The sequence below is a fragment of the Morus notabilis genome, unplaced genomic scaffold, assembly GCF_000414095.1.
Source record: "Morus notabilis unplaced genomic scaffold, ASM41409v2 Scaffold467, whole genome shotgun sequence".
NCBI classification, from domain to species: domain Eukaryota; kingdom Viridiplantae; phylum Streptophyta; class Magnoliopsida; order Rosales; family Moraceae; genus Morus; species Morus notabilis.
In genome coordinates this window covers 600,367-672,455 of record NW_010361652.1, presented here as the reverse complement: position 1 = coordinate 672,455, position 72,089 = coordinate 600,367, and the positions used below count along the sequence as shown (strand labels likewise).

General features: G+C 33.9%; 5 protein-coding genes across 7 annotated transcripts in view; 1 reads left to right on the top strand and 4 right to left on the bottom strand.

Moving 5' to 3' along the window:
* Window positions 1–638, bottom strand: part of LOC21408763 — a 1,651-nt gene extending 1,013 nt beyond the window's left edge. The window contains exon 1 of the mRNA XM_010100413.2: window positions 1–638. This exon is cut by the window's left edge and continues 1,013 nt beyond it. Coding sequence (XP_010098715.1) covers window positions 1–499 — 499 coding nt within the window. The 5' untranslated portion in view covers window positions 500–638.
* Window positions 639–12,691: 12,053 nt separating this feature from the next.
* LOC21408762 lies at window positions 12,692–17,214 on the bottom strand. The gene is made up of 12 exons (XM_024167174.1): window positions 16,942–17,214; window positions 16,611–16,731; window positions 15,989–16,096; window positions 15,772–15,888; window positions 15,269–15,524; window positions 14,923–15,080; window positions 14,472–14,833; window positions 14,259–14,358; window positions 14,103–14,162; window positions 13,902–13,985; window positions 13,692–13,808; window positions 12,692–13,169 (listed from the first exon to the last, which is right to left on the bottom strand). The coding sequence occupies exons 2-12, from the start codon at window positions 16,704–16,706 to the stop codon at window positions 12,870–12,872; spliced, it is 1,758 nt and encodes a 585-aa protein (XP_024022942.1). The 5' UTR covers window positions 16,707–16,731; window positions 16,942–17,214; the 3' UTR covers window positions 12,692–12,869.
* A 22,874-nt stretch (window positions 17,215–40,088) lies between these two features.
* LOC21408761 (serine carboxypeptidase II-3) lies at window positions 40,089–48,411 on the top strand. The gene is made up of 8 exons (XM_024167195.1): window positions 40,089–40,476; window positions 45,612–45,719; window positions 46,279–46,553; window positions 46,653–46,895; window positions 47,189–47,295; window positions 47,518–47,604; window positions 47,908–48,013; window positions 48,149–48,411. Exons 1-8 carry the CDS (start codon window positions 40,089–40,091, stop codon window positions 48,290–48,292), a joined length of 1,458 nt encoding a protein of 485 aa, XP_024022963.1. The 3' UTR covers window positions 48,293–48,411.
* Window positions 48,412–48,445: 34 nt separating this feature from the next.
* LOC21408758 (uroporphyrinogen-III synthase, chloroplastic) lies at window positions 48,446–67,137 on the bottom strand. 3 transcript variants are annotated; one of them, XM_024167203.1, is made up of 10 exons: window positions 66,918–67,137; window positions 65,651–65,738; window positions 65,056–65,131; window positions 64,583–64,701; window positions 64,128–64,223; window positions 63,269–63,324; window positions 49,596–49,681; window positions 49,205–49,339; window positions 48,993–49,058; window positions 48,446–48,912 (listed from the first exon to the last, which is right to left on the bottom strand). In XM_024167203.1, exons 1-9 carry the CDS (start codon window positions 67,128–67,130, stop codon window positions 49,013–49,015), a joined length of 915 nt encoding a protein of 304 aa, XP_024022971.1. In that variant the 5' UTR covers window positions 67,131–67,137; the 3' UTR covers window positions 48,446–48,912; window positions 48,993–49,012. The 3 variants fall into 3 exon arrangements, with proteins under 3 accessions (XP_024022971.1, XP_024022972.1, XP_024022973.1); XM_024167204.1 differs by having other exon boundaries at window positions 65,056–65,122; XM_024167205.1 differs by lacking the exons at window positions 48,446–48,912; window positions 48,993–49,058 and having other exon boundaries at window positions 49,201–49,339.
* A 3,695-nt stretch (window positions 67,138–70,832) lies between these two features.
* The window catches only part of LOC21408757 (polyadenylate-binding protein RBP47C), a 3,439-nt gene continuing 2,182 nt past the window's right edge, over window positions 70,833–72,089 (bottom strand). The window contains exons 3-6 of the mRNA XM_010100407.2: window positions 72,072–72,089; window positions 71,871–72,001; window positions 71,659–71,755; window positions 70,833–71,329 (exon numbers count right to left, since the gene is read on the bottom strand). The exon at window positions 72,072–72,089 is cut by the window's right edge and continues 50 nt beyond it. Coding sequence (XP_010098709.1) covers window positions 71,168–71,329; window positions 71,659–71,755; window positions 71,871–72,001; window positions 72,072–72,089 — 408 coding nt within the window. The 3' untranslated portion in view covers window positions 70,833–71,167. The remainder of the gene's footprint in view (window positions 71,330–71,658; window positions 71,756–71,870; window positions 72,002–72,071) is intronic.

The window sequence follows — 72,089 nt, the reverse complement described above, 5'->3', positions numbered from 1 at the left end:
ATCCCGACAAACCCGCCGCGGCAGAAGTACTAATTCTCTCTCTTCCCCTTTCCCTCTCCGTTTTCTTTTTCGACTTGCTCGGCGATCTCGGAGACCTAACACTCGGCGGGGGCTTGAGAGGCTTGATCTTCCCACCGTCGAAGAGCTCGTCGGCAGAGAGAGAAGCTCTCTCCAAGTCCTTACTGAATTCGAATGCGAAATCATCGACGTCATCGTCGCCATCGCCGTCATCGTTGATCTTCATCACTTTAGGGCTGCCGGGATGGAACTCCCACTCATAAGGAACCGCCGGAGGGGATCTAGTTCTATAAATATCGGTGGAGAATTCCTCCTCGAAGGCTCGGTAGAAGTCGGACATGCGGGACGGGCTCGTCGGCGCGCTGAAGAAGTAGTCGCCGAAGCGCTTCGGCGTCGGCGGCGCGGTCGAGTAAGGCGTTGTCATCGCACTGCTCGTGGTGAAGTCGAAATCTCGTAGTGGTGGTGGTATCACGACCTCCATGATTGATTGAGATTCAATAACTTTCAATTTCCCTTCAAGACTGAAATTTATCTCTCTTTTTAGGAGTTTGGATAACTTTTTGGTTGGTGACTTAGGAGATATATGTGTGTGTGTATATATATATATATTTATATATGGACAAGAGTGAGAGGTTTGTGAGAGAGAGTGAGTTATATATATATAAAGGGGAAGGTGAAATAGCTAGGAAGGTGATTAAAAATAAGGACAAAAAGAATAAGCGGTAGAGAATTATTGACCACGCAGAGTCATAGGATATAGAAGCCGCCTTCTAATACTTTTTTTTAATAGCCTTATTTGTCTCTGCAATTCAGGTCTAATTTTTATTGTTACTCCAAGCTATATTATTACATGGCTCACATGGAGATTGTTTAATCATGTTCTTTTGTTTATTCAATTTTTGTTTGTTTGTTAATTATGTGTATTTTTTGCTTGGTATGCAAGCTGGTGAGCATTGACGTGGATGTATACGAAAACAGAGAGTAAAAATAAAAAATAAAAAAATGAAGAAGCATGCGTTCCCATTGGATATATCTACTTTGGTGATGTATGACTATATCAACTATCCTTGGTGAATTAATGCTTCTAGATTTTGGATTTTGTTGAATTGATATATATATATATATATATATTTTTTTTTTTTTTTAATGTTTGATTACATGACATGATATAATATTTTAAAATGTAAGACATGCTGAGAAGGAATATCAACGCAAGAAGCCTCATCTTACAATATATATATATATATATATATATATAATAGATGTATATATTTGACATAAATTATTGATTTTCTAGAATCACAAAACGTTGGACACATCTCTGCTAGAGATAATACTAATTCAAAAAAATAATGAAAGGTCAAAAAAGGGCAAAAAAAGAGTGGGGTAAGCAATGCAATCAGCAGTACTGGCTGTTCCCTTCCCCACAAAGGCTTTGATTTGAATACAAGCATGCATGCAGTCAACGAGGCCATTTGTCTCACCTGATCATAGTCAACAATAATAACTATATATGATTCACTTTTGAATAGAATAATTACTGTGAGTTTGAGATGTGCCAAACCAAATCAGAAAGAAAAGGAGAATGTGGCCCTCGTTGTTTTACTTGTGTATGTAGAAGAGTACAGCAATTGAGACGTAAAATAGTAAAATAAAGAGTGGGGAATTAGTAAAAACAAGTTGTTTTTTTTTTTTTTTTTTTTTTTTTTTTTTTGTTGGGAGATGATGGAGAAGTAGAATTCAAGGCTAACAAGCCTGGACTACTTGAATAATTATGGTTGCCCATAACTTTTGGGAGGGGAAGTAATATGTTGGGTAGTCACGAAGGAGGATAGAGACGTGGACTTATTTTACATCTTTATTTTTTGTTAAAAAAAAAAATTGCAACTTCAGATTAGTTGTTGTGTACCAACTTCAGATTAGTTGGTGACTTATGGAGTAAGTACCAAAAAAAAAAATATTGTTCTAATATTTGATAAGCCGTAACTTTAAACCATCATATTACGTCCTAATTATATCTGCTATTTATTTCATTCTCTCATATTTCAATTTTTGGAAGCCCAAGTATCCCAAAAACCAAGTTCGGATCTATTTGCAGGCATAATAATGACAATGATGTTATATTCTTTCTAAATCCTATTTTTGGGTTAGAAGTAATAAATATGGAAGAACAGATTTTCTTTGTGGTCCAATATATCTTGTAGGGATAATATCTAGTTCTTTCAGTTGCTGAAGAGCAACTTCACCTGCTTTTTTGTTTTTCGATTTTCTCCGACTTTAACTTTCCTTTTGATTTATAAATCCCCCTTTGAAACAATTCTGCAGATTTTTAAGAAGGGATACACATGCTGGCTAAATTACATTGCAATGTTGTTCCTTTATATCTAGATTAGATGAAGGAAAATTACAATCCCAAATTGACTTTCTATAAAGGTGACTATTTTACAATAAAACTTTAAGGGATTATGAAAGTCTAAAATTAAAGCGTGCTTGACAAACATCATACTTTCACTTTCAAATATGATCCCAAAATGACAGGGGGGAAAAAAGGTCCAAATCCATTCATATTACTTCTAAATTCATTATTATTAATCTATTATAAATATCTGAGATATTAAGGATATGTCAAATTATGTTTATATCTAAGCAAAACAAATACAATCCCAAATTCAACCAAAAAAAAAAAAAAATCCCAAATCGACGTCAAATTTGAAAATTATTATATTAGTTTTCTGCACGCATTGACATTATTCTAACTAATTGCTAAGATATTTGTACTTATTTGCCATATATTTACAACTAACTATTAACACACTAACATATTAATTAACATGTGACTGAATTAATTGCTTGTCAAACTTATTCACGACTTCTAGATAGGCTCTATTTTTTTTCCTTTTATTGGGAGTAAGATAATTAGACTTTAGTTGAAGCATTATGGTCTGAAGATGATCATGACTTTCAATATTTCGGTCGCAGGTGATTAGTTGGTGCCTTTCGGCCGCAGATGACATTTAAAATTACTAATGAGGCAGCCACAAACCTCAAGTTGGTGTACAACTTTTTTGCTTTTAAAGAAGATGAGTGCTAAATACAACTTCATTACAAACTCTTTTTAAATGTTAATCTATTTTTTTAACATGTGTCATCTCACTTTTTAAAAATAAACAAACTTAATAACGTCATTTCTTTTTAACTATAATTACAAGAGTGCCACTTTCTCTTTAATTGTATTTGTATACTTTTCATGTAGGAACTATTTACAAATACTTCAATTAAAAGAGTGCCACTTTCTCTTTAATTCTATACTTTTCATGTAGTTAGGAACTATTTACAAATATTTGTGTTTACTTTTTTGCACTTATAATTTAAAATATTGAAACCTTATTTTTCACCTGATATTTACAACGTTAGAATTCAGTTCTATGCAAACAGTGAAAATTCCAATGTCGATTAACATTAAATTAAAACAAGTATTTTTTTTTTTTTTTTACTAATATGTATAAAGAAACGAAACGTTATCATTACTAATATACATATATAGAAAACGTTAATATTTATATCTAGATATAGATGTATATGATATGTATATATAACATAATAACATGTATATGTAATCGTAACTGCCGTTTTTGTCTTATTTTATATATTATATGACGTAGATATATACATATATAAATATATTTAATCTGTAAACTACGACCATAATACGTAATATAATTAATTTATTATATATATGTATGTTATATATATACAAATATACCTTTTTTTCCTTTGAAAGACATATAGATATACCTTTTTTATTGTTAAACAACAGACACGTAATCCTTTCAACAAAAAAAGAAAAAGAAAAGAACAGCAAATACGTAATATAATCTCGTAAACAATAGATAAAAAACGTAAATTGAAATTTGTAAATAATAGGTGCAAAAAGTATTCTATGTTTTCTGGCTAAAAAAAAAATTATTTTTCTAGTAGTCTGTTTTGTCGGTAGTCTCAACTTTTTTATCGTTAAATTTAATCAAAATCACATTAAATTAAAAAAATATATAAAATATATATTCTGATATAAATCTAACGGTTAAAAAATAAAAAATTATCGATAATTTATTTTACAGCGACTAGATAGAAAATTCCAAAAAAAAAAAAAAAAAAAAGCTGCACAAAATGTGATTGTAATTCTAGGCTTAGTTCTTAAAAAAGGGTGGCACTTATGTAATTATGGTAAAAAAAAGTGAATTGTTATTAAGTTTGTTCGTTTTAAAAAATGAGATGACACATATTAAAAAATTATAATTGTAATGGAGTTTGTATTTCTTTTTTTTTTTTTTTAAATGTTTAATCTCCCCTAAAAAAAATGTTTTTTTTTATAGTTTTGTAGAGTCCATATCTGCTATCCCCCAAGCTGTCTCTCCACTAAAATTTTGACACCTCAAAAAAATTTCACATCAGCTTGTATTCATTGACCTGAACAAACAGTGGCAAACGGAGAATTTTAATTGGTGGTACCGAGGAATTGTCATGAACTCATTAATTACTTGCTCTTTTCATCTTGTATTCTTCTCTTTCTTTTCTTCTTTCTGTTTTTTCAACTCCAAAGCGTATTACCAGTAACCAGTTACAGAAGCTTCTGATCCACCATTAAAAAAAAAAAAAGAAAATACTGAACAGAAACTCTTCCACCAAATTTTGATTCATGTTCTCTTGTCAATTGAGCCACATATATTCATGCTTAAATTTTATCTAGGAAAAGCTATTTCAGCCGAAACAGAGTTTAATAACCCACGAAGACATCATTTTTGAAATAGGTTCCATAGTCTCCATAGAAACCGAGTTTGTTCGAGATTCCTCAATAAGCAAGAGAAAATCAGTTCGACCCACAAAGTTTCAGTGCCTCCTCTTGGGGGGTTTTTCCGCAACGATTGAGATCCAACTTTTGGACGAAGTGGAAGAAGAATTGGTGCGGAGATTGAACGTTGGAGTTGCACTTTTGATCTTGAAGAGGTTGTGAGAAAGAAAGAAGATCCGGTTTTTTTTTTTTTTTTTTTTTTTTTTTTTTTTTTTTTTTTTTTATTTAAAAAAAAAAAATTCATCGAAGTTAAAAAAAATGAAAAAAAAAAGGCGAACCCATCATCAGAGAAATGACGTGAATAGCTAAATGGGACAGTTGTCTACCAAATGTTAATGGAAACACTCTTTTTGTTTCTGTTTCGTTAACGGCGTTTAGGGAGGTTTTAACAAGAGTTGATGTGTAAATTTTTATTGAGGTGTGAAAATTTAAATGAACGTTTATAGTATTTGATTCTGAATTATAATTTATAGTTCTGTACAGTATTTTTTTTTACAAAAAATATACATAAAATAAGAATAATTTTGAATCATTATTTTAAATACATAAATTAAACGTCACCGAAGGAACAGCTTTTGGGACAACTAAATTGGGATAGTAAATATGAGTTCAATTTTGTATAAGCGTATTATTTATATAATTTATAAATAATTAAGGGGTTGTTCGGCAGCCCTATTTTTTGAGTTAAAAACTCAAAAAAAAAAAATAACTCGTTACAATTTTATTTAAGTTCATGTTCTTTTAAGTTTGAACTCGAGTTTAAACTCGAGTTTGAACTCGAGTTTGGGACTAAAATTGGAGTTCAAGTTTCTCTTTCAACTTGAGTTCAGAAACTTAAATTCAAATTAATGAACAATATTTTTTTATTCTTAAAAATGCTATAACTTTTTCATTTTTATTATGATTGAGATGCTCTTTTTTTTTTTCTATGCGTTGACAACGAAAAGACGAATAAAACCTCACCCATATACCCTATTAAAATTTTTCATCAGCATTGAGTTTTTATTAAAATACTATCTAATTATAAATTCAAGTTTTGACTCACTCAAACACAAACTAAAAAAGATTCTTATCTCAAACCATAACTCAAATGTACACAACCAAACACAAACTCAAGTTACAACTTCAACTCAAGTTATAACTCAAACTCAATTCAAAATCTACACTCAAGTCACTTAACTCGAAAACAACAAAAGAACAACTCCTAAATGTTAGTGTAGTTTTTATTTTTTTTATTGATAATTGTTTATTTTTAAGTAAAATGACATAAATATATATATATATTTTTTATTTTTATTTTTATTTTTTACAATTTTAAGCCCTTTTTTTCCCTACTTTTAAGCCCCTTTCTTTGATTTAGAGATACACTTGAGTGGCCTTTTTAATTTCACCCAACCTGTCCATCTCATCGAACTTCTCTATGAAAATCAACTAATCATAACTATTTTATTTGTGACTCGTTTTGCTTCTAAGCAAAAAAGAAAATAAAATTCTTCAAATTCTATTGGACATGTTAGAATTCTAGCATTTATACTCATAAGAGTTTCATAATAAATGAAACTAAACCGCAATTGAGTGGTTTTAGGTCTAAAAGAAAGATTAATATCATTTTTTTTATCATTCTTTTTTTTATCTTATTTTTTATTTAAATAATAATATACCATATTAATTAAATTTACATGTTAAATAATAAATATAAAAAATAAAAAAATAATAATACTAACAGTCTATATTCGATGGCTCCTAAGACAAAAGTTATTCTTAGAAAGAAAAAGAATCCAATCCCGACAAAGTTCTCTATATTTGTAGCACAATTTGATTTTATTTTGACTCTGCCATTTTTTCTTTTTTGTATTTTTTATATAACTTTACCTTTTGAAAAGAAAACTAAAGTAGGACCATAAATAAAAAGAATTAAATAAAAGGGTTGAGGGAGAGGGGGAGAATTTCGATCAAAACGTCGCTGTTTTAATCAAAAAATAAAAAGCGTTTTACGGTTTTTATATATGTATAGATACTAACTTAAAAAAATTATTTGTACTATTTAAACAAAACAATTAATAGAAGACTGAGGCCCATTTGTAGATCCCACACCTTCTATTAATACTTTATAAGTGTAATAGTAGTACCCAGCACTACTCACCCATAAAAGTAGATGAGTCACACGACATGTAGCTAATGACCTACAAAGTGCTTTAAATTGACGGCTTTAAGTCATTTTTTTAACATAAAAACTTAAAAGGTTGTTTAGTTAAGAGATTTGTATCCCGATTTAAATCACAGCTCATAATTCATTACAGTATTTTTTTTCATAAAAAATACATATTAAAAATAATTTTAATTTATAAACCAAACGTCTAATATCAATAATAATTCGGATTGCACGTTTTGGCGCCTAGATACTAGCTAGTATTGTGTCGTTTTTCTGTACTAGGCAATAGAATATATATAGCTAATAGCTCTCTCTGCGCTCACCACACTAACGACACGTCGTGGTCGTTTAGGCGACAGAATTGGAACGAAAAATTCTACAAATATTGGGCTCGTTTAGTTCGTTAATTCGAGTTGAGATGTGATGTTTTGTGAGAATTTTTTATTGTAGTAAAAAAGTTAGATGTGATTATTTTTTAAAGCTTTTTACTGTAACAAAACTTAAATTCTAAACTCGAATTAGTGAAAATAATAATTATAAAGGCCAAATCGGTCATTGTATTTTCTCAGGTGTGTATCTACCTTGCGTACAATATTATACAAACTTATAACCACACACACATATATACATATATATTCTCTTGACAATGGTTAATTTCTCGTAGACTATAATTATTCATGTAATTTGAGAGAGACTTTATTTCTAATAACATTATCCAATTCAAAAGAAAAGTAAAACTAGACGAATCTAGAAAAGACGTTTTCCAAACATTAAACGTCACATGCATGCATTTAGACATGGCGTCGGGTGCACAAAAAACGTGTAAAATCGCTGAGTACTTCTCAACGCCTAATTTATAATAATAATTATAAAATGTGGCTAGTGGGTACTGGCTACGTTACCTACGTATGCAATGATTAATACGATCACTTTTCTTCCTCTACATGATCAGCTTTTTTGTTGCTACATATGATCATGACCACAATTTGACGATTGTAGACCAAAAATAAGATAGTAAATGTACATATCTAATTAGTTCCTTGATATACTTTGCTTAAACCTTCATTCGCGCAGCTGATAATTAACAATTTAGGCAAAAATATCTTTCGATTTGAAGAATATCTATGCCTTCGATAAAGAAAACAATCCTATTAGACAATAGTTACATTACTACGCAAAAAAGTCGGGTGTTTACCAGAAAAAACATGGCTTAGCTAGGTTGAAAAAGAAAATTATAAATATATAATATATAATAAAATTATAATTTGCTTATTTTATGGTATTTCTTTTTCAACACTATTGTCTTATTGATTGGTTTGTATCTTTTAGTATATTTAGGCACCGTTCACTTTACGGATTTGAGTTTTCAATTCGAGTTGAGATTTGACATTTTTTGAAAGTTTTTTACTGTAACATAAAAAGTTAGATGTGATATTTTCTTAGAATTTTTTACTGTAGAAACCTAAAATTGAAAACTCGAATCGGTGAAATGAACAAAGCCTTAGTGCAAACAAAATTATGGTGTGATCACTATATGGCTTATTTAGTTCGTTGATTTGAGTTTTTAATTCGAGTTGAGATTGAGAGCTTTTTACTGTAGTAAAAAAGTTAGATATGACTGTTTTTTAGAACTTTTTACTACAGTAAAACTCGAACGGGGTCTATACGTAGTCCATAGTATTTTTTCCTTAATTAGATCATGATTCAGCAATAAAATTTTTATCATTTATATATTGATACATCGATTTACGTACATATAACAAGTATAGCGGATGACTAGCTAGCAAAACAAGTATCCCGCGCGACAATATAGAACCATCGATTTGGTCTAGTACGGCAATGCCGTTGTAGCGGCATCGTGTGTTTGGATAAGATAGGATTTTGAGGAGAGGTTGCAGTTTCGATTCCAAAAATAGGTGGAACTGTTCGTTTTGGCATTAAGTAATACAAGTATCATATGTGTATATGGCATTAATTATTTACGATGGATTCCAACGTCTATGGTATCGTTTATGATGGATCATTTATTTATTTCTTTTGTTTATATATATTCCACAGAAAAACCTGTGAGGGTTTAATAATATTATGTTTGGACGGTTTTGGAATATTCTAATTTCCCGGGTCTAGATTAATGCACGACATAGATGACCGATTCTAATGCTATATGGATAATTGATAATAATAATAATAAAAATAATGTCATAAGTAGGCTATATATAGCAATCAATATAGTAAATTCTACTTGTAAGACATGGGGACGTTTTTGTCTTTGACCAGTTTATTACAGGAATCTAAGACACCAAATTATAACAATACCCAATTTGAGTACATCGAAAAAATTAACGGCAGCCAAGGCTTAATCGAACTACCCAAGTTTCAGTAAGGTAGGCGGCTAAGGACTCAAAAAAAAAAAATTATATATATATATATATATACACTATATACACACACACACACACACACACACACATCTGTTTGGCCAAAATTTTTGAGTAATTTGGAAAGTAATAGGAATAGACAAAAATCTCTGGCTAAGTCTCAGTCTTAAAGGAGCACATTTTGCTTTCTTAGCTTCCCCTTACTATATGGAGCTCGATTTCGCAAAGAAATTCTTCTGCTCTAATAATGACAAGAAAATTGACATTAATGAAGACTAGTGTTTCAACTCATGGAAGAATTATTCAGTACATTAGGTGTATCACGTCATATTATTTATGTTGTATATCCGTTTAATGAGATTGTACTATTTAGACATTTTATCTATATCAAATTTTTTTTTTATTTTTCTCTTTCCTAATAGGTATTTGTATTGATTATTGAGTTAAAAGCACTTATTATTATACTCAATTTCTTTATTTTAATGACTTAACTTTAAAATTAAACACAATTAAAAATAAAAGTGAAAAGTTGACATAGATAAAATGTAAATGATATAATATCATTAAACAAGTGTACCACATAAATAATATGACAAATAATATGACGTGAATAATATGTCTCGTCGCAGCCATTCGTACGATAAGTTCCAATTACACAAGTATAACAAGTTTTGGAAACAATTCTCAATTCTGATACTCAAAAAAAAAAAAAAAAGCGGGAAAAAAGGAAACAAGGTAGATGGTGCAATTGTCTAGTCTTAGCCGTTGATAAAACGTGATTAACTCAGCATTTAATGACCTTTCTATTAAAAGAAAAATCAAACCTAAAATCTTGCACACCTATATGTCATCGAACAGAGGCGTACTAGTGTAACTGAATGACAATTATTCAAAATTTTTGGATGTACCGTGCAATCCGTTTTTCAATCACTGGAGGATTGATGGTTCGATTAATATGGACCGTTGAAAGTTTTTGTCACATAAAGCAATCTAAGGAGATGTTTGGTAAGAGGATTCATACTATGATTTAAATCATGGTTCATAGTTTGCTATAATATTTTCTCTCACAAAAAATAAACGTAAATCGAAAATAGTTCTAATTTCATGATTCTAATCCATGAATCAAATGTCTCCTAAGTTTAAACCATTCAGATCAGTTTAACTCTTATTTGGACGTTGAAAAGTAACCTTCATGGTTTATACCAACAGTATTGTATTTTTTTTTAGCTAAATGTTTATGTTGTAGTTTTTCTATGGAAGAATTTATAAGTGGAGTCTCAAATGCGTCGATCTTACATTTTAATAATTAATGTAATTTTTTCTTATGTCTGTGTAACATTGTTCGTATGTGAGTTTAAAAGTCAATTTACTTAAGTAATGCACATGTCACAGGTGTTAGACTATATTTATTGAATGTTATAAACTATGTTATGTGGAAAAAAAAAAAAAAAACTACACTTGTTCCTGGGTCAGCGAAACAATTCTATGTTTATATTGTTACTGATCATTTTGATCATGGCATTGCCACCCATTTAATGGATTGGGCCAAATCCTGCCAAGTCATCAGTCACTCTCCGGATTCATCTTTTAAGCCCAATGACATATAAGGGGTCAGAGTCAGGACCACTATTTTGCACCTTTTTGCATATTTTTTTAGAAGTGGACAAGGTTTAGATTCCCAAGCGCATATTGATCGTCTAATTTCTCAAGTACCACTGACATATATACATATATATATATATATATATATATTTTTTTTTTTTTCTGTTAAACATGCCAGCAATATAGCCGTGGTACCCTCCTGATCTGTTCAGTCAAAAACACATATTAATTCTCGTGCCTTCGTTATGATTGCATTCATTTCAGTAGTATTACTGTTGGTTGATGGATTAGAATCATTAGATTATAATTATTTTTAATTTATGTGTATTTTTTATAAAAAAAATACTGTAACAAATTATAAATTATGATTCGAATCGGGTACGAATCTCCTAACCAAACAACCTCTCAATTGGTTTTGATTCCTGGCTTGTACATTTAACCACTTTTCCAATTTCGGCTCGGCCTGTTTTACATGCTTTTTGCTAAGGAATTCAAGGCCCAAATCAGTGACCATCTAATTTGTCAACAAGAGATTTATTTTATTATTCATTCATCTTATGATATGTACATTCTTGTAACTTAACGACACAAGATTTTCATTCCAAGATACTATTACTTTATGTCATGTAATTATAAACTTGCTATGTTAGTTGATTTGCATTAGTCTAGTTCACTTTTTAAGTGAGAGCTACGTCTATTTATCATTGTAGATTATCGTAACGTATAAGGTAAAACCAACTCTAAGATTACTTTTTGAGTCTTTGTACCCTTCTTTACCAAATAATGATTGTCCCAAAAATCCCTCATGTAGTATAAGAATTAGAGCATACAGCTATTTTAATGGGTTGGCAAAGGGAATCAACTGCAAGCTGTTAACATTGATGAAAATGGCTTTTGTCTGATAAGGAAAAACTGACCAAAAATCATAAGTTATGGACCACACATAACAAAGTCACAATAGTCTGTGTGCGTACCTCCAGAAGGACATTTTCACCTCAATAGCAGTTATTAGAAGCGCGGAGAGAAATGTGCTAGAATGACTATCCAACAAAATAAAATTAACAAAATAACTTTTTTTATTTTTTATGAAGAATAACCACCTAATTCTTCTTTATAAAAAGTGATCATTTTACAAATAAAAATTTTTAAAAAATTATTTTATTAATAAAATTTTTTTATTGAGTTATTTTTACAGAGCCTTCGAGCGCGGGTCAATATTCATCTGGAATTCCAAATTCAACTTTTCCACGTAAATTATGTACCAACTTGTGTATTAAACATTGGCCCATCTTCATTTACACCAAAATTCGTTTACAAACAAACTTGTCGTTTTCACTCTCACTTATGCGGGCCATCTTTTCAACTCTATCTATAAAGTCTCTATCTATAAAGTGACCAGACAGTTTTTTTTTTTTTTTTTTTCTTCCTTTTCCTCTGAGGGAAAGAAAGGACCAGATTCTGCTGCTATTAAATGGGCATTGCCTTTTATTTTAGTTTTTATTCAAGTATTGCTAGTATTTTCCAAGTGATAATTGATGAATAATTTGTTATTGTTTATTTTTCAAAAAAATCTACTCCACATTTAATATATGCTATAAGACAGGTTACTCAAGAAATTGTCATATTTCATATAACCCTTCACTGAGTAAACATAAAATATATATTTTCATATAATTAATTAATTGTGGCAGAATAACATGAAGTCAACTCTTAGTTACTTACAAGGGAGAGAAGATTATACATTTATTTTGCTATAGTTTCTTTATTGCTGTGTACAAAATTGTAATAACCCCATTACCCTTAAAATCATGTAAGACCCAAAATTAAAAAAAAAAAAAAAAAGAAAAAATGAATGAATAAAAAATATTAACTATGCGTATAAAAGGTACCTAAAATTGAAATCGTATGGCATAATATGGACAAACTGTGAAAGGGGCTGAATTTTCCCTCTCTCAAGACACTTGAGAGCTTCTTTTCCTAGTTCACTTGGTAGCTGAAGGCAGATCCAATCAAGAAGTGATTCCAAGTCCTTTGCAAAGTCAAGTAAATACCAATCCAATAGCTTTGGGATTTTGAATTTGCTTGATGAAATTCCCACTGCAGCCTCTAAGTACTCTCTCTTTGCCACTTCCAGTTCATTCTCAACCTGAGCTGCACTGTAGACTCTCACCTGCATTTGGTAGAAACCAAATGTCAGTAATCGGAATCGGAGAGAAAATTATACGTAAAATGGTAGTAGCTCAGGCGAGGATAGACACATTATGCACGATTAGTAACTTTCGAAACAATTCGAAAGTAGCATTTTGGTCATTAAATTATTAGTAATTTAGAATAATCTTGTAAATAATCAGTTTTAAGCCTTGTCATCAACTTTAGTAACAAAGGTGAAATGAAATTGATGTTTATGAAATGACCATTTTGCCCCTAGTATAACAGAAAATGTTAAAAAGAACCTAAAAGGGAAACTTTTCAGCAAGTATGATGGCTACTGTTCTCAAATTCAATTTAAGGTCTAAATGGGGAGTGTCTATCATAGCCAACCGAAAGTATTAATTCATTTAGAAGTTCAGGAGAGGCGGTAAAAAAGTGAAAAAGTACTGCAAATGTGCCATTAATGCATTGTGGTACTGAACTTGGAATCAATGAAGAAACTTGTTGTAATGAACACAACTAACTCTATCAACAAACTTACAGCAGGAGAGGACCAGCTTCCACAGGATAGCGCAAATGTCACCAATGGCTCGGATAACTCCAACCCGAAAATGCTTCTTGCGGTCTTCTCATCGTTTTTTGCACCCTTAGAAAAGGTCTGGTGGGCACTAAGAAGTTAGGAAACTATATGATGTTCGTGATGATGAAAACATTCAATACTGTATGTATGGAAGTTGGAAGGACCACTTACATATTTGGAGTGGTAAGGCAATCTCAAGATGAAATGTTCAATAGTTATTGCATTTAGCAGGTGTCCCCCCACATTAACTATTGCCTGATTGACAAGAAACAGAACCGTTATAAATCATTATCCACCGCACGACTTACATGTTGAATTTGGTTCGTAAGAAATTCGATATAGTCGAATAAATGTTTCCGTAATAGACCATACCTTTTGCATCAGGGCAGCAACCATTTCAGGGCTCTCTGGAATTCCATGTTCCAGGAATGGCTGAAACCATAGTAAATAGTTAATGAAGGCAACTTTGTAAATATACATGAAAGAGCATAAAACTTGTAACAAGTTGATATGGTCTCCTATATTTACATTCATCATGCATGAATTGTAGATGTTGATCCAAAAAGCAAGCTTCTCTTGATGGGAAAGGTTCTCTAAATTGACAGAAGCAAGTTTCTCAAATAGTAGTCTGAAAATTCAGAGAATAAAAGATATATTAGATTCTATTCTTGTTACAGAAAGAAAAAAAAAAATTATGGAGAATTGATAAATCAAACAGTTCATTTGACGTGGAGTACTTACTTCAATCTACGAAGCAAGAACAAAGAATTTGCCGTTCGATTTAGATTGATCGAGCTAGCATCAATCGACAAGAATTGCTTATATTTACCAATGTCTCTCTTCCCAAATTCTGAAGTAATACCATATGGATCTCCAAACTCTCTTTTCTCCTTGCTTTCTTGAGTAGCTAAATTGGAGAAGGTAGGACAGCTCTCATCACCACCCCGATTCTTCACCGAACTCATTCGCAAAAAAATGTTGCACAAGCACTTCATTATATTTTCTGAAATTCTATTCGGACTGTCATCCTCTGAAACCTTAGTTTCCTGAACAGTACAAGTTCTTGCTTCTGCACTTTCATTGTCTGTCACTCTGGATTCTAACTGGACGTTCAGCAAATGACATGTTCATTTTAATGCACCACCAATTTTCTAAAACACCTAATGAACTTTGGTAGACCATAGTACATTACCTGTAACTTTTGAGGATCTGAACTCTTCTCTGCTGATTTCTGATCTGCCGGTGGTCTCTTCACTGATGCCCTCATCGTCTGGCTTTTGTGGATCGACGATCCCTTGCTGTTCTTTGTCGAATTAGTGCAGGATTGGTTCTCCTTCCCCTGCCTATCATCTAAAAAAAGAAAACATAAAAAATCATTTTCAAGGCCAAATCACATAACAGTTGAAAATGTCATATTATCAATACGTAAGGTGAGTCAATACATTCTCTGATACCATGTTAGTTTACTGATTGTAAATAGGACAAAATTAATTTCCCCTTTTTCCAATAGACACAAGAACAGAAATAATATAGCTCACCAGAATTCGTCCGAAGGTGCTTTGTCCGAGTTGTAGCAGAATTCCCCATAGGAGCCAATAGAAACTTTGGAAGCTCTGGTCTGGGACTCTTCACCGGGCGCGGATCATGCGAATCGGCTGAGTTCTCAATGTTCCTCTTTGAGGAGGAAATGTACACAGCTTCCTGGTACAAGTCTTGCCTGAAATGCACAACTTGCTCTTCAAGCCTAACCACCTCCTCTTCAAGAACAGCCACTTCAGCTAGAAGTTCCAATGTCTACACAAAGTTGCAACAATAACTGTTCATTGTCAAATTTTGCAATCTTCTTGGGGAAACTTTTGGTGACAAACTAAAGCAAATAGAACAGAGTTATTCGTCCCGATCGTGAGAAATCCACGATTCAGAACTCAAATTTATGTTGACTAATAGTGTTGACAACATCGCTAACTTTTCACATTTGAATTCGGAAATGTGGAATTAAGAAAATTTTAAGTAAAAAAAAAAAAAAAAAAGTAGTACTAACATAAGGAGGGAGATAAGGAGGCAAACGTGGCAAAGCTCCCAATGGCCTATTGAAAGCCCTTTCAAGTGCTCTGTGAACACTTTCTTCATGTCTGAGCTTCTTCTTCAGCTTATCAACCTGAAACAAATATATACATAAATATTAGAAGAATTGAACAATTTATTGACAAGTAAATTAAAAGGGAAATGAAGAATTCAGAAGAATAAAAAAAGCCCACATCTTGTTGTAAAGCAAGTTTTCTTTCTCTGCTTGAGGCTCGTCCATTGTTGGGTGATTTTGTGGTCTTTTCTCTGAGTTTGCTCTCTTGCATTTCGACTACCTTCTCCTTTGGAAGAAACCAGAATTAGCTTCCAGAAAAATGTTGCAGACAAGAATAATTTGAAGGATATAAAGAAGAGAGAATAAAATTAAGAATTCTCCACGTGGATATGGATCGGATTCCGAAACAAGAAGAGGAATTTGAAAGAAAAGAATATACTTTTCCATGAAAATCTTGTCTACTACACTGAATTGCCTGGGATGGAAGAAAAATACTGATTTTTTTTTTCTTTTTCGTTTTTTTTTTCTTTTTTTGGGAAGAAAATGGTAAGACTCAAATCTTGGATTTATACCAAGAAGTCAGCAATCTCTGAGCTTCCTCATTGATTTTGAAACCATAAATTTTGACCCAAAAAAACCGTTTCAAGAAAAGGCTCAAAATCTCATAATTACACTCAGCTCTTATCAGACTCCAAAATAATAGAATAAATCGTTTTTCAAACACATATTTATTACAATAAAAAGAATTAAACAGGACCCCATTTATGCGTTTTCAGAATAAATCATGACATGATCATTACTTTTTCACTACTATTCTTCAATGTCGGAGCTGTTTTCCCTGGCTGAAGCCTAGTAGCAGTCGTAATAGTAGTAGTAGTTCTTGTTTTGGTATTCATCTTTCAAAAACTGTATTATTGAAATCTGCAAGGCCAAGACAAAACAAACAAATGAAAACCCAATTCAATAACGCTCATTAAATTCACAACAGAACAAAGAGAAAAAAAAAAAAAGAAAAAAAAGAGAGAGAAAAGGCTTATAAGTGAAAGAAAACAAATAACAAAGCCACCGAGCATAGTTATTAAATACAAAACGGTGTTGAAATTTCCATATATGGAGATCTCAGGCTCAGACCTTAAACGACAAGTATTAGAGTGAGAGAAGTTTTTGGTTATCATTCCAATTTCCATCACCCTCCAGTGTTGGAACTCTTATTTTCGTCCATTTCTCTGCCGAACCCAGGTGAGAAAATGCCTTGTAAGAAGCGAAAACTGAATAGAACTGTTCGTAGGCTTAGAGAGAGAGAGAGAGAGAGAGAGAGAGGAGAGAGAGAGCAGTACAAGGTAGATGTAAAAGGAGGGAGGGAAACTGGGACTAGTAAGAGCTATGTTGTTGTTGTTGTTGTTGTTGTTGTTACGTCTTTTTTACAAGTTGCACCGCTTTGTTAAAAGATTGATATGTCAATGGGATGGAGATAGTGAGTGAATTGAGAGAGAAAAGTGATTGGGTAAGATAGTGAAAGTTAAAAGATGAAAAAGAGGTAAAAGTGCAAATCGGAGGTCACTTGTCACAAGCACAGCACGCGCACTTTGGTCTCTACCAATATCTCCATTCCGCCTCATCATGAATAAACGTGCAATTTCTTTCGATGATTAAAAAAATATATATGTATGTAATATATATATATATATCTGTGTGTGTGTGTGTGTGTTTTCTGCCTGCTGTGTTGCTTGTAAAATTATAGTCTTGGTTAGTGATTATTTTTTATCCATATAAGTGGAAACTTCTGTAATAGATAATGTATGTCATATAATATCATAATTGTATTATTTTTATATAAAAGAAAAAAAATCAATATTTACATAAAAAAGAAAATGTGTAATTCGAAAGAATTTGATGAAAATCTACAAAATTTGCGTATTAGTGAAGTTTTATATAATGTCAAAGTGAGATAGGACTTTGAAAAACAGTCGTTGTACTAATAAGTATGTCCTACCATGCAAGCTTGAGCTACTTTTCTTTTTCTTTTTTTTTTCCTTTCTGTTGGTAATATTCAGAAATTTTTTGAGCTTCTTTTTTCCCCCCTTGTTCACTCCTACCATGAATATGGAGACTAAAATGAAGCCTAGAGATTTAAAGGAGAACCAAATTGTGGGGGTACCAAATTGTTCTAGGTTTCCCATTTATGCTCACATTTTTATGAGACAATGGGGCTGTCTCCAAAAGTAATAATATTCAGAGCTTAAAATTCTTAAAATTAAAAAAAAAAAAAAAAAAAAACGTGGTTTTGGAGGGGTGAAGAAGATGAAGCATATGAGTTGGATCATTAAATAAGGAGATGGGATGGTTTTTCTTGAAGGCAAAAGCTGCCCAAACCACATGCTTGCCAACTATATTGGTTTTTCAACTTTGGAAAAAAAAAAAAAAAAATTTTTTTAAAAGGGCATTTCCAAGGCTCACTGGGACACATAAAAAAAACATTTTCGTTATTCTGTTTCTTTGATTCATAATATTACTGTTTTATGCTCTTTTATTGTGTTATTTTATTCCTCAAGTGTATTTCCTTTTTTCAAGCGCATTTCATGTTGCTATTTACTATTTCGTTATTAATCCAGTCATTGTTTAGTTATATTATTTTGAGAATTAAGAAATTTTGGACTTTCTTTTACATACAAAAGGAAAGAGAATGTGGAAGTGACTGTTTCTTGTTGTTATGAAAAGGGAATTATAATGGCGACAAGACCAATCAGGAATATTAGAGCAAGAGTTCACTAGTCAAATTAGTATTATCATCATGTTTTTCAGGGTCAAATTTGTATTATCATGCAATGATGGAAAAAGGTTTTCTTATTATGCATGCAAGCTTTAGTGGTTTAGCCTGTAATTAGTACTTTGATGTGTATGCAAATATGGAGGGGAAAAAAAGTAAGAAAGATATTTTTACCGATACCTGCTAAGCGCATTATTATTGATTATGTTTTTTTTTTTTTTTCCCTGGGATATTATCATAATTTTTTGTTTGATTACGAGAAAATTTGTGGAATATATTATATTGATATAATCTGAGTCATACACAAACTATTATGGGACTAATCCTATGATTAACCCTGATTTTTTTATGTCAGAAACCTCTTATAAAAATTTAGAATGAAGACAGTTGTTCCTAAACTTACAAACAAAAGTTAAAATCTTTTGTTTGGGGAAATTTATAGCAGTTGTTACTAAAAAGTTATCCTGTTATGCTACTGTCAAAATTTAGGAAGAAACAGAGATTAAATTAATTACATTTGTATAAAATATGACTATTAAATATTTGTCCGTAAGCTTAACAAAAAATACTTCAACAAAAGATCAAATTTTTTTAACAAGTTTAAGAAGAGATTAATCTTTAATTTTCAGATTAGATGATAAATGAAGAGTACTTGTATGATAATATATTTTACTAGTAATATTAAATAGTTCCTGAAATAGAATGGTTGTGTTGAAGGGAAGCTATCATGATGTGCAAGTGAGTGACAACTGACAATGATGATCGGGCTGTAACTATGTATTATTAATTACTTTCAAGAAGTGTGATTATTTGAAAAAAATAAAAATGTGATTATTAAGGAGACAATCTGAATCTGACCTAAACTTAACTAATTAAATCAAAAGAAATAGACTTTTCACCACCCACATCCCACGTGACGCATGAACAAGAACTTTATTTAATTTTGGTCCATTTAATTATATATATGTTTGAATTATATTACTGATAAGCATTAATTATTGTAATTTTGATTTGAGGGATTCACGAATCTTCACTATTTATACATGTAACTTTATCCTAACGAATGTGAAATGACAATGACTTCTACAAAAGAGACCTCGAATATGACGTTGCTACGAGGGGCAATTTCGTCCTTTTGATTGCAAGAGCGTTTTATATACACTGGTGTCCATTTTTCCACATACATGTGTAATTACAATTCAATCCACTAAAGAAATTAATTATTTTGCATCAGTACACTCTGGTCAATTGTTATAGTACTTGTAGATTTTAAAAAAAAAATCGAAAAAATGTACACAAAGAACCTTCGTTACGGAATTCTACAGTGATTATATACTGTTAATTATGTAATTAACAAACTTAATATAAATTTTTAATACTATGTTGTACTATCCAAAAAGAACTTGTCTCTTTTTTTTTAAGATATTAATTAAATTGAGTTATAGTAACTATCCAAAAAGAACTTGTCTATTTTTTTAAGATATTAATTAAATTGAGTTATAGTAACTATCTTTAACCACATAGGCTCAGCTAATTGGCGCGTGAGTTTATAAATTTTCCTTCAAACAGGGTTCAAGCTCACAATATTCTATTGATCATGAACAACCCACTCGAAAGCAATCAATGTATAGAAATAATAATAATAAACAAATTTGTTACTCATATTATAATTGTGTCTTAATAAATAACGTTAATTAATTAGTTGATTTATATACGCACACATCATTCCTTTTGAACCATGGGGTGTGGCATGTGTATTAGCTTTCGGTACTTTTAACTTCTATTCAAGAGATTAACTAGCTAAACTCAAATTAAAAAAAAAAAGTGTTAGGGAATTATTTTTCTCAAGGTCAATTTATGTGACACGTCTCTTTTGATACTAAAAATATTCCCTCTCAAGATTGGACCTTGATATAACCCAAAGGACCTTGTTGATACATAAATATCAAAAAATGAGTGGGTACCCTCGACCTACCACCGACATGTGGACATATAGAGGGTAGACCTCCTTCGATAGGAATGGAAGAAAACCATCAACCATGTTAGGAGTTTAAGGCCTCGTTCAGTTCTCCAATTTAAATTTTTAATTTCAGTTTACTAAAATTACATGTTTGTGTTTGAGCGTCAACAAACTTGAGGATTGACCTCAAATGTTTATGTTTATATGACACGTGTTATTGTTCTGAAAGGAATATCATGAAGTTTCTTTTGTAACGTTTTATAGGAAAATACATGACTATTTAATTGACTATGAAGACAATTATTGGTAAAATTAACTAAAACAATAATGGCATTTTCTTTTACAGGCACTAAAATGATTATAACCTGCATTGAGTTAATACACATATATAACTACAACGTGTTGGTGACAATGGAGTAAAATCTAACGGAATAGGTGAGCCATCATCATCTACAGTTATTATTATTGGCAAGGTCTTGTTTTTCTTTACCCGCTCATATGATATAGTTGTCCGTTTTCTCTCCAACTCTCGATCGCGGGGACAAGGTAACACCAATGTAGCTCTCTCTACCAATAAGGTGTGTGTGTCTATATATATATATATATATATATAAAATGTAGTTATGTATGTATCATAATAAACTATGGACGTTTATTATTAATATATCATCACAAATGAGTTAAAAGTACTCGGACTTCATATAAAGACAGTTTATCAAATATTCTAATATATATATTATGTTTTTTAATTATTCGTTATGAAGATCTAGCTAGCTGCTTCCGAGGGACAGTCAAGATATATAGAAGAGTCCAACTAAAATTCATATAAAGTTGAGGGATCTACTTATATATATATATATGTATATATATACACAAACATATGTACATATATATACACATATATGCAAGAGTGTGTGTGTGTGTTATAACCGTAGATTAATTTATATATAATATGCATCCGTATAGTGTGGAAGTAGTTCTGAATTTGACTTAAAAATTCCAGGTTTGACCAAACATAACCAATTAAAATGATATGGAAGGATCACGCATATGGATGGATGGACATAGTTGGTGCATTGGATTCGTTCTGTTTATGGATTTGAGTTTGATGATCAGGAATTAACCGACGCTAAGGACAAGATATTACAGTTCATGTGGGGACATCAGGAACAAAGAGACATGCTTGCTTGCTACCTGTAGTGATATATATATATATATATAATAAGATGAATATTATATCTCGTCTAAAATGTATATGTTGATAACAAGTTAAAAAAAAAGAAACACTATTAATCTCCATGAAATTAGGATATAATTATAATTATATATATATATATATACATATACTTGCATGCATATATACATACATATAAAGGACCGTGGCACTTCTTGTCTGTTAATTAAGAATGAGATTAAGGTCCCGTTCATTTCACCGATTCGAATTTAGAATTCGAGTTTTGCTACAGTAAAAAATTCTCAGAGACAGCCATTTTTTTTTTTGCTACAGTAAAACGCTCTCACATAAAATCACATCTCAACTCGAATCAGCGAAATAAACAGCCCTAAATTAATATAGTTGTTCAAGATATTTGATAAAGAGTGATCGGTCATAATTAATATTAGATTTTTTTTCTTGAATGAGTGATTAAGATTATCTTGAAGGGGTTTGCCTCGTTAGCAATTATATATGATTTTGACAGGCTTACCATATGAAAGAGTACTTGGTTAGCTAGGAATTTGAAAATTAAATGCTGAGCTAATTCTGCTGGACTCTAATAATTAATTAGTCCAGAAGTTGCAATGAATTGTGAATGAGTTCTTGTCATGATAAATCAATAAGTACTCTCTATCTTAATCATATGGATAAACAATTGGCCTTTAGGTCCTTATGGGTTATATTTATTTTTTTAAGAATAAAAGGGACAACAAAAGAGCAATTAAAGGGGGATTAAGTAAAGTAAAAGAAATTAACTTTTACCATAGGCTTTTTCGCATAATAAAAAGTTCTTTGTTGCCAAGACTTTTTTTTTTTTTTTTTTTTTTCCTTAAGCATATATTGCTAAGGCTTTGTTTGGCAGATTAATCAAATTTTATCATGTGCCATTAGTTATTGTTTAGTAAAGTAATGTTATATATCTTAATGAACCAAATTTGAATGTATAACTTGTGCCTACGAATTATCCACACACAAAATTAAAAAAAAATTAAAAAAAATTGTGCCTAAGAGGAAAATTTTCTGTGCCATGACGTCACCGTGTCGCACTCCTATGGGTGGCAATCTGCTTCAATTTTGGTGATGTTTTTCAATTATGCCCAGCCGTTGGATCAAGCAAACCCATGATCCAACGGAAAAAAAATATGATGTTCCTTTTTTTTTTTTTTTTATTATAAAAAAACCTTCAAATATTTGTGGATCAGAGCTATTAATGTGTCATAAAAATTAGTGCCCAGGGCAAGCAGGGAAATGATTCAATTTTGGGAGAAGTAGAAGAATTCTGATCATAGATTTCCCATGTAGGGGCTGATCATTATATATGGTGCCCTATTTCTGCAGTGGTAAGCTTTACCCTACCTGTCGTTTAAGGCAGAAAAACATGCCTACAAATAAAGTGCACAAAGGTTATGAGCGTTTCTAAAAGCAATATAAGGACTTTGATGGGGTAAAAGAGTTGAAGGTCATGCCACTATCTAAAATCATTGTACCACCCCAGCTCTTTCACTCAAAGCTTATCCAAAGCTGCCAATACCCCCTTTTCTTCTTTTTTATAAATCTCCCTGTTAAATTTATACAGAGAATTTTTTAAGTAAGATAGGGGGAAAAAAAAAAGAAAGTTATCGGTAGTTATAATTATTAATCGTCAGAAAATTTTATTAAGTTTTGTTAATATTGTATCATCTATGACAACTTCATAACTAATCTTCAAAACTTTCAACTTCATCCATGTATTATTTAAGAATTACAAGTTCATTATTCTTTTTCTGGCCATGGCACTCAACCAACTTTTCACACAAATCAGTGCTTCAACATGCTTGGAGATTACGCTCCTACAAAGATATCATGAATATGGCTATTGTTGGGGGGGAAAAAAAAGAAATTAGATCATGCATACTAACCATCATGAGTAGACACTGTTATTGTTCTTTAGGATCTACAAATCCAATTACATAACAAGTAACAACACAAACACACCATCACTCAATCACACACTAAAAATCTCCCAAATTAATATACACATTCATAAATCACGTATTGAAAATCACAAAATAAACTTTGACATATAATCACGAGTCACATATTCACAAATCTGAAAATTCAATATATGAATATCACATACACATAAGTTTCAATGATTTACAGTTCACAAATCAAATAAAGAAAGGAAAAAAAAACACATAAGCAGTTGGAGAACTTATACCACGCAACCTTAAACCATCAAAATACAAATAAAATACCGCACAAGCATAATTTACCAAAAAAAAAAAAAAAAAAAAAAAAAAAAAATTACCTTTTATTTTTTTTAGGACAAAAAAAAAAAAAAAAAAAAAAAAAAAAACTTAACTCTTAATATTTAGGCATGTCAAAAAAAAAAAACAAAAACAAAAAACTATGGCATATTTACTTATTAGAGAATAGAAGTGGAGAATAAGAGAGTCAACCTCATATTTATTTGCTCTTTTTTTTTTTAATCATAGAATAGGAGTGAGATTGGTGGGCTCCAATAAAATTAGGATTGAGAAATAGAATTGACAATCTAATTAAGCCTTTCGAATTTACACTCACAATCCCGATAGTAATATTAAGGGTGCGTTTAGTGTTTCATATAAAAAGCAAATAGAAAACTAGGAGTTATTCCTCAAACAAGAGTCTAGTTGTGACAACCATAAATCTCTGGAGGCAAAAAGAGCCAAAATAGGGTAAGTTATGTAGTGTCGCATCGCCTGAAAATAGATATATGTGATGTTTTATAAGAAATGACACCACCTCCCAATATCATGAGGTCTTTTAAGGTGAACCCTAAAAGTAAAAGCGTGTGGATTTAGACCCAAAATGGACAATAGCATACCACGGTATGCTAACTCCATCACAAAATTAAGAAATTTACGCGATAAAGTTATCGGTAAGGGTTTAACTCAAAATTATAGCTCAAATTTCGTTTAATTTGCTTGTAAGATCAGACGGAAAAGTGATTGGAGAAGCGAAAAAATTTCATAAAGAAGAAGAAAAGAACACACACACACACAGAAAAACCTACTTTAACATTCATTGATTTCATGGGAGACATCTTTTCTTTTTAGATCTCAATTAGTGTTTCAACTATTTCTTGGGAGAGAATTTATGAAAATAATTTTACGGTTCACATATAAGAATTAAGAATTAAGGTTGACTGTATTTTTATTTGAACAGCAATAATTCCCTTACAGTTTTACTAGCAAAAAGAAAAGAAAACAATAATTTCCTTATAGATTTTTTTAAGGAAAGAGATGAAATTTCATTAAAAACATATTTTTAATGTGGGTGTATTCACCCAAAAAAAAATTTGTGGGTGTATCCCTAATATGGTTTTATTGTAATTTTACTGAAGGATAAAACTGTAGTATTAAATATTATAATTTAATGGGCGTATTTATAAATTTGGTAGGTGCAAATATAATTTTCCTATCATACTAAGGGGAGATGTGGGTTGTTACTGATAGTATCAAAGCCTGTAATGGTTTGTAAGGAAAGACAACACCTTCCAATAGTATAAGGCCTTTTAGGCTGAAAACCAAAAGTAAAATCGTGCGGACTTAAACTCAAAGTAAACAATATCATACTAAATGGATGTGTGGGTCGTTACACTATCAAGTGTCAAATAATATAGGAAATGAGAATGTACAGAATATCAATCCTTACATCCCTTTAATATTGGTTCCCTACAAAAGATAATGAATGCAAAAATTTACTTACTTTTAATTCAATGATTATTTAAGTATGTTACAGGGTATTTTAATAATTATATACACCATTTTTAAGTTTGATAAATACTATCTTCATTTTTATTACTTTCCTTTAATTTCTAATCTTAATACCTCATATTTATTCAAAGTATGGTAAACACACCCTAAATTATTATCTTACCTCTAAATTTACTTATAAATGTTGCATTAAAAAGATAACACAAAAAATAATAATAATGACAACCTATATTTATTATTTATGTACCTAATATTGTAATATTAACCTAATTATTATTAAATTTATCATAACAAAGAATATAATTTACTTTTCAATTGAAATATAACTTTTTTTTTTCAAATTTGAGACCTTATTTAATTTTTTATTTACTTTATTCAAAATTTGACAATCTATTTTTGTTTTTGTACTATTTACACGATTTATATTTATTTATTTATTGTTATCATAACATTATAATTATTATTTTAATAATAATTAACATTAACATAATAAATGAACAAACTATTTTTTAAATTAGAAATACAAAATTACTTAAAGGACATATAAGTAATTTTATAACACTTTATTTCAATTATAGATTTAAGTAAATGCATGAAGGATATTCAAAATAACTCTGATTTTACATCTTGTAACCTAAGTAAACAACTCATATGACTCTAATTTATTCCTCTAAATTCTACTTGTTCTGAATTTTACCTACTCTGATTACGCGTACTAAACGTGTCATAAACAACTCATATGACTCTAATTTATTCCTCTAAATTCTACTTGTTCTGAATTTTACCTACTCTGATTACGCGTACTAAACGTGTCATGTATTATATGAAAATTTAAATAAAAAAAATGAATCTTAATATTTTTCAAAGCGTCCAAATTAACCCATGATGACGGAAGAGAATAGGATGACAACAATGACCACAAGGGTCTAGAGAGAGCCTAAGAGCGACAAATAAGGAGTGTTTGTTTTCTAGTGACATCACAATTCTAGGGTTATGAGTGAAATTGTTATAGAGTGGGGGAATGAGTGAGAAGAGAATCACTCTTCTTATTTCTCATCTTTTTCCTAGGATTCAGTTCGCTTTGATCCCAAATCGAGCCCTAAAAACTAGACCAAATGTCGAATGTTTGTCCGCAAGCGTACGGTGTTAAGTTTTGATATTATAAGGTGAGTGAGTATCTTCTTCACAGAGATTGAGTGTTAAATTACCGTTAAGTACCGTGATTATCGTAACTCAACTTTATGTACGTAATCGAACTCAATGAAATAAAAATAAGACTAGAACAAATATAAATATAAATACAAAAACAAAATAAAATATGGAAACTTTTATGCACAAATGTACTAGGGACTTAACTTCACCTTATCATTCCCATGTTCATCCTATCAAACCATTGCTAGCCAATTCCACCCAATTCATTAATCAAGGATTCTAATCTAACCTTGTTACCTCTCCCGAGCATCAAACGAAGTCATATGCATGAATACTTGAATCAATATTCCTATCTAACTCATTTACTCATACACTCATTAAGTTTAGCCCTTAAATTAGAACTCAAATGTCGATCACCTCACAGCCTCACAACAATCGAAATCCTAGTTGATAATCAAGGTCTTGATCACCTCCCGGTCTCACAATATCCTAGACTCTCAACGAGATTATCTAAGTGTTGATCTCCTCCCTGACTCACAACAACCTAGACTGTGTTTTTCAATTCTGAACTATGAAATCAATCTCTCCCGAGTATCAAAATCACAATATAAAATTATCTAACTCATTGGCCACATAAATTAGAAACATCAAGTATAGAGAAACATAAATAAATTAAAATAGAATTTAAACTAACAATTGACAAGATAATCAAACATGGTCAAATAAAGCTACATCCAGACCTAGAATATGAAGTCTAGCTCAACATAGAGGAATCCATAACCAAAATCACAAATTTAAGAATAAAAACTAACAAAAAAACTACAAAGAAAAGGGAGAAGGAAGAGAAACTCTTGTGGAGATGTGCTTCAAATCTTCAAATCTTCAAGAATCTCTCCCAAGCATTCTTCAAGAATCTCCAACTCCAAGCTTCTCTCTCTAGGAATTTTTGTGCATCTCATCCTCTTCAAGTTGAGAACTAAGGTTTCTTTTGTTTAAGTATGCTCAAACATGAAGAAAATCTCAGCCACACTCATCCAATGGTCAAAAATGGCCTCCCAACATTGATCAAGGGCCAAAAAGACCCAAATTACTCATTTCAGCATAGGGAGGGGCGCGCTGCTGGCGCACGTAGGCGCACACCAACCCCTACCCAGGGCTGATCTTGGGCATTTTTCGCCCCGTTTCGCGCAGTGGCTTGCGCGGGTCATTCCTCCTATCCCTGGCTCATCCCGATAGCTTCTAAAACTCCAATTTTTTCCTTATTTTCACTTAATTTCTCATTTATTAATGATTCTTACAAAAACACACTGAAACACGTCAAACTAATAAAAATGCGTGAAATCTCACAAATATTTAAACTCAAAAGTACTTGATTTGTCGATAAATAACCTCCTTATCATCGAATCATCTAATGTTTAGACAGTTCGGTTAACTAACCGACAGAATCGGTTATGATGTGCGGCCAACTTATTGGTTTTTTGTGGGCGCTTTTCTCAGTTAGGGTGAGGGCGGTTTCGGTTGGCCAGTCTTTGAGAATTGTCCTAATAATTTCGATTAAAAAAAAAACAATATGTTCTTGAGATACTTCAAACGGAATCAATCTTAAAGCACATATAATGGTGGATAGAGCATAGGCGCACGAGTGACCTGCTGTCTTTGAAAGCTGATAACTCTACCCATGGATTTCTGGTCCCTTACTTTAAGCGAGTGTTGTCAGGCCAAAATAGAAGTTGAAAACACAGGTTTTAGGCCCCCACAAAAAAAATAAAAATTGATCACACGGCAGCTTTCGTAGTACACTCTGATATGAAAGGGCCAAAAGAAGCTACTTGCTGAAAAGTGTCTTTTAATTTTCTCACCCCACTGGGCGGTGAGAAGTTGAGAATCAAAAGCCACTCTGGCTTCACTGACCCAAATATTGTAGTAATTTGTTGGGGGTATTTGCCGCGTATACTTTTTTTAATTTTTCACCAAAATAAGTAAATAACAAGTTACCTTTAAACTAATTCTTTATTTTGGTACATTGTTGTCTAAATTTAAAGTGTTGTAGAGTAAGCTCGTTTAGTTTCCTGATTCAAATTTGTTATTTGAATTGAGATGTGATTTTATGTAAAAAAATTTTACTGTAATAAAAAAAATTAGATGTGATTGTTTCTAAAAATTTTTTACTATAACAAAACTCGAATCGATAAAATAAACGAAACCCAAATCAATGAGGACACAACTAAAATTTAGACAAAAGCTCGTCATATATATAAAGCGCGTTAATTTAGAAAAGAGAGACTGAAATTTCAAAAGATGATCAGAACACGTTATTATTACATGCTGGAGTCTACTTGTTTTTAAATTTTAAATCATTTATCAATTTAAACACTTTGTGCCATTTTAATAAAATTATCTTAATTAGTTCTTTTTTATTATCAATACAAACAAGTTACGGATTCCGTACAGAACAACTCCGCAAGAACTATAATAAAAACCTCAAACAACGATAGTTCTCAACTTTGAGAACCACTTTATTATTAATCTGTTTGTACATCCAGAATCGTTCTTTGTGAACAAGGATCAGCTTCATCTTTGTTTTGGTGTCTTATATACAACTTTTACGACCGCCAAAACTAATGCAGTTGTAGAAGTGACCCCAATATATCTCAATTATTGAACTTAACACAGCTCAATTGTAGTGCTTTTAACTGTAGAAAAAAATAATAATAATAAAAGAAAGATGTTGGAGACGTACAAAGGAAAGAAAGCAAAGCTTTTTTTTTTTTTTTTTTTTTTTTTTAAAAAAAAAAAAAAATTTTTTTTTTTTTTTTTTTTTTTTTTCTGAAAGAAAGGCTTCAAAAGGGTTCTCCGCCTAGCCAGCTGTCGTATTTTGGCAAATACTTTGTTCCACAGTAACTTTGTCTTCTCATCACACGACACGAAAAATCTCTCCATGTCTGAAAATCGCATTCTATACGTGTATTTTGTGGACAAAAAGCCTTTGCTATATTTTGCATTTTCCGTGTGTTTCTTTTTATTATTAGACACATGTTATTTTGACCGACAGTGTTTTTTTTTCTTCTTTTCTTTTCTTTGCCATGAATTAAATTTGATTCAAGATTTGCTCTCCAATGTTCATATATATATTTTTTATTTCTCTAATTAAATTTTGACATTTCATAAATTATTAAAATATTTTTAAGCCATGAATTAAATTTGATTCAAGATTTGCTCTCCAATGTTCATATATATTTTTTTTATTTCTCTAATTAAATTTTGACATTTCATAAATTATTAAAATATTTTTAGTATTTAGTTACTATCCATGATATGATATAAAAAATAAGTAGTGTAACGACAACCAATAAAATAAAATAAAATTAAAGAGTGAGTTCCACATTATTTAAACATATAAATAAATACTAATTTATAAAAACATAAAATCAGTTTACCTAACAGATTAATTTTTTAAGATAGAAGATTAAGTTCTTGGAAAGTCTGAATTAATTCGACAGCCGAATCTGAATTCATGGCTATGTTTGGTAGAGGGATTCGTTTTCTGATTCAAATCATGATTCGTGGCTCGTTACAGTATTTTCTCTCACAAAAAATTTACGTAAATCGAAAATAGTTCGAATCACATGGTTTGAATCCTCCAACCAAACGTCTTAGTCCAGTGGTGTTGAACATGGCACGTAACATTATCAACCTTGAAGTACTAGTACTAGCTACGCATACCAAAAGTGCAAGTTATAAAATATAGATTATTATTATATTATTATTATTCTTATATTAATATTGGACGTCTAAAAAAGGTTCGTCAACTTTACAGTGAGTTTGTGGTCCTATCTATCTCAGCTAATTCCTATAAACATGTCTCCAACACCAATTCCCAATCTCCATTTCCACGAGAAATAAAAGAGCGGAAAAGTTAAAAACAAAAGGCAAAGAAAAGTTCCATTACACGTGGGATGAAAATCACTATAACTCATCGAAAAACATCGTGTGGTTTTTACAAGTTACCTATTCTTTTTCCTTTGTTCTTTTTAATTTTGCCCTTTTCTTTTTGATCCTCAAAAGAAGTCATTTGCTGTTGTACAGAAAGATATTAAAACCAGCTATCTGCGTAAAAGATGGATAAAGAGACAAGGATTCAGAAAACGACAATGGAAAACTTCACAAATTTTGCGTATTGGGCGGTCGTTGTCAGCAATTGATACATTGTGTCTGTATATTTGTATTGGGTTTTTGACAGCTCATATTAAGGTAAACGGTGACGGTTTCTACTATACATATGTGTGTGTATATATATATATATATGTATGTATGTATATGTATGCGTATATATTATATATTCTGGCTACAATTCCCTATTTCCCTCTAACCACCACGTTAGTAATCTTACTTTAGCCATTTCTTTATTACTACTCGAAGCCATGCCTTAGTTTTATACGTTTGTTTTCTTGTATGAATTCATTTTCCTGAGATACAAGTTATCAACCTTTTGGATAAACAATAATAAAGAGTTTAGTTTTTTTTTTTTTTCAATATACTATTTTTTTCCTAGAATTTACCAAAATAACTCAAGCAAATGAACCAGCAATGACCCACCTTTGACATTGAAAAAAAAGACCTTGTTTATAAATGGACCAACGTTTTGTACCTGAATAATTATATTTCCACCCAAAAATTCATTAATACCCACACCAATTCACAATTAATGTTTATTACAATTTTATCCTTCATTAAAATTACATTTAAACTTATTATTATACACCCCACATTAACTATAAATGAAAATAGCATTTTTTTCCAAAAAAATTAAAGTATGCACCTACATTAACTATAGTTAGAAAGTAAATTTTAAAGGAATAAAAAAACATACCCCTACATTTCTGGCTAAAGCTAATTTTATGTTCATAAACCCTAAAATTTTCTCCATTAAATTCTTTGAAAATTTCAATGGAGGTTCCAATTTAAATAAAAAGAAAGCATTTTCTTAAAGAGCCAACAAATGCTAAACTATATAAATATACATATGGGAATACATGACAGTCCTTGAGCTTTTATATGCATCAACATCATTATGTATATGATTTTTTTCAATCGCAACTAGTTGTTTTTGCGTTATGGAGACATTGTTCAAAAACAACAACAAAAAGAATCAACATCATTGTACATATGATTTTTTTTTTTTATCGCATCTAGTTGTGAAGAAAAAGAAGAAGACAAGTAATAAATAGAAGTAAATGGAGTCGCAATATTTTTAAAAGAAAATATGACATTAATAGTTTAAAGGATTATATTATTTTATAAATCAAATCAAGATTAAAATTTGGTAGGGTATGTGAGGGTTAAGTTAAGTATTATGAAAATTATATTTATAAAAAGATAGAACTTTTAAATTTTTATTAGAAGAATATTAATTAGTGGGGGTATTTATAAAGTTATAAGGCGCAAATATAACTACTCCTGTACCTTTGTGACGGCAGCGTTAGAACGATGAACAGGTAGGCCGTGAGATATAGGTCCGTCAAGTTATTGGGCCGGATTGTGGCCTTGAACTCGAAAGTAGCATGCTTGTGAACCAAACTAAAGAAACTCCCATCTTCAGCCCAGGCCCAGTGCGAAAAAAGGGGAAAAATACACTGCCCCGTTTGGTTCGCTCACTAATATATACATACTGAGATCCTTGTAAAATATCTATCCGGTTCCGGTCTCGTTCTAGGTATTGTAGAAAGAAGAAAATTACGGAAAAATGGAATCTAGCTATGTCTTACCTAATTAATGTTGGAAAAATTAATACTAATAATTGCGGAATAAAACTTTCTCTCTTTGTGTGTTAAAATAGGATCTCAAACAAAATGTCAATAAAGTCAAACAACCAATGCACCAATTAATCAAAATAATCAACCACAAATGAAACACTAATTTTTAGCGTGGAAAACCTTTCAAATTGAGAGTAAAAATCACATGACCCTTAGGCCACTTAAATTTCTTCTACTATACTAACAATGGGATTACAAAGTTTCTCTCTGGAATCAAACTAGAGGCTCTAAACAATAATATCATCAAGAAACATTATTCTTGGTTCACCAACAATATAGACATCATCATCAAAGATGGATAATAATAAAAACACCAAAGAAAAGCTTAGGTCTCACCAAAATAGGAGTACTCAAGAGAGTCCTAAAGAGAGGCTAAATGTGAAATCAAGTCCGGTAGATGATAAGAGCTCACCATAAGGATTCTCCACGTCAAATTTGAGCCGAAACCGACAACATTTTGCCACTCGATCGTCGTGCACAACCACCAAAACCCTACCCCTTTTCTCTTTCTCTCTCTCTCTCTCCTTTTCTTCCCACCTCTTTCTCTGGTTCCCTCGGCTGTCAACCTCTCTCAATTCTCCTTCTTTTCTTTTTTGCTGGTTTGCTGCCCACGTGAGCAGTATGCCTTCCATTTTTTTTTTCTTTGGCATTTAGGCTTAAAGCCCATTATTTGTTCCAGCCCATAAATGGGGCGGAACCCAACAAACTCCCCATTCGTATCATTTGGTGGGCTCAACTAAGCCCGCTCTCTGCTTACAAGCTTTAAGTTTCTCCTTAGGTAAAGTCTTCGTCAACATATCTGATCCATTCTCAGTGGTGTGGATCTTCTCTAAGTGAAACTGCTTCCCTTCAAGTACATCACAAATCTAGTGATATCTGACATCAATATGTTTGGATCTTGAATGAAATGTTGAATTTTTGGAGAGGTGAATAGCACTATGTCTGACACTGTAGATAATACACTTCTCTTGTTGCATGCCCAGTTCTTCAAGAAACCTCTTCATCTACAAAGTTTCCTTACAACCTTCAGTAATTGCTATGTACTCAGCTTCTGTGGTGGATAGAGCGACACTTTTGTAGCTTGGACTGTCAAGAGACTGTTCCCCCTGCAAAGGTCATCAAGAATCCCGAAATAGACTTCCTAAAATCAATGTCACCTTCGATGTTTGAATCTGTGCACCCATCTAGAATAGGCTCACCACTGCCAAAGCATAAACACACCCTGGAAGTACCTCTCAAATATCTCAATATTCATTTTACTACTGCCCAGTGTTCTTTTCCAGGATTACAGAGAAATCGGCTAACAACTCTAATTGCGTGAGCAATATCTGGCCTTGTACAAACCATGACATACATCAAACTGCCAACTGCAGACACATATGGCACTATGCTCATTTCTTCTTTTTCTTTCTCACTTGTAAGACATTGTTTAACTGTAAGCTTGAAGTGACTTGCAAGTGGAGAACAAACAGCCTTAGCCTTACTCATATTGAATCTTTTAAGAACCTTTTCAATGTAGCTTTCTTGAGATAACCATAACTTCCCATTCTTCCTATCACGAGAGATCTTCATACCAAGTATCTGTTTCGCCGATCCCAAGCCTTTCATGGAAAACTTGCTTAACTCTCTCTTTAGCTTCTCAATCTTGTTAGCATCATGGCTGACGATCAACATATCATCAACATATAGCAGAAGGATGATGAAATCATCACTGGAGTGTTTCTTAATGAACACATAATGGTCAAATGAAGTCCTAGTGTACCCTGACTCGTCATGAAAGAGTCAAACTTTTTGTACCACTGTCTTGGTGCTTGTTTGAGCCCATACAAGATCTTCCTCAACTTGCATACAAGATGCTCTTTTCCCTTGACTTTGAACCCTTCTGGTTGCTCCATACAAATTTCCTCTTCTAAGTCACCGTGAAGGAACGCAGTTTTCACATCAAGTTGCTCTACCTCTAAATTCAAACGGGCAGCTAGACTAAGAACAACTCTGATGTATGACATCTTCATAACAGGAGAAAATATTTCTTCAAAGTAGACAACTTTCTTCTGACCGAACCCTTTCACAACTAACCTTGCCTTGTACCTTAGTTGTGAGCTATTGTTTTCAGTTTTCAACCTGTAAACTCATTTGTTCTTGAGCGCTTTCTTGCCTTTAGGTAACTTCACCAAGTCATAGGTGTGGTTCTCACCCAATGATCTCATCTCTTCTTGCATGGCTTTAAACCACTCTTACTTCTTCTAATGTGAAACAACTTCTTGGTAAGTTTCTGGCTCTCCCCCATCAGTGAGCATCACATACTTATTAGTAGTGTATCGACTAGGCAGACGACGCTATCTTATAGATCTTCTCACCTGAGACTCAACTGGTGGTGCTTGCTCAACTTGTTCAACTAGCTCTACATCATCAATTAGAGGGGCTTCATCATTAATAACATCACCACCATCTTCTTAGACATCTCCCTCTTCATCAATATTCTCTACAGGTGGAGAAATTGGATCCAAATTGACAAGAATTTCAATAGAGGAACAAGACTTTTCACCCTTGTTACCATCATCAATAACTTGGTCTTCAAGGAAGACAACATCTCTACTGAAAATTTTCTTGTTCACCGGATCCCATAATCTGTACCCAAACTCCTCGTGGCCATAGCCTAAGAAAATTCACGGTTTTGCCTTATCATCAAGCTTGGATCTCTCATCTTTAGGAATATGAACGAATGCCTTGTAACAAAAAACTCTCAAGTAATCATAAGAGACATCTTTCCTAATCCAAACTCTATTTGGAACATCACCATCCAAGGCAGCTGCTGAAGAAAGATTAATCAAATCGACTGCGGTTCTCATGGCCTCCCCCTAAAAGGACTTAGGAAGCTTTGCGTGAGAAAGCATGCACCTGATTCTTTCTTCAATTATTCTGTTCATATCTCCACTACACCATTAAGCTGAGGTGTCTTAGCTGGAGTCTTCTCAAGTCTGATTCCATAGAGTTTGCAGTAATTCTCAAACGGTCCCCTGTACTCACCACCATTATTAGCGCAAACTGATTTCAACTGTTTTCTTGTTTCTCTTTCAATCTTCGCATGAATTTCTAAAAAGACATCAAGCACCTGGTCTTTAGTTTTCAAAGCAGTGGCCCAAACCTTTCTTGAATGATCATCGATGAAAGTCACAAAGTAGAATGCACATAAACGAGTTTTAGCTTGCATAAAACAGACATTAGTATGAATCAAATCAAGAATATTTAATCTTCTAGATGAAGGGTGTGAATGAAATGCAACTCTATGTGTTTTTCCAGCTAAACAATTAACACAAGTTTTAAGAGGCATACCTTGCAAACTAGGCAGGAATTGCTTTCTAACAAGCAGTTGTAGTCCTTTCTCACTGATGTGGCCAAGCCTCTTGTGCCATAGATCAATACTTGCACCCTTCTAAACAACATTTATCTCTCTTTTGTGAAGCTTAGCTTGTATTCATTTTCTTTCCTCTTGCAACCACTAGAGAACCTTTGGTGAGCTTCCACTTACTTTCACCAAAAAAACTAGTAAAACCCTCATCATCAAGTCTGCCTGTGGAGATCAAGTTTAGGCGAATATCCGGAACATGCCTAACATCCTTGAGTACAAACTTGCTTCCAAGATTAGTTTCCAAGCAAATATCTCCAATGCCCACAATTTTAGAGGCCCCACTATTTCCCATTTTGACATTGCTAAAATCACCGGTAAAGTAAGAAGTGAAGAAATCACCATGAGGAGTAACATGAAACGAGGCACCAGAATCAATCACCCAATCATTTTCCTGGCACACAAGACTAACACAACTGTCATCACAAATGATGGTAACATCACCTTCGGCGGCTACTGTTTTAGGCTCTTTCTCATCTTTATTTCCTTCACCCTATTCCCTTTTCCAAATTCTGCATTCTTTCTTCATGTGACCCATCTTGTTGCAGTGATAACACTTGATATTTTTCTTGTTTTTAGATTTTCCCTTGGATGTATCCTTTTTGCCATGACCCTGAGGATGCCTACTTTTACTTCTTCCACGCCTTTCTTGTTTTTCAAAAACAAGTACCTTAGAAGAAGATTCACCCTTTTCCTTTCTTCTGGATTCTTCACTCAACAAAATTTCTTTAACCATTTCCATGGTTAGCTTTCCTCTAGGCGCTGAAGTGCCTAGTGATACCACTAATGTTTCCCAACTGTCAGGCAAAGAGCTAAGAAGTAACAATGCCTGCAACTCATCTTCAAGAGGCATTTTCATTGCAGCCAATTGGTTCACCAGGCCTTGAAAATCACTAGTATACTCAGTCATACTTTTTTCATCTTTGTACTTTAAATTCACAAGTCTTCTAATGATCGAGGCTTTATTTCTGGAGGTATTTTTCTCATACATAGCCTCTAATTTCTTTCAAAGTGCATCGGCTTTCATTTCTTCAGAAATGTGATTAAAAATATTAATATCAACCCATTGCCTAATCGTAGCAGCAGCTTTCATGTGTAATGTTTCCCAATCATCATCACTTATTTTTTCTGGTTTTAACTTGCCCATAACAGGCCCATACAAATATTTAACAATAAGTAAATCCTTCATTTGCGCTTCTAAATGGAATAATTCGATGAGGTTAATTTTATCATCCCATATGAATTTTGTTCTTCCATCTCAACACGCAAGAATTAGCCTCTAGCCAACCAAAGGCTCTGATACCAGTTTGTTGGGAAAACTAACACTAACAATTACGGAATAAAACTTTCCCTCTTTGTGTGCTAAAATAGGACCTCAAACAAAATGCCAACAAAGCCAAACAACCAATGCATCAATTAATCAAAATAATCAACCACAAATGAATCACTAATTTTTAGTGTGGAAAACCTCTCAAATTGAGAGTAAAAACCACGAGACCCGTCACTTAAATTTCTTCCACTATATTAACAATGAGATTACAAAGTTTCTCTCTAGAATCAAACTAGAGGCTCACAATAATAATGTAATCAAGAAACACTATTCTTGGTTCACCAACAATATAGACATTATCATCAAAGACGGATAATAACAATAATACTAAAAAAAACTTAGGTCTCACCAAAATAGGAGTACTCAAGAGAGTACTAAAGAGAGGTTAAATGAGAAATCAAGTCCGGTAGATGAGAAGAGCTCGCCACAAAGACTCTCCATGTCAAATTTGAGCCAAAACTGATAACGTTTCGCCACCTAATTGTCTTGCACAAGCACCAAAATCCTACCCCTTTTCTCTTTCTCTCTCTCCTTTTCTTCCCTCCTCGTTCTCGGGTTCCCTCGGCTATCAACCTCTCTAAATTCTCTTTGTTCTTTTCTTTTCTATTTTGCTGCCTGCGTGAGCAGCATGCCTTCTTTTTTTTTTTTTTTGGCATCTGGGCTTAAAAGCCCATTATTTATTCCAACCCACAAATGGGCGGAACCCAGCAATTAAGGATTAAAATCCAGCTATATAAATTATCCACAAATAAATTCAAATCCATTTGCATGTGTAACTCAAAACAATAGTTGTGAAGAAACAGTGAATAACATCTTAAAAAATAAATAAATACTAAACAGCAAAGAACTATTCATTTTTTTTCTTCATATTTTTATAAATAAATGAACAATATTCCACAAGCGCAAGCGTATTGTTTACCTAATTTGTCAAGCAAAATAAATCATTTAGAAGGATCCTTTTTTTCATATCCAAAAGGATCCTAAAACCACAATATATATTAATCTTTCCTTTTATAAAAGATGAAAATGGTTAAATTTAACAGAACGCCTAGCCACAATAAGTTACATAGGGGATTGTTTTATTTAATTTGTAAAACGCCGGGGCAGCATTTATGAAAACATATTAGCAAAACAGAGATAAGGCGTCATCGTAACCATGTATAGTTTTATAGAATGAAAAGAGGTGACGAACTGATATTAGTGAATTTCAACACATCTTAACTAAGTTGGCACTCACTAGAATCAATATCTTACACCAAACTAGCCACTCAAAAAATATTAATAAACAAAAAAAAAGAAATAAACAAGGAAGAAAATTACTATTTCGCCCAAAGGCTTACAAGAGAAACTAGAATAAAATAAAAAGGAAAAACCTTTAGGCACTACTACTGGAATTGAAAGGATGTGTTTGGTAATTATCTCGAATTGATTTTGAGAAAGTTAATATTTTGTGTTTTTTAAGTAAGTTACTGTTTTCTGTTTTTGAGCAATGATTATTAGGAGTTTATAAATAAATATTTTGTGTAAGACTTTTTGGGTGTTCAGAAAAAAGTGTAAAGAAAGAGTGTATCTTTTAAAGAGAGAAAAGTGAGAAGAAAGATTGACAAAGGGTGTATAGGATTTTGGGTAGAGAGAGAAAGTGAGAAAATTTGTTGAGTATGTAATTCTGAAACTGTCAGTAAATTTTTCTACATTTCTTGTGAACGTAGAAAATTTTTTCAAACCACTTAAATTTTTATTTTCTCTATTTTTTTCGGTTATTTTTATTTTAAGTTATTTTTCTACTGCGTATGTATAGGGATGTGTCTTCACCAATAGGATGTACTCCCTCTAAAAGAAAAGAGGAGGCCTCGTTAAAAACTTATGCCGTTAAATCTTGAGGGGAAAACCAAGCAAGAGGAAAAAGAGTGCATGATCCAGTATTGTCTTCGGTCGTCAGAAGATATCTCACAATCCTTTAAATCGATATGTTGGTAAAAGACATGCATCTCTATCAACCAATGACATGAGAAAATCAAAGGCAAGATGCTAGTCTATCAACCATTGAATTTTCATCCCGAAAAATATGAGAAACTTTATATGTTAATTTCTCCAATTTTACACAAGTATTCCTCCATTTCGCCTTAATTTCTCCAATCATGTATAATTAAGTACCACTCATCTACCAGAGAGGAAAAAAAAAAAATAATAACACTCATCCGAGTAATGAAATAAAATTAAAGAAATAATAGCGTTCACTATCTGTCACTTTTTATATTCACTGTTTGATATGTGAAATTTATTATCTCATTTTATGTTTAAATAATAGTATATCATGTTAATTGAATCCAAGTGTCAAATAATGAATACATAAAGTGACAGAAATGGTGACACTAGCAATTCTCATAATAGCAATGTTATAGGACACCGGTAGTTCTTAGCACCACCCACTAATAAAAGGTAAGTCCCACAGTGTGGGACCCATAAGTGAGGCGTACCAGCTTCTATTAGTGATGTTGTTAGTACAGGCTTCTCATAAGATTATCAAATTGAGTTACTTAAATGTGGATCCCATCCCTTCCACGTAGGAGATGGAAGGCCATCCAACGCAAATGCCCCAAAGAAAAGTTCTCTCTGGACAAAAGAGTAGAAAACAAATTTTGCCGGCCCCATGAGTTTCTAGGGGAGAAATGTACTATACAAAGCTGTACTTTGATTGTCAACACAACATTTTCTAGGTTTTTAACGCCCGTTAATTTGCCTTGTATTCTCATTCCAACATCTTTCTTTTAACTTTTGCACATAAATACCAAAAGGCTCTTGACAACTGATCACCTCAATACATACATACACACATATATATATACACACATATATAACTGTAATATCTCTGAAAGCAGCCATAGAGTATACACATGATGAAGCTTCAAATTTCACATATTCTCAAACAGTTGCTCCTGTTCTTCTCTCTTCTCCGATTCTCATGCGAAGCGAATCAAATCGAAAAACTCAACGAGTTGATCAAGTCTCGGAGATCGGTAAATCCTCCTCGAGCTGAGTCATGGGCTAGTTTAGATGAGTTAAATGGACAATATTTATCTCCCCTTTATGTTGGAAGCCATGAAGGGTTAAAGGAAGCTAACAAGATTGAAGCTTTGCCGGGACAACCTGAAGGAGTGGACTTTAACCAATACTCGGGCTATGTCACGGTCGACCCTAGAGCTGGGAGAGCATTATTCTACTACTTTGTTGAGTCACCCCAAGATTCTGCAACCAAGCCTTTGGTTTTGTGGTTAAATGGAGGTAAACAAACATATTTAGATATAAACATCACATCACAAAAGTATTTTGTCATATACTTATTTCTATATATAGATGATAATTGGAGTGATATGATCTTATTTACCACGTTTTGTTTTACCATTTTGATATGGCATGCGCGCATTGGAAATTTATCATTATAGCCCACGTTAACCTTTTTTAGCGTGGACACAGCTTTATATTAATTATATATCATGAATTACTTTATAATTTGCTATAATTAACCGAAGTCATTTCAGCAAGGTATTGCTTTCCTCTACATATGATCTCGCGTTCATAAATTCTTACGCGAAATTGGCATTAAAAGTCAAATAAAAACATAAAAAAGAGAAAAGAATATAGAGAATATTTGACGTTGTTCGATAATATACTCGCCGCATCATATACTAAGAAGAGAGAGAGGATTTACTTATCTGTAGTAGTACTCAAATAGAACTACAATTGAGAGAACACTTAGAGTGTCTACATACAATGTATCAATATTCAAAATGAGATTCTAAATCAATAAAATCTTTTGAAATTAGGGAATTATTACTAACTCAAATTAGAGATAAATTCAAAATTCTACTTGCTATAATATAATTACCAAATTCAACTATGCTTATCAACTAGAGATAAATATTTGTTAGTACAGTGTGGAACTGTGGATATATATATATATATATGTATATATATATACATACATGCATTATACATGCACAATATAAGTCTATATTTTTCTTACACAGTCCCAGTACGCAACAGGAATAATGTTGTTGGGAAGTTTTTTTTTTTTCCCACTAGTTTATATTATTGCAGTAGTCCAACGATTAGTTTAACTAATATTAAGTAGTTCTATATATAGTAGCTAGGGATTAATAATTAAGCTTATCAAAACAGATATATAGCTGTATAGAAAGACAAAGTGCAGTAAAATTGTGTTGTTCTTTCGTGAAAACTTTAACTCAAACAGTACAATAAACACAGCCAAAACAGCAGAGTCGTAGGATGGACATAGACGACATTCTATGTTTGGTATTATATCGTTGTCAAGCCATATATATGTGTGTATAAATATAATTAACATGATTGAATGTGTATGCGCATTTGCTGTAGGGACCATGGAATCCCTAAATTCCAGCTAGCATGTTGCGTATATAACTCAAAATGAAAGGCATGATGGGAATGTATATTGTTGATATATCCACAATGATTCCGTTTCCATCCAAGTATAGAAATACAAAAAATAGGATGTCCCCACTGTTACACGCTCAAAATTTTATCATAGATTTTTATGACATTGTGAACTTTGTGATTGTTATGTGTTTTATGATTTTCTCATGACAATTAAGGAGATTTAGATATCCTAAGCTCACACGTCATTCGACGAAATTATTGTCCGAGGGCAATTTTTTCCGAAAAATGTTAATTGGAGCAAAATTAGTAAATTAAATTCCGAATGAAAATTTTAATATCAGATTCTTAATTAATCGGAGCATCGAAATTAGTCAAGAGTGTAATTTTTATAAAGATTCCATTTTGGGGTCAAATTTACAATTTTGGCAAAATACGAAATCGGAATGTAATTTTTAAAAATATGAGACCCAAAATGTGATTACAAAAAATGTGTGGATTAAGACAGAAAAACTGATGGAGTTGTCAAAAGTTTCTGATTGGTTGTTTGGGAGTCACCATATACCACAACCAATAGAAATTTAGTAGGGTTAAAAATAAAATTAAATAATAAAAAAAAAGAGTATATCTATTATTTCAAAACATATCAAACCCATTCTCTCCATCCTTTCTTTCACACTCTCTCTCTTATTCTCTTTTTCATAAAAATAAAGAATCCCGTAACTGTGTAGAAGAACCATAACCACCAAATACATTCAAAACTCCAATTTTTCATCAAAATCTTTCTCCCAACAAATAGTACTAACACCCCCCTTGATTTCCTTGAGCTGGAGATGATTTTTGAGCCCTAGAAAGCTCTCAAAAATTGGGTTCAAGCCCTAATCCGAGAATAGATGTTTGTAAATTGATTTTGGTACTCAATTTCTTTTGTTGATGAGTTCTAATCCGTTTTTGAATGATTATGCATTCAAATCTACTATTCAAGCCAAATATGTTTTCCCAATCCAAGCCACGAGTTCATCATCAAAGTGAAGCCAAACTTCGTCGTTTCTTTAAGGGCGAGAGTCCTCAACCTTTAAAAACTCATAAGATTGAGTTAGATTGTGTATTTTGATGATGGAGTTTAATTTTTGATGATCATTAAGCATACTTTCTAGTTGTTTAAAGTTTGCTTGCTATATATTTGACAAAATGATCATGAGTAAGTTTTTGTGACTAGCTGTGAAGTTTTTTTTTTTTTTTTTTTTTTTTTTTTTTTTTTTTTTTTTTTTTTTGTCTCAGTTAATATTTGTTTTCTTAAAATATACATCTTAAACTTTAAGTGGAGTTTTGAATTACTCAAAAACGATTTTTCTAGAATTAGTTATGATTTTTACAAGTTCATACAAAAATCTGTCAATTTCCTGACAGGAATTTTTAATATGGATTACGGGCTGTTCTTGATGCATCTAATAAATCTGAAACCTAGCTTATAATAGCTCTAAAGAAAGCTCTATGAGTCTACTTTGATTGGGCTGTGGTCCCGTAATTTTTTGATCTACCTATAATATATTATGAATATTTTCGTAGGAGTTGATGAATCTGTCTTTTGATAAAAGTTGCTCTATGGTCAACATTTGTGCTATTAGATATGGAGTTGATATTAATGACCGGTTAAATATATAAATTTTTATGGTAAAAAAGTATGCTTATAGTTATTTAAATATCTATAAATATGTATGTAATTTGAGTGTCATATTCGATAACGAATTGTTAATTTTGATGACGGAAAGTTTGACAAAACAAAGATTTTAGTTGGTTTAGTTGAAAATCTAACTATTCATGCTAGATTATATTTTTAGCAATGTCAAAGGATAATGAAAGCTCATGTTATGAGGTTGTGTTCTTTTGGTTTTCTTAAAGAAATTATATCTATAAGATTTAAGGATTTTAATTAAATATTTTGGTTTGATGGATTTTCTTTTAAGAAAATTAAGGTAATATTATGAATTAAGCACTTGCTTTTGCTTTGTTAAGTTATGGACAAGATTATTAAACTCCAAAGAGTCTTCCTTAACCTCAAACCACGTTTTTTAAAAATAATAAGCGAGATTGTAATTACGAGTCTCTGATTAATATATGAAAAAGAAACAATATGGTTTCCTATTTTTAGAAATTTGTTAACAAGTCTAGAGTGTTGCAATACTCTTAAAAGGATTTGTAACGCTCTGATTAATGAGAAAATATTTGCTAAAATTAGGAGAGCACATAATCATTGTGTGTGAATCGAATGACACGTATGCAACTTACGTTTAGGATATATGAATGCTTAAGGTAAGTATAGTACTCACCTACAGCACAAGTGATGCTTACGGTTTACTTGTGACCTATATTTGTCATTCTATGTAAGAATACCATGATGCCTTATGTATTATTTTTATTGTTTAGCATGTTGCTTATGATTTCCATGATCATGAATATGATATGGAAACATTTAACTTCTCTGTGAATGTTTTATGCCTATTATGCTACAACGAAATGTTAGTTGTGCCTTAATGAAAAATATCTAATTTTATGCGAACATTAAGGAATGGAAGCATGTTTTATGGTAATTATAAGAATACACATGACGTGGTATATAAAATGCGAATGTACTTAATTTAATTATGTGAGCATCTAAACAACAATCTCGATATATATAGTAGCATGGGAAGATAGGGCATGATTTTATTGGCATGACATTCACTTGTGAACATTGACATATAGTAAGATATTATTAAGTTTTTATAGTAGTGGGTATTGTCAATTCGTTAGAAGACCTAATATAATAATTATGATTTAAATAAGTCCATTAAATGTACTTTAGGCTCAACCCAAGAATTTCTCCACTATCAAACTCTTTAAAGTGTCACAAAATGAAATCCACCAGTGTCCAATTTTCTCTAGATTAATGGACTACTTTTTGTTCGAGTGCTATAATTCTTGAGCTAAATTATAGGCCAGGCATTAGTCAAAAAGAGTAAAGGGCCCACGGCACCACTAACTAAATTGATGAACAGATAATTGATATCTAGTCTAGAGGTTGAAAACAACCCTTTGTTGCTTTCAACGATTTTTGTGCATTTGGTATCTCAACAATATTTGTTTTAATCTGGCCAATCTGGTTCGTTTTTTCCGTCATTATAATATCATGACATATTAATTAAAATATTTTAATTAACTTAACTTTTTAATTAATGCGGTTTGATATTTTTAACTTACACGTATAACAATATTATTGTAAGTATATAAAAGCGGACAGACACATTAGCCAAATCGGTCTCAACCTTTGCCTGTTTTTAGTGTGAAGTGCACGATGCTACCTCATCTACGTTCCCTATTTTTAGCCCCGGAAAACTTGTCTAATAGTTCTTTCATTGAATAGTGCTAAACAGCACAGGTGCACAAATGGACAACGGAAGACTAAAACACCACTGAATTTTGTCTGCTTTCATGGGAATTGAAACATTATCATCGAGGGTTGTGTGTTTATTATCATCAAGTAATTGTCACATATAAATTTGTAACGTCTAACTAGTGCTAAAAGGCTTTAAAACACTCGTTCAGCCAGTCAAAGTGCATTGTTAATACACTACCATATTTCATCGAAAACGTTCTTTATCACTAGTTGTTGAAAAAAAAAAAAAAACACCCACCAATCCATGACGTGGTACAGTTTTCCCCATAAATTGTTTAATATCGATAGTTTCTTACCGTGGTTATATTAATTTTGTTCTTGTCGACCATTACAATGACAATAGTTGAACAGAAATACAAGTGAAAAAGGAAAATACCTTCTTGTTGCAACTCGTCAAAGATTAAAAATTAATTAAAACGCTTAAACAATATCTAAAGATACGTTTTACACCTTTAACATCATTACGTTTGAGTTTTATGATTGACCTCTAAAGTTGCACTGCACATACAATTTATTATAACAGTAGGAAAGCACTTAATTATTAACTGGTGAATGGTACTGTGTACAGGGCCAGGATGCTCATCTTTTGGATATGGAGCCATGGAAGAACTGGGACCTTTCAGAGTCAACAGCGATGGAAAAACACTTTACCTAAATGAATATGCGTGGAACAAGGGTAAGCAAATTTGTTAAAAAACTGAAGCATTTTATTTACAGTAACTAAAATTAATTACTACTGTCAAAAACTAAAATCGACCACTACACATTGTACAATGTTATTATGTAGAAATATAGAAGCCGTTTGGAGAATTTTTATTTTTTGTTGTTTTTGGAAATGTTTCTCTATGTTTTTTGAGCACGAATGAAAATGTTTTATAAACTTCATTTGGTTAGCAAATGGAAACAAGAACAACAACAAAAATAAAAAATAGTGAGAATAGTTTTTGCTAAGTAAACAAAAATGGTTGAAAGTTGTTTTTATATTTCCGTTTTCATTTTTTAAGGCTATGGCTTAATACATGTTTTCATAAACATACCTAAACACAAATTTATTTTTTTTCTTACCTAAAGCAATCTAGAAGAAAAATACCCAAACAATTTCAAAAACAGTCCCTACACCGTTCTTAAAAAAATTCTCTTTTTTATTTTCATACTCAAAACAAACCATTTTGATAGCTTCTGTTATGGAGAAAATATAAGACTAATAGACATGAAAAGAAAAAAAAAAATGGCAGCGGCAAATGTGATCTTCTTGGAGTCCCCAGCAGGAGTGGGGTTTTCTTACTCCAACAGATCCTCCGACTACTACAACGTCGGCGACAAGCGCACGGCTATAGACTCGTACATTTTTCTTGTGAACTGGCTAGAGAGATTTCCTGAATACAAAAACCGCGATTTTTTTATTGCTGGGGAGAGCTATGCTGGTCATTATGTGCCTCAACTGGCACACACCATTCTCTCCAACAACAATAATACAAAGAGAACCGTAATCAACCTTAAAGGCATCGCTGTGAGTTCATTATAAACTTTTTAGCCATTGCAGTTTATATAATTCTGACAAGAAATTCAATAAAGACCATTGGCACGGTTTCTCTTTAAATTGATGCAGATTGGGAATGCTTGGATCGATGATAAAACTGGTGAGCAGGGAACGTACGATTACTTTTGGACACATGCATTGACCTCCGACGAGAGCCAAGCAGGAATACTAAAGTATTGCGACTTTGTTAATTATACCAGCCTCTGTGACAAATATCTCAGTCAAGCAGACAACGAGGTGGGATATATTGATATTTACAATATTTATGCTCCAATGTGCAAAAGCTCAGCACCCAAATCTTCTACTGGTTCCGTAAGTCTCCAACTAAACATCAAACGTGTGTGTATTTATATATAAAGTAATGTTACGGACACCAACTCCAATCCAATTTTAGTGTACCAATTGACGCGGCACGCCTTTTTTTACTCGTATATGTAGTTTCTTATCATTAGTTGACGTGGCAAATATTTTAAACACTCACTAATGTAAAAATGGCGACTCACATGCCACATCAGTTGGTTCACAAGAGTTGAGATAAGAGTTACCCTAGCATTATTCATATGTTTAATGAACTAAGCAATAGCTTTTTTGTGCTTTGCTTGTAGGTATATGATTTTGATCCTTGCTCCGATGATTATGTCTATAACTATCTGAATCTTAAGGAGGTACAAACATCTCTTCATGTCAGACCAACACAGTGGTCAAGTTGCAGGTATGTGCCATTTACTTCTAATGATTTTGTTAGCAATATGTTAAGAGGATTCTAACATTAAAAGAATCTAAAAATTAGTTAATCTCAGTCCTATGGTTTCAATAATATTGTAGACAAAGTGGTACAATAGGAGTAATTAGAAAACAATTGCGGAACAAACAATTCAATGATTCAGAGAGAACATTGTAAATAACTAGTTGAGTTTACTTGATGTCTATATAGTGGCGTTGGATGGACAGACAGCCCAACCACCATTCTACCAACATTAAAGCAGCTTATAGCTTATGGAATTAGTGTCTGGGTATACAGGTGAGTCTGACTTCAGCACATCCACTTGTTCTTTCAGCTTATTTTTATTGCTCTATCCTCAAGCTTTTGCAAATTGACTCAAAAAACTTGTTTGGAAAACGACTTTTAAGAATCTTTTATTTGCAAAATGACTTCAGAGTTCACACCTTGGTGTAAAAAGAGGTCATTTTGCTAATTTCACTTTCTAAAGTTGTCGTTTTCGCAAACTTCCTTGCCAGTACCAAATGACTCTAGAAAGAAAGAGATTATGATTTGAAGTTTCTGTATGGCACCTAAAACATAATTTTTAAATAAATTTTGCAGTGGAGACACTGATGGGCGAGTACCAGTGACATCCTCGAGGTACTCAATAAACACTTTGAAACTACCAGTTGTAAATGCTTGGCGCCCCTGGTATTCTAGCCAAGAGGTAATATTCTATTGGTAGTGCTAAATCCATTCACCCAAGACCCCTTTTTCTTTTCTTTATTAGTTGTAGACCCCAATAAGCATTTTTTAGTCAAAACTAGGCTCTCAAAGACTCAAACTGTGATGGTGGTTTCAGGTTGGAGGACATGTAGTTCAGTACAAAGGATTGACACTTACCACAGTAAGGGGTGCTGGGCATTTGGTTCCGAGCTACCAACCAGAACGAGCGCTGACCCTGATCTCATCTTTCCTTCAGAGGAAGCTTCCTCCACCTTCCTGAAAAAAATCTGCTTAACCTGACATGATTATTCTCTCATTGTGAGAGCATCCACATAATTGTCACTAAAACTCAGCAGTACTTTATTTTTTTCTTTAAAATATCCCACTTAATAAGAAGCTCAAAAAGATATCTAATAAGAAAAAGCATCACAGGAAATAAAAAATAAATTCTTATTTTCACAATCTGCATTTTCATTGTAAGCTTTTAAAGCTAAGAGTGTATCATTCAATGATATGAATGGCTAACGAACAAGTACTACCTTTACAAAGTAGTCAGTACAGTTTCAGGAACTAGCAACGACACCAATCTGTTATTAACAGCGTAGGAAAACCTCAATCTCGCTTTGAAAAATGAATGAAACCTTGGTTGTTAATATATGCACGACTAGAGATATTTTATCTACGGCATCATCCAGATAGCCTCTTCTTGGTGTGGAGAGAAATTTATGCCTTCTGGATGCAACCCTCTTCAGGATATTATAAAACTCCAGACTTTTCTGTTCTGCTGCTGGCATATGTTTTACTCTGTTCTGTAACTAGTTTACGTAGAAACATCGAAATCTTGCGTGTACGCAGAGGTTTCAATTACTCCCAGTCAGCTTGCCTGGGCCTGGTTCGAAACTAAAGAAGCACATCACATTTGACTCATGAGCGAAATAAGGACAACTATTTAAAAAATAATCAGCACAAGGAAAAGCTACCATAACAAATTGCTCTTCCGCTAGTGGCCGTTTTCTCTCAGTGCCTCTAGAATTTTGTCCACCCATCTGCTAGCCAAAACAAGCAGCATCAGAAAAGAATCGACAAGAAAATGAATCAGACTGCATCTCTTAGTAGGCTCCACAATCTAAAACTGTGTAATTTCTCTATAATAGAAGAATCAATAGTTACCAGGTTAGACAATGAATATTACCCTTCAAGACCTGGATTTGTTGGGTAGTACACATTTCTCAGGCCCAATCTTTTTGCAGCGGAGGCAGTTGTCTCACCAATACAAGCAACTGAATTGCGCCATTGTTCCGGCTTCGGAAGGAGATTGACCCAGGCACTATTCAAACAGAGAGAATACATAGAATATGAAAATGTGTTTGTGGATCTTATCGTATCATAAAGCAATGAAAAACTTTAACCAACACAATGGCCAAAAGTGAATCTGGATATAGAATGATCAACATCAAACACTTTAGTTTAAATCAGTAATGAATTAACCGATGGAAAAAATATAATTACTCCAGTAAAACTTAATAAAACCGAAAAAATCCTAGTAACTTGAAGATTGTATAAATTTTCAACTTGGTACTCACCGAATGGCGGAAGGTGATGCAACTGTGACCACAGGGGCAGACAGTGCCTGCTCGAAGACCTTTTGGTCCACATCTTGAACAGGTGCCTGTAAGAAATTCCCCAGAAACCATGAATTTCACTGATATAAAATAAACAATCAGCTATCAACTAAATCACCCAATTAGCATTCTTGTATCTGTCAGCTATGACCTTGATGAGGAGGCTATTTACCGACAAATCAAGTACCTTTGAGTTCAAATATTTGTAAGTTTTCAAGTATTTTTATTAGTTTTATGTGTTTTATTTTGTTTTTGTAAGTTGAAGCTAAAACGGAATATAATGAGCGAAAATTTGACTTCAGAACATACTTCAGAATTTTGGACATAACTTTGAGTGCGTTTGAAACTCGTTCCAAAATAATTTTGTTTTTTGTATGAAAATGAAAATGAAAACGTTTTCAATCTCAGACATAAATCATTTTTGAAAATACGTTTAGTAGTTTTATCAAAAGATTGTTTTCAGTATAAAAATGTCCATTAATATCTCTCTCTCTCTGCTCGAGAGAGGAAAAAATGGAAACAAAATATGAAAAACGACTAAAAGTTGTTTTTCATTTCTCTCCCATTTTACACTAAACCAAAAAATCATTTTCATTTCCGTTTTTTGTCTTTAATTGTACCAAACGTCGTTTCTCTTATGTTTTCATTTTTTCTTTCTCAAAAAACGTGAAAAACAAAAACAAAAACAACTCCAAACACAACCTTTGTCATCTGAAGTCCAAATGAGGTGATCTTTGTGGCGGTAGAAAGATAAGAGATAGAGTCACAACTTTCATGAAGACACCAAACGCTAATTCGGCCATAGAGAAGGCGAAAATCCTCCTCAAAGTCAGAAACCTGCTACAGTGGGAAAATCCACCCGCTGCAGCGGGAAAAACACCCGCTGCAGCGGGTTTGCCTGCGCCACTAGGGTTTTTTTTTAGAAATCCTAACGGCGTTGTAGCGCCAATACGCGTAATGATGTCATTTTCGGGCTAATTTGCGGGGGGATATAAAAGGCAAATGTTCTAAGAATCAAATTGATGGAGGAAGAGAGGAAAAAGATGCATAAAATCCCTAGAGAAGAAGGAACTTTGGAGGCTCAAATCCCATGATTTCATTGAAGATCCTTGAAGAAGACGGTGAATTCAAGCTTAGAAGATCATTCTTCCAACATAGTTCTTCCTTCTCCCTTTATTTCCTTTTTAGTTTTTCAAATTTTGTTTTTGGTTATGGATTCCTCTATGTTGAGCTAGAATATTATTTTAGGACTTGATGTAATCTTATTTCAACTATAATTTGAATATTTTGCCAAATGTTAGTTTGATTTTGATGGGAACCGGGAGTTGTTGGTGTCTAGTAGGAGGATGAAGCGTTAGATAATTAGTGTTGCTGACGTGAATTTGAATAAGTAAGGCTGGTTAATTGAGAGTCTTCTGGAGGAAGTTTTCGGCATTCTTGTTGGGAAAGCTTCTCTTGTAATAACTGAATTTAGTTAGAGTTGTAGTGTTAGCAGAGTCTATAAATAAGCAGGGGTTCCTAGAGATTGGGGACTTTTGGATTGTATAGAATTGTGAGGAGAGACGGTGATTCTCTCGAATAATCACCCGAGTGTGTAATTCGTCCTTCATTAATCTAGAGGTTTCCATCAAATTGGTATCAGAGCTGTTCTGATTGGGAATGGTTGCTTCAAGAGCTGAAAAAATGTAAGGCAGAGTGGAAATGGTGGAGAAGGACATCAGAGAGCTTAAGGGAGTTGTTGGACAACTTTCGGTGGACAAGGGAGCTGTGAAGGATTACATGAAGGAACTTACCGATTGGATGAGGTCGGGGAACGGCGCGAATCCATCGGCAGAGCAGGTTAGGGCTTCTGCTTCGAACGAGGTAGAAGGCAGCGGCGCGACGGCGGCGGCGGTTCATCCCGGTCAAGGTTCAGCACCGATTGGCGGGGAATCTAGGTTTCGCCGAATGGAAATCCCTCTTTTCAGTGGCGATGACCCGCTTGGGTGGCTGTTCCGTCTAGAACGATATTTCCAAGTCCAGGGAGTTGGAACGAGTGGCAGCGGCAGTGATTGGCCTCGAAAGGAAGGCGTTGAACTGGTTCCAATGGTTGGAATCCAGATCTGGTCACATCTCGTGGTTGAGATTCAAGGAATCTGTGATTCAGCGGTTTAGGTCTTCGCAAACGGGCAATCATTACGAGGCTTTGATGGCCTTACGACAGGAATCGACGGTAGCTGAATTTCGAGCAACTCTCGTCTCCCTTGAGAGAAGCCGATGAGGAGTTCCTGATGGGAGCTTTCTTGAATGGTCTGGCCGAAGAGATCAAGGCAGAGGTTCGTATGGTGAAGCCTGCCTCTCTTGTCCAACTGATGGACTTGGCCCAAAAGATTGAGGAAAAAAATTGGGCCCTAGAACGGGCTCACATGAAACGGACCTTTAGGCCCAACTTGAGTAAGGAAGTGGATTTTCATTTTCAGGAGATTATGGCGGTTTAAGAAGTTCTGTGACGGGGAGAGTTCCTCCAATAAGTGGTCCTAGTTGGATATCACCCAAACCGACTGAAGGAGGTAGTGCAACAGTGACACGCAGCAGCTCTCTTCAATCCAACGTGTCTGTCAACAAGGAACCTGTTCATGTTTCTTCTCAGCCGGCTAGAAGAAATGAGAATTTCAGGAGGAGGATTTCTAATGCTGAGATGCAATGAAGACGAGAGAAGGGATTATGTTTCCGATGTGAAGAAAAATGGCGAGTCGGTCATGTCTGTCAGAATCCCCAACTCCAGGTTCTTATTGCGGCAGAGGATGAGGAAGAAGAAGCAGTGGCTGCCAAGGCTACCAGCACACCAGGGACACGAGAAGAAGGATCGTTGGAGCTTTCCATGAATTCAATCGTAGGGATTCCATCAATTAATACCATGAAGGTGAAAGGTACGATCTTGAACAAAGAAGTGGTAATTTTGATTGATTCGGGAGCCTCTCATAATTTCATTTCTTGGGGAATGGTGGAGGAACTAAAACTTCCAATAGATGGTACACCTAGTTTTGGAATTATGGTGGGAAATGGATACAAAGTGGCTGGGCAGGGGGTCTGCCGGCAGGTAGAAGTTAGTTTGCAGGGGTTGCACATAATACAAGATTTTTTTCCGATTGAACTTGGTAGCACCAATGTGATTTTAGGTTTACTTGGCTAGGCATGTTAGGAGAGGTAAGTACCAATTGGAAGAAATTAACTATGCAGTTCGATTGGCAGAGCAAACAAGTGTTGCTTCAGAGCGACCCTTCTTTGTCCAAAACTTTAGTGTCTCTCAAGGCAATGCTTAAAGCTATTCAGGAAGATGGACAAGGGTTTTTGGTGGAATTTGGGCAAGTGACATTGTTAGACCAATCGGTTGGAGTTGTGGAAGATGCTGCTTTGGAAGGGTTGCTCACTGAATTTCACTCGGTGTTTGAACCTCCCGCAAGCCTTCCTCCTTTGTGATTTCATGACCATGCAGTTCTACTTAAGGAGGGGACAGAACCTCCCAATTTAAGGCCATACCGTTTCCCACATTCACAAAAGAATGAGATTGAAAGAATTGTGAAGGAAATGATGGCAGCAGGGATCATTAAGCATAGTAACAGTCCGTTTTCGAGTCCGGTGTTGCTGGTCAAGAAGAAATCTGGTGAGTGGCGTTTTTGCGTGGACTATCGCGCACTAAACAAGATCACCGTTCCTGATCGGTTTCCGATTCCTACCATAGATGAGTTGTTGGACGAGCTTAGGGGTGCGGTTTTCTTTTCCAAATTGGACTTGAAATCCGGCTACCATCAAATTAGAGTGCGTGAGGAGGATACACCGAAAACAGCCTTTCGCACTCACACCGGTCATTACGAATTCTTGGTTATGCCTTTTGGCTTAACAAACGCCCCGGTAACCTTTCAATCCTTAATGAACGAAGTTTTCCGTTCGCACTTACGGCAGTTTGTTTTGGTCTTTTTCGATGATATTCTTGTCTATAGCAAGGATTGGGCTACCCATATGCAGCACTTGAGATGTGTTTTTGAATTGCTAAAGCAACACCAATTGGTGGCCAACAAGAAAAAGTGTGTTTTTGGGCAGCCACGAGTGGAATATTTGGGCCATATTATCACGGATTCTAGGGTTCAAGCCGATCCGGAGAAAATTGCTGCCATGGTTGATTGGCTCGTGTGTTGAGAATAGTGTCCTAGAAGCATGAGATGTAATATGATATTTATTATTTAATTAATAAAAGAGTTTATTCATCATTTTATCTGCATATATTTATGAATATTTTATGAATATCAAATGAAAATTCCGTGATTATTTATGTAACCTTAAACATTGTATATAAGTGTTATATACGAGAGGATAATGTTTAAGGATAATAATTAAAAACGTTGTTCATAATGAATTTAATTAAAGTTCAAAATATTTATTAAAACATTATTAATACATGTCATTCTCATTTAGAATGAAACGGTACTATCCGCACTGTTAATATGGTGAGATATTGAATGAGTGTATTTCGCATAATGAGATTGTGTGGAACAGGGATATAGACACAATATGAAATTCTGATAATTTCCGTTAAGCATAGAAATTCTAATTGAGCCTACCGATGGTCATATATAGAATGATCTTAATCTTAAGTTCTTAGCAGATTATTATTTATGGATTTGTATTTTTTTATTTACTCGGTACGGATTCCGAGACCCTGAATCATATTTCTTGTATTTTGAAAACATGATGAAGTAGGTAGCCGTGAATGTTATTATACGAGATAGAATTCATTCTTTCTTGAGAAAGAAGTAGATAAATAATTCTCTTGAGTGTGGATTCGGTACTTGGATTAATAAGAGCGCTCTGGTTCATGAATGTATTTTATGAATCACTATCCATTAGAGAATCAATGGTACTTAAGCATAAAGATATAATTAGAGAGGTTAACAGATTCTACCTGGCTCTAATTATGAATTATTTATGAAAGATTGATCTATATGCAATGACTATATCAAATGGACAGTTCACAATTTAACAGTAATTAATGTCTATAATTTCGAGAGTTTAATTCCAAGTTTATAGTGGAGTAACTATTGAAATTAATAGAATTAATTAATTAATTATTAATTTTATTAGAACTCGGAATTATAGATCCATTAGTCCTCACGTCGTCCTTGTAATTCTACCAGACACAAAGGACAAAATGTGAATTTTAGAATTATAAAATTCTAAAATTAAATACTCGAACCGGCCACAAGAGATAAGGTAAAGGAAAATTTTTTGTTCAAAATTCAAACGGGAGTGAGATTTGATTCCTTCCAGAAGTTGGACTTCTACTCTATAAATAAGATATGATGAAAAATTGCGCGTGACAATTTTTTAGGCTAACTTAGAGGGGCTGGCCGAATTTCCCATTATAGAGAGAAGGAAAATTTTTTCTAAAAAAATTTCACATCGTGCATGCATTGGTGTTTGTAGAAAATTCGAGTGTTTGAATTAACCCGTTTTAGTCTCGAGTGTGCCCACACACACGTCTACATAGATTCAAGGAATTAACGTGGAAGACTTTAGTTTTCTAAACACAAGCCTTTGGAGCAAGGATTGTTCGTGGTCAAAAAACTCAAGTTATCATCCGAGTCGGCCTCCAGATATTTTTCCTAATTGAGTTCTTGATATATAAATTAATGTGATTAATTTATTCGTGCATAAATTAATATAATCTATAGAATATCTCAAAAGTTTTATGAAAATTTTTGTTATACTTGATCCGACCTCCCGCCACGCTTCCGCATCCGAATTCGATTCGGTTACCAACACCGTGCCTAAGACTATTCGGGATCTTCGGGGATTTTTAGGCCTCACCGGCTATTACAAGCGTTTTGTGAGGGATTATGGGAAGGTGGCTGAGCCTTTAACACGCCTCCTTAAAAAAGATGCGTTTGTGGACTTCGGAAGCCCAGGGTGCTTTCGAAGAGTTAAAACAGCGGATGGTCACTATTCTGGTGCTCGCTTTACCGGACTTCACCAAAACTTTTATCATTGAGACCGATGCTTCTGGACGCGGGTTGGGGGCGGTTTTGATGCAGGACAATCGGCCTATTGCTTTTATCAGCCAGTCACTCTCCGATCGTGGTCGCTCCAAGTCTGTGTATGAGCGCAAGCACATGGCGGTTGTTTTGGCCACAAAAAAATAGCGTCATATCTTTTGGGAAGGCATTTTATAGTGCAGACGGACCAACGTAGCTTGCAGTTCCTTCTTGAACAGCAAATCATGAATGAGGCCCAGCAAAAGTGGATTTGCAAACTCATTGGTTTGGACTTTGAAATTCAATATAAACCGGGGCGGGACAACCGGGTGGCTGATGCCCTTTCCAGAAAACACGAGGAACCTCTCCTGCAAGTGTTTTCTATTGTGCACATGCGAGAACTGGAAGCTATTGAAGAAGCGGTGTAGAAGGATGATAAGTTACGGCTGATTGTTCAAGGGCTTTTGTTGGATCCTCAATTCAAAGCCGGTTATCAACTCAGGGGTGGCCGGTTCTATTTCAAAGATAGGTTGGTGTTACCACAGCATTCTCCTTTAGTTACCAAATTTTTCCGTGAGTTCCATTCCTCAGCGGTGGGAGGTCATTCCGGATTCTTTCGTACCTATAAGCGCTTGGCGACCGTCCTATTTTGGAAAGGGATGAAACGTGATATTCAGCGCTTGGTCGCTGAATGCGACACCAACGGGTGAAGTATGATGCCCTGAAACCAGCCGGTTTACTACAACCATTGACAATTCCGGAGCAAGTTTGGGATGATGTGTCTTAAGATTTTATTGGGGGTTTGCCTAAGGCCTTGGGGCGTGATACGATTATGGTGGTAGTGGATCGCCTCACCAAATATGTGCATTTTTTCGCACTTTCCCATCCTTTTACAGCTCGGGAAGTTGCGGCCGTTTTTGTGCAGGGAGCGGTTCGTTTGCATGGTTTTCCGCGTTCTATCGTTTCTAACAGGGATCGCGTGTTCATCAGTCACTTTTGGAAGGAGCTGTTTCGACTGGCTGGTACCGAGCTTCGTATGAGCTCTACTTATCATCCGCAAACTGATGGACAGACGAAGGTAGTTAACTGGAGTTTGGAGGATTACTTAAGGTGTTTTTGTGGTAACAAACCATGTCAGTGGCCTAATTGGTTAGGATGGGCTGAGTTTTGGTTCAATACGACCTTCCACAGTTCGGCTGGCATGACACCTTTTCACGCTTTGTATGGTCGTGAGGCCCCTATTCTATTCTGTTGGGAGGACAGTAGCTCGGCCGTGGAGGCTATTAATCATCAGTTACGTGACCGCAATGACATACTTAGGGAGTTGAAGGAGCGTTTAATTACTGCCCAGCAGCGGATGAAGTTGTACGCGGACAAGAAGCGCCGGGATGTTCAATTTGGGGTTGGCAATTGGGTTTTCTTGAAGCTCCAGCCTTATCGGTTGCGGTCGCTGGCCCGTCAGCACAATGAAAAGTTAAGTCCTCACTTCGATGGGCCCTTTTTGGTGGTGGAGCGGATTGGTGAGGTTGCATACCGTCTACAACTTCCGTCTTTTGCGCGCATTCATGATGTCTTCCATGTGTCCCAACTGCGGAAGGTGTTATAGCCTTCTACACCGGTGCAGCAGTTTCCGGCTACCTTGACAGAGGACATGGAGTTGGCAGTTGAGCCCGCAGCCTTGCTTCAGTATCGGAAATTATTGGATGGCTCTCTTGATTGGGGAGAGCACCTCCTATTTTCCGTATAATCGCTAAAGTACCTAAAGGACGAGAAGTGGTGAACCTCTATTTGCCTTTAGGTACTTAGTCGCTATACTTGACCGACGTCGGCTCCATACGGTAAGATTAAGGTATGATTGTATTACAAAACGCTTTACTTTTTTAAGATAGGCCATTTATTCCATTCCTTCATAATGGAGGGCCTTTTTCTTTTTATAAGGTCGGCCCTTATCGGTTCTAGTCCAATGGAAGGATCTCCCTGAGTGTGACAGCACCTGAGAGTCGTAGGAGTTGTGGTATGCCCAGTTTCCTGACTTGAACCTTGAGGACAAGGTTCTTGCGCATGGGGAGGGTGATGATGGGAACCGGGAGTTGTTGGTGTATAGTAGGAGGATGAAGCATTAGATAATTAGGGCATGTTCTTTTATCCAAAAAATTCAAAAAAAAACAACTCGAGTTTCAACTTTATTCAAGTTCATGTTCTTTTAAGTTTCAACTTTATTCAACTTTACTCAACTTTATTCAAGTTACAACTTCAACTCAAAAACTACACTCAAGTTACACTCCAAAAGAACAACCCCTTAGTGTTGCTGACATGGATTTGAATAAGTAAGGCTGGTTAATTGAGAGTCTTGTGGAGGAAGTTTTCGGCATTCTTACTGGGAAAGCTTCTCTTGTAATAATTGAATTTAGTTAGAGTTGTAGTGTTAGCAGAGTCTATAAATAAGCAGGGGTTCCTAGAGATTGGGGACTTTAGGATTGTATAGAATTGTTAGGAGATACGGTGATTCTCTCGAATAATCACCCGAGTGTGTAATTCGTCCTTCATTAATCTAGAGGTTTCCATCAGATTTCCAGTTAATTCATTTGTGTTTCTCTATGCTTATTGCTTTAATTTCTATTTTCATGGATTAGAGATATACATGTGTGAATTTAGGCTCGAGAGAGTTACTTTCACATGTTGGAATTGGGAAACACAACATAGAGTTAGTTGAGTTCGAGAGGCCAATTGATTCGGGAGGCCAATTAATTCGGAAAATTAAAATTAGATTGCTTAATGGATGCTTGATTCGGTTAGGCTAATAGGGATATTGTTTAACTGGGTTTTGCACACTATTTTGCTCGGCACTCGGCAGAAGGAGTGAAATTACCTTCGAAAACCTAAGATTAATGAATTGAGTGGAATTGGCTATCATTGGCTTGATAGAATGAACATAGGAATAATAAGGTGAAGTTAAGTCCCTAATACATTTGTGCATAGAAGTTTTCATATTTTATCTTGTTTTAGTATTTATATTTGTTATAGTTTTACTTTTATTTCATTAAGATTCGGTTGTCTAGATAAAGTTAAGTTACGATAATTGCGGTACTTAGCGTCAATTTAACACTCAATCTCTGTGGAGACGATACTCACTCACCCTACATTATCAAAACTTGACACTGTACGCTTGTGAGTGAACAAGTTTTTGGCGCCGTTGCCGGATATTGGCGTTTTAGATTGTTGCTAATATTGTGAGTAGGTGTTTCTTTACTTCTTATTGATTTTTATTTTGCTTTACTTTTCTTTGTTTTTAATTAGAATGTTTTTGTAGTTTTTATGTTGTTTTCCTAGTTTTTATTTCTTTTGAGTGCTTTATTTTTGCGAGCTACTTGGAGATGTCACATCGACTAGTTCTCTTAAGATTTGCTCAACGAGAGTCAGAGTCCTTTTATAGTGCTTGGGATAGATATAAGGAATTGCTCATTGAGCTCCCCAAGCATGGTCTCTCGAGAGAGTGTCAACTACAAAACTTCCTCGATGGAACGCCGCAACACGAACTTGGGTGGAAAGAGGAAATGGTATCACCTCTCTCTACCAATTATCAGCGGATGAAGTGTCTTGATTTTTGGAAGACATGGCCGATTATGACAATTGGTGTTGGAATCATTCTCCAAACAACCAAGGTTGGGAGGAGAGTTCTAACTTTTTGGAGCCATGGTACGACACTCAACCTCAACAAGTGAAGTCTTCTCTAGACCTTGAAGAGATTCTTGCCCAATTCGTGGTGGAGACAAGACTTAGTAGAGAGAAGTTGGTGAGGATTGAGACCCTTTGTAACTTACAAGACGAGTTTGCCCGACTTCAAGCGGAGTTTTCAAGAATGAAGGAGTCTTTAAATGATTCGATTGAAACCATGACAAGGAGGGTGGCAATGAGAGACTGACAAGTCACCAACATGTATGAAAGCCACCGTGAGGAGCCGAGTATAAGTAGGAGGAACTTCAATTTGTTCGATGATGATAATTCAATTGAGGAAGAGACTCGAGAAGTGTTCATCGATGATGATGAATCACAAGATGATGTTCAAAAGTCTACACATTTGAGATCCAAGTTGTTATACCACCACTGATCAAAGAAGAACACATCTATGAAGATCCAATGTGGTTGTCACCTCCTCCACCATCTCTAGCACTATTCATTCAAGCCTCCCAAGCTTATGAGCCTGAGCCAAGTCAAGTTGAGCGAATGAGCCAATTAATTCCATATCCCGCCAAGCTTGAGGGCGTCAAGAATCAAGACCCATATGTCGTGTTGTACGGCACGTACTATGAGCGGAAGCCACTCTTTGACGAGCTTTCACGGTATTGGAATTAATGAGTCTCAAGATGCAATTTATGGAAGAAGGCCCGCAACAACCTGAGTATATGCCACTATGCCCTTAGCATCTTCGCTGACCACATTAGGAGGCGAGATTGTCTCGCCTCAACGGTACATATTCTTGTTCCCTTGTGCTTAAATTGATTATTTAAACATTGAGGACAATGCTTCTCTTGAGTCTGGGGGTGGGAACACTTGTTTATTGATTATGTTGGGTTTTGATTTTTGCTTTTGTGTTGGTTAATGTGACTTTTCTTCCTATGAATTGTGTTCTTTTAGCTAGAATTTTATTTGTGTTTCTTTTAGTTTATTTGAATAAGTTGTGAGTTTTGTTGAAATGAGATAGATTCGATGATGATAATGAATGTCATAATTTGTTTCTTAGGTGTTTGGAAATGTAATTCGTTGAGTTTTATGTGTGCTTTATTTGCATTGATTGAACCTCGTTTTTTATTCTCGACTTTTGAGCACTTCGAACCATGATCACTTGATATTTTGAGCCTTTGGCGAACATTTGTGTGCATTAGATGAACTTTGATATCTCATGAACTCTAGAACCCATTTGAGTGAAGCTCGAGGTGAAATCCTAGGTTGGGGTGTTGTTGGAGAAATGATTTAGGCATTTTTTTGGATCGTTTGAGCCTTAAATAGCTAACCTATAGAAAACTTACCACTAGTCTCCCCCATTGAGCCTATGTCTAGTCTCCCTCATTAAGCCTATGTGACCCCGTTTTCTTTCATTACCCACATAAATTAACCTAGCCATTTTATGAATGCCCTTCACTTAACCTATCATTTATGGGCATGTTTGCATCATTGCATGAATTTGAAGATATAATTGTTGAGAGCAATCATGAAAGTTTTGAGCATTTCATTTGTGGTTTGGGAATTCAAAACAAAAAAAAAAAAACAACAAAAAGAAATTCTTATGAATTTCTTGTTTTTGTGCCCGTTCACTTCGCTGATTCGAGTTTGTAATTCGAGTTGAGATGTGATTTTATGTGAGAGCTTTTTACTGTAGCAAAAAAGTTAGATGTGATTGTTTCTGAGAGCTTTTACTGTAGCAAAACTCAAATTCTAAACTCGAATCGGCGAAATGAACGGGGCCTTTGTGTTTCGAGTTTATTCACGAATAAAGTTTTGTGGGAATGATGGTAAATAGAGAATTGAGCAAAGTGGGAGTTGGGGTGTGAGTTTCCAATCATTCATGCAAGATCCATGGGGTGCACTTCATGCCTAGGGTGATCTTAAGTCTAAAATTTTCCATCTCATCTACCTTACACTCTAGCCTTACATTACAACCCTTAAAAGACCTATTGATCTTTAATGACATAGCCGACATTAGTGGAGAGCAACATGAAAAATGGGCCTATGGTAGTTCTCAATTGCATTATCTAGAGATCTCTCATAGTCTGTCAAAGCACATAGGTCTATCAAGGTTAAATTTATTAAGTGAGATTGATTCGGCACACACTTACACTTAGAGAGTCTTGAATGAGGTGAAATTGGTGCTTGATGTTGAAATTCTAAAAAATCTCAGTGTTTGAATTTCCTTTGAACTTTGATGCATTGCATGGCCTTTGAGATATATGTCTAGCTATCGAATGGATACAAAACTCACACCTTAGTTTTTAAGTTATTGTTGGTTTACGTTGTTTTCTCCTTCATTTTTATTTTGCTTTCTTTTGTTTTGCTTGAGGACAAGCAAAGGTTTAGGTTTGGGAGTATTTGATGAGGAGGTTATTTACCGACAAATCAAGAACCTTTGAGTTCAAATATTTGTAAGTTTTCAAGCATTTTTATTAGTTTAATGTGCTTTATTTTGTTTTTGCAGGTTGAACCTAAAATGGAATAAAATGCGCGAAAATTTAACTTCAGAACATACTTCAAATTTTTGGGCATAACTTTGTCATCTGAAGTCCAAGTGAGGTGATCTTTGTGGCGTTAGAAAGATAAGAGATAGAGTCACAACTTTCGTGAAGACACCAAACGCTAATTCGGCCATAGAGAAGGCGAAAATCCTCCTCAAAGTCAGAAACCCGCTATAGCAGGAAAATCCACCCGCTGTAGCGGGAAAAACACCCGCTGCAACGGGTTTGCCTGCGCCACTAGGGTTTTTTTTTTAGAAATCCTAACGGCGTTGCAATGCCAATATGCGTAATGATGTCATTTTAGGGCTGATTTGAGGGGGGATATAAAAGGCAAATGTTCTAAGAATCAAATTGATGGAGGAAGAGAGGAAAAAGATGTATAAAATCCCTAGAGAAGAAGGAACTTTGGAGGCTCAAATCCCATGATTTCATTGAAGATCCTTGAGAAGATGGTGGATTCAAGCTTAGAAGATCATTCTTCCAACATAGTTCTTCCTTCTCCCTTTATTTCCTTTTTAGTTTTTTAGATTTTGTTTTTGGTTATGGATTCCTCTATGTTGAGCTAGAATATTATTTTAGGACTTAATGTAATCTTATTTGAACTACGTTTTGAATATTTTGCCAAATGTTAGTTTGATTTCCACTTAATTCATTTGTGTTTCTCTATAGTTATTGCTTTAATTTCTATTTTCGTGGATTAGAGATATAAATGTGTGAATTTAGACTCGGGAGAGTTACTTTGACATGTTGGAATTGGGAAACACAATATAGAGTTAGTTGAGTTCGGGAGGCCAATTAATTCGGAAAATCAAAATTAGGTTGCTTAATGGATGCTTGATTCGGTTAGGCTAATAGGGATATTGTTTAACTAGGTTTTGCATACTATTTTGCTTAGCACTTGGGAGAGGGAGTGAAATTACCTTCGAAAACCTAAGGTTAATGAATTGAGTGGAATTGGCTAGCATTGGCTTGATAGGATGAACATAGGAATAATAAGGTGAAGTTACGTCCCTAGTACATTTGTGCATAGAAGTTTCCGTATTTTATCTTGTTTTAGTATTTATATTTGTTCTAGTTTTACTTTTATTTCATTAAGATTCAGTTGCCTAGATAAAGTTAAATTACGATAATTGCAGTACTTAGCGTCAATTTAACACTCAATCCCTATGGAGACGATACTCACTCACCCTACATTATCAAAACTTGACACCGTACGCTTCCACAAAAACCATGAATTTCACTGATATAAAATAAACAATCTGCTATCAACTAAATCACCCAATTAGCATTCTTGTATCCGTCAGCTATGACCTATAACAGACAGATAAGTTTTCGAGTTTACAACCCATATAACCCCAAGGAGACTAACGTTTGTGCTGTCAAAGATAATATATCATACCGTTGTGTATGTATTTAGCCGCGTGACTTCAAATCCACGATTAGACAAGCCGTCCTCTGAAATATAAAGAGAATACAAGTTATCCTCTATGCAAAGAAAACCGAGAAACTAGGTCTCAAAATGGACTGGATCAACGGATCTGAATAAAAACATTCCACGTCTACTGTTTTGAAGAAAGCTTTTAATAATGCAACAGAAAGAATGAAGGGGTGAGTTTAAACTATGTAAACTTTTATGCATAATAAAGATAAAAAAACAATGCTCTAATGAAAAGTCAAAGCTGTCCTTAAGAAACCACTGTAAAGCACAAGAGGATTTGTATCCTTTGCTAGCTTTTCTTATTTCGTGAACTGGCTTCTGAAAGAGTCAAGTGAAATTGTCCTTCAAAAGGTCAATTTACTTCTAGTTTCAATTAAAAAAAAAAAGAAATAAATGAATAAAACCAACCAACCAAACAAACAAATCTTTAAAATAAATCATCTCATTCACACCCGTTTGCAAGGTGCCAGGTCCTAAGACCACTTTTTAGTTTAATAACTTATGCTGGTTTTTTCCATTATGCATAAATTGGTCTGATAAGAAATATAACCTATTTTCAAATCCTTTAAGACACATCTATCTCGGATTGGCCAAACAGTATAACTACTTATATGTCCTATGTACTCTATCAGTGCGTAAGTTTAAATGCGTTATTGCCCAAATCAGCCAAATCAACTATGCAGAATCAGAAATAGACCGTTATATTATTTGAAAAGAAAGACTTCAGAAGATAGACATTCATTTTAGTTGATTGTGAAATGTGTCAAGACAACTAGAAACACCAGTAAGGAAAGCATATAACCAGAAAAACACCACAGACCAATCTCATTGCTGGCCTTTGCAGAAGCGGGATATAAGACAGTGCACTTTGTGCTGCTATTTTTCGGAAGCTCCGAAGCCAAAACCTTCCCTGTTGCTGAAAAACGACAATTAGCAAAAAGTTCATTAGTTCCACCAACCAATGTAGTATCCAAAGCGTGGCTTTTTCTCCCCTTCTTTTGTCCCAAAGTCCACACAGTGGCTCAACGAGAGATATAATATTGAACCACTACCACACAATAGTAATATGCTTATATAAGAAATTTCTTGGAAATAACTCCAGAAGTGCAGTAATATTTTGCTAAATAATAATTCCTTACATTCCAAAAACATGATTATAAAAATGGAATGACCCTTCAATACTCGTTGTACAGTTTTTATGGGATTTCAACTCTTTCAAGTAGCCAAGTGAACCATAATAAACATGCGTGAGTGCAGATGCCCAAGCATAAGTACCTTTTGATGGCACAAAAGCAACATCGAGAGATTGTTTCAATGATTGCATTACTTCCTTAAAAATGCTTGCTGTGCCAGCCCCAACAACAGCTATCTTAACATTTGGGGTTCCAGATGCCCTATGGAACAAAACAAAAGCAAGTATATCATCAGTAACAGCCATACCATACTGTATTACATTCTTAAAATAAAATAAACAGCGACAAATGACTTGAATATCTTTTAGACACCCCACTTTTAGAATTTACATATTTGTATCGAAACAGAAGAATATTGCACACTCATCATAATATCAGGATAAAATGCATGCTAACTAGAATTGATATAAGGTTATGGAAAGGGGGGGCATATCCAAAGCAAAGACATATTTCAGATTGTATTTGGGAAATCGAGGCAACAAAAATTAACATATACACTGCAGGAATTAGTCTTGCATAATAGAAAGTACATAGTTAGAAAGTTCTACCCCTTACTTCCATGCCTCTAAAAAGACCGAACCAGCTTCAGGGGAAGTTATGACAATCCAGTCAAAGGCAGTATCTGCATCCGCTATCATCGAGGACCAAAAACTGTCAGTGAATGAATTTTGTATTGTAATTGAATAAAGACAACTAAACACAAGAACATTGTGCACTGTAGAAATTTAATTTTCATTGGCAATATGTCAGACAATAAATAGGGATTCTACCACAGGCAAAAACTCCTTAAGAATATAAACTTAATCCAACCATAGCCAGCATCTGCAGCCATATAGTTGTCTGAACCACTACATGGTTAAGAAAAACAAAGATAAATCCTGATTCAGCTCAACAAATAGATTGGGCTGATGTCAATTAGGTACATAATCAATATTCTTTTGGCTACGAGATTATGTGGGGGAAGTTGGATACTTCAGAGTACATAAATTATTTTGCAACCGTAGCTGTTAGTACACATTGTATAAGCAAAAGGCAGTCACCTTTCGAACTCATCATCAGCCAAAAACCTCTATCCCTGTCAAATTTGATAGAATCACCAGCAAATGTTGCTCCTTATTCTTTGAAACAGGGAAGAAAGTTAAGAGCTTACCACTTAATACAGTAGAAAGCCTATCTAAATCAGGTCCTTTTGTATGCTTAATGAGGGGAAGCTCCAAACAGCTAATTCCATGTTTAGCCTGTACACAACACGTGCAATTTTCCGTCATCATTCCAGGGATGTATTTAACTGCCTTATCCATCAAGTTTGCTGTGGAGTATGATGGATTGACAAAACTATATGTCAACTACACATGTTCATGCATAATGCCAAGCAGGGGCGGAGCCAGAGAATTGAGTGAGGAGGGCCAGATTTTGAGGGAGGGCAAGCATATAAATTTTAGATTTTTAGGGGCCACAAACTACAAAATTCAACAAAATACACATACAAAATTAAGAGAAAAAAAAATCAGATGGGGGCCGCCCACCCTCGGGAAGGTTTGGCTCCACTACTGATGCCAAGTACTAATTGCTATCATGGACCATTATAAAGGTTACGTGAAATTCTACTCTGACACTTTCTACCAATGCTAACCAAAAAAAAAAAAAGGGAAAAAAAAAAGAAGGAAAAGGAAAAGTGAGCTTAATAAACATGCGGCATCATGTTGCCTTTTCAGACTAATGCAGAAATTCACTCCTCTATGCCCAAAAAGCTTCATTAGTGGGCAGAAGATGAAATGACAGTGTGGAATAAGCTCTGAATGAAAATAAAACTTCAATGAGAGTTAAGTCAAATATCTTTATTTAAGGCTTTTTTTTTTTGTTTTTTGTTTTTTTTTCCCCTTTGCAAGTAAGGGAAACTTGAATGTCTCATATTCAGAAACATGGAATTCTAAAATAACAATTAAGAATTATTAAAAAATGGCTCTTTCTCGCTGCTGTAAGCCATCAAAACACACTAGGCCAACGTTTTTCCAGAAATTAATCGATTCAAATAAACAAAAACCAAAACAAAAATCAGCAACTATGAAAACAAAACAAACAGATTGTTCACAGGCAAAAAAAAAAAAAAATGATAATAATGAGAATGCGTCATTCGGTTCCGCATTTAGTCAAACACCTAATCTGATCATTTAATTCTCAATAGCATGCACGAAATGCATCTAAACCAAAAACATATTTAAGAGTTCGACTCCATTACAACACCAACAAGAACCAATGAGAAAGCAACGGATTGAAAATATAATGCAGAAAGAATCCAAAACCCTAGCATTCCAAAACAATGTCCGAGAATCGCATAATCAAAAGAAAGCCTGAGAAAATTCTCACGATGTGACAATGGAGGAGTGAGAAGAGAAAACAGCAAGAGAAAGAAGTACCAGAGCATTGACGAGCTTGCCATTCTTGCCACGCTCTCTGGTGACCACGACTTTTGCCGGCTTCGAAGTTGAAGCTGAAACTGAAGCTGAAGAAGATGAAGAAGAAGAAGAAGAAGAAAGAGAAAAGATTCGCCGGTGAAGATGCCGACAGGAATGAGCTGTCGAAAATGGAGGAGGAGAGAGAGAGACAGAGGAGAGAGAAAATAGCGACATTGAAACGTGTTGCACATACAGGAATGCTGAGGGTAACAGCTATTACCCAATTAAGTATGAAACCTTCATTATTTTATTTCTGTTATAGCGGTAAGGGACACGAAATCCACCGCCAAACCCTTTTTCAAGTAGCGGGAAAAAAAAATGGTTTTCTTTGTGTCACTAATTTAAGTTTAATTACAGTAAAAAAATTTTAAAAATAATTATATTTAAAAATTTTTATTAAATTTTTATATAAATATATATCTTAATTCAAATAAAAAATGTAAATGAGCGAAGTAAGTTCAAAACCTTCGTTATTTTATTTCTCCATCGTTGATTATTTTATGGTCAAGACTCGAAGATATTTTACCCATAAATTAATTTTATGACTTTGTTAGATGCTACGTGTATGCGTATTATAGGGCATCCTCCGTTACTGATCAGCCTATCATGTGCTTTTCCTTTGTACGCAATCATTTCTTGGCAAGATCAGTGGGACCTTTTCTGATATAAGCCGTTGGATTTGCTTCTCAATCTGGAAATATTTTAATCGAAGGGTCCAGACTCGAGAAGTAATGGACACCAGAGACTTTTTTTTTTGTTTTTGTTGACATGGACATTATTGGTTCCTCTGCGTCCCAACCGTTGGGTTATATATGTCGTGCACCCCAGGTCCCAACATTTGAGTTTCTTACGACTCGTCGTTTTAATACAAGACCAAGGCGGACCAATTTCTTTCTTTCTTTCTTTTTTTTTTTTTTTGTGAAAACCATTTTTTTCTTTATAAATTAACAATAAAAAAAATCACGTCTTAATCGCTAAACCCATATTCTAATATATATAGTAGACGTAGTAATAATTTTGTCTAATTTTGTAGTTTAACTTACAATCTAATGGTGAATTTATACCTAACTCTGTCTTAAGATATAGAGTTTAAATTTCACACCTTCGACTTAAATCTAAGAGATAATTCATCTGACTTTTAACTCAAAAAAATAAGTCATGGAACATCTCTGTTTTTTTATGTATACAAATTCTGTCTTATGATAAAAAGGAAATTGTAGGGAGAAAAAAAATTGAAAACAAGTATTATTTCTTCTATGGTATTTCATATATGACAAAAGAAAAGAAAATATAAATGAGTCACGAACCATCATTCGAACTACGATACAAATTCTCATATCAAACACTTTTTTAAATAGTTATCCTTACATATTTTTATAAATAAACTTAATTATTATTCTTCTTTACATACAAAACAAAATGTTATTTAATTAGTGGCGGTGCCGGGGGAGTGTGTGGATCACGCTCACTGACTAGATTAAGAATAGTTGGATTCTTTTCCGGGGACCACGACTCACGTGCATAGATTACGTTACTTTTCTAATCAAAATTAGTCTATAAATAATTACTGTGATCCCCTTGGACCACCAAAAGCTCCAATGGCGTGGAACTGCGTGTCATCATTGCCGTCGTATTACACGCTACGCAATAATAATTTTAGCTTGTTCCTTTTGGGGGTTAAATTGTATATTATATGCGTATTTCAGCACAAGAAGGGAGGGAGGGAGAAAAAAAAAAAAGAACAAAAGAAGGCATGTTCCTCAAGTAAAAGGAAAAACCGAAAATTACAAGCGAAAAGCTTTGAGCTTGTATGATGAGTTTATTCTCAAAAATCCAAGATCCGAAGTTACAAGTTGTAGCAAAAAAAGAAAAAAAAAATGCTAGATCGATACTTGGGCAGAGTGCTGAATGCTGATAGGAAAAAAAATAAAATAAAAACTGACTATGCCACTAAACCGCGCATGATGCGTGTTTACTTATCAAGATTAGAAAATAAGAGTGAAAAATTAGAGTCGATCTCATATTTATTTACTTTATTTTATTTTAAAATGAAAATATGATTGGTGGACCACGCTCAAAGTTCAAATTTAAAATTAAGAAATGAGATTAGCAAGTTGATGCCTACCTCCAAATTGGCTCTATCATTCTTAAAATTAACATTAAACTACTATATTACTCATGGTTTACTTATAAGCATACAATTTAAAATAAAATTCAAAAAATAATAATTACTTTACTATTTTATTTGCCTAATATATATTATTAGCTTAATTATTATTAACTTTTATATAATAAATATTTACTTTGTTTTGTTTATTAAAATAATAATATTTTTTAATTTTTGCCACTTTATTTTAATTTTTATTTATTTTACTCAAATTTTGACAATTTATATTTTACTACTCTATTGTTATATTAAATATTTTAATTATGATCAATTTTCACATAATAAGTACACGATTAATTTTTAAATTAATTTTACAAAATTTACTTAAAGAGTATATACTATCTAGTATCTCATAGAATACTGCTGATTCTATTTCAATGATTTCATTTAAAACGTGAAATTTGAATCCTTTTTATTTTATTTCTTCTCTTCAATCATTGATAAAAACTAAAAAGTTACAAGTTTAATTTAAATTAATCACTTTGACTTACTGTTTTTACGTATATTATAAGTAAAAAAGCAGTAGGAATTAGAATGAACAATGCAGTAGCAATAAATGCAAAAATATTTACTTTTACATTAGTTCATTTTGATTTTGAGCATAAGTAAACGCATTAGTAGGATGTAGAATGATTTTGATTTTGAATCATGTTACTAAGTAAATAACTTATTCTGATTATAATTCCTTATTCTAAATCCTACATACTCTATATCCGCAGACTATGATTTATGTCCATTCTATTTACACATAAATAAACATACCATGAGTGTTAATTAAGTTGTATATTGCTATTGAAATCTATACCATTTTATTTATTGTTCTTATTTTTTTCACAAAGGGATTGAAATTCAACTTTTTGAAAATTGGTCATCAAATAATAAACGTGGCATCTTTTATCTACCTTCTTTGGTAGATGAACAGGACGCAAATACAACCCATTTGATGTGAAGTGTGTAAGGTTGTTATTCCATTTACAAAACAAGTTGTGTTTGCGCTTAATTTGTTTGACACAAATATTAAAGTGATGTTTAGTATATGGATCATAGTTTTAGTTCTGTTATAGTGTTTTTTTCTCGTAAAAAATTTAAATTTTAAGTCATAAGAAAAAACCCTAATTTAAACTTTAATTTGAACACATATAGTCATGTTTGAGTTCACAAGTATGTTACCAATAAATGAAGATTAACACAATACTATTAGTTATATTATTTGACCAATTCAAGCAAATAAAAAAAATAAAAAAGAAAAGGCAAATGAAAATAACAAACAAAAAAATCGATATCCAACTCATTCGCAACCGTAACAGCACAGCACATTTGCTTTAGAAATTAATCAGAATTACAAAACAAAAATGTGCTCTGTGCATGTATCGTGCCCCCAAGCGCTAGACGCAAAGAAACCAAAATTGTCAACATTATCGACTATTCTTCCCATTACATTCACAAACGTTGTGCTTAGGGAAGTTCCAAAAGTAAAATAATTGGTAATCTAGCAAAAGAAGCTAAATCAGCTTACTTTGTTCTGTCGTTTGCCTCAAACGGCCTTTAAAAACTAGCATTAATCATTTAAAAGCAGCATGAAAGAATTTCGTTTGTTATGCACACAGCAGGCAATTCAGAAGTCAAAGAAGAAGATAGTTCGCATAAACATAATCATGGATAGTAATTAGGGGGGAAAAAAAAACGGAAAAATCAAGTGCCCCATAAAATGTTGCCACAAACAATATTCTCAGAGGCCATGCATTCCAATAAATTTTGTCTTCAAATCCAAAGAGCCTAAGCTAAGATTATTGACCAAATCCTTATCTAATGCTACCTAACTTTGACAAAATTCAGTCCACTCCTTGTCAGGAGGGAATATTAATAAGGATTCCTTCTACAGCACCAAGCAAGTCGTGACAGATAATTGCAGACTCTAAGACTTGTGATATAATTTGATTACCAAACTACTAGAACTACTCCTTGATCGAATCCAAAGCTCGGACAAATCACACTGCTACATTTCACTCGTTCGCCGTAGGCTGCCATAACACGGCATATTCGATCAGTTCACTTGTTGCTGATGGCTTCCATACAGGGGATAAGCTCCATATGACGCAGCATACATGCTTGGATCATGAGGTGGTGGCAGAGCATATCCATATCCATCGTAAACTTGTCCTCCATAGTAAGCCCCACCCCATTGGTTGCCAAAATCACCTCTGTACTGTAAATACCAAAATGGCAATTAAGAAAAATGAATTAGTGACCAGGGTATGCAAAATCCATTGGCAATATACTTATATAAGGTCACTACAAAACCTTTCACTTTTTAACTGTATTCTACAAATATGCAGCTTAGTATAGTGATTATTTTTGCAAAATTGTACTTAACAGTCCAAGCAATATTCTAAAAGTTGGTCATAACTTCACTAATCAGATATTTGATAAATAAGAGTGGCTAATTCAAGTTGGTAAGTACTGGAGTTCTGTTGTTCTTGCTGTGTGTGTGTGTGTGGTGGTTGCGAGGGGAGCTATGAAGGAAAAGAAGGGTACCTGCTTATTTGCGGGATTGCGTCCCCATGAAAGGCGCACTGTTTGCTTGCCAATTACTGTTCCATTCAGCTTTTGCAATGCCTCCTCTGCATTATTTCTGTCACAAGAGTTTAAAAACGATCATTCATTCAGTAATCTGAATCTGAATTCTTTATAGTATGCACCACTGTTGTGTGCGCCAGAGAATATTACGGAAAGAACAGAAGATTCACCTATTGGCAAATTGCACAAATCCACACCCTTTTCCAGTTGGGATTTTTACAGAGACAATCTCACCGTACTGAGAGAAAGGCTGCCTTAGATCTTCATCAATAACACTAGGGTCAAGTCCTCCGACAAATATCTACAAAGAATGCGATTCAGCCAAAGGAGAAGAAAAAAGTGACTGTTAATAGAGGCAGCCAAGAACTTACTGTTGTGTTTGAAGAATC

What these genes read in the sequence shown, in the direction of transcription:
- LOC21408762 (XM_024167174.1), bottom strand. Translation starts at nt 16,706, where the DNA reads ATGAATACCAAAACAAGAACTACTACTACTATTACGACTGCTACTAGG. An exon ending in GCACCTTCGGACGAATTCTG is followed by an intron (nt 15,081 to 15,268) that starts GTGAGCTATATT and finishes TTCTTTTTTTAG; the next exon opens with ATGATAGGCAGGGGAAGGAG. An exon ending in TTCTTGCTTCGTAGATTGAA is followed by an intron (nt 14,359 to 14,471) that starts GTAAGTACTCCA and finishes CTGAATTTTCAG; the next exon opens with ACTACTATTTGAGAAACTTG.
- LOC21408761 (XM_024167195.1), top strand. Translation starts at nt 40,089, where the DNA reads ATGATGAAGCTTCAAATTTCACATATTCTCAAACAGTTGCTCCTGTTC. An exon ending in GGTTTTGTGGTTAAATGGAG is followed by an intron (nt 40,477 to 45,611) that starts GTAAACAAACAT and finishes TACTGTGTACAG; the next exon opens with GGCCAGGATGCTCATCTTTT. An exon ending in TGAATATGCGTGGAACAAGG is followed by an intron (nt 45,720 to 46,278) that starts GTAAGCAAATTT and finishes AAAAAATGGCAG; the next exon opens with CGGCAAATGTGATCTTCTTG.
- LOC21408758 (XM_024167203.1), bottom strand. Translation starts at nt 67,130, where the DNA reads ATGTCGCTATTTTCTCTCTCCTCTGTCTCTCTCTCTCCTCCTCCATTT. An exon ending in GCTTTCTACTGTATTAAGTG is followed by an intron (nt 65,132 to 65,650) that starts GTAAGCTCTTAA and finishes CCTCGATGATAG; the next exon opens with CGGATGCAGATACTGCCTTT. An exon ending in GTCTTTTTAGAGGCATGGAA is followed by an intron (nt 64,702 to 65,055) that starts GTAAGGGGTAGA and finishes TTTGTTCCATAG; the next exon opens with GGCATCTGGAACCCCAAATG.